The 72089-nt window shown below is 40.6% G+C and overlaps 1 protein-coding gene and 1 long non-coding RNA gene across 2 annotated transcripts; both read right to left on the minus strand.

The window, feature by feature from the left end:
* Positions 1–1991: 1991 nt before the first annotated feature.
* Positions 1992–22240, minus strand: LOC119530952 (olfactory receptor 13G1-like). Its single transcript, XM_037831607.1, has 4 exons — positions 21581–22240; positions 20688–20936; positions 2082–2258; positions 1992–2003 (listed from the first exon to the last, which is right to left on the minus strand). Exons 1-4 carry the CDS (start codon positions 22238–22240, stop codon positions 1992–1994), a joined length of 1098 nt encoding a protein of 365 aa, XP_037687535.1.
* Positions 22241–62283: 40043 nt separating this feature from the next.
* Positions 62284–64100, minus strand: LOC119533107. Its single transcript, XR_005216580.1, has 2 exons — positions 64005–64100; positions 62284–62749 (listed from the first exon to the last, which is right to left on the minus strand). It is a non-coding gene; the product is annotated as an uncharacterized LOC119533107 (long non-coding RNA).
* Between the last annotated feature and the right edge of the window lie 7989 nt (positions 64101–72089).

The raw sequence follows: 72089 nt of genomic DNA on the forward strand, positions 1-72089 counted from the left end.
TCTCATTGTCTGAGTCCTCCCCTCTTTCTTGACTTTTTGGTGGGAAACTTTCTTACACTGGTTTTTCCAATGCTTTTCCATGTCATCTCACAGTCATTTGTAACACTAGAATATCCAGCAGGCTCAGGTCTTCCTAAGACATCATTTGTTAAGGGGTGTGGCTTTCCTGGACTATCTAGGAGCAATGAATACACTGTCACAATGGAGTTCCTTGTTACAGAAACTGAACTGCTCTAACATTAATCAAAAGGCACTTTATTATTGAATAAGGTATGTCCACAAAAGGATCAACAATGATGATTATCCACATGATAAAATGTGAGTTTAAGGAGAGTTTGTGAGTTTGAAAATTGCCCAGATATACTACACACACACACACGCACACACACATACAATTCACAGGATGAAATAGACCTTGATTTACAATTCCTTTTCTGTAAAAAATTGGTAAATGCAAAACAAACAAAACAAAACTTCTTAGCCTTATCTGTCCAATAAATATCTCTTCTCTCCTGCTAGCCCCATATCTCCTAAAATGAAGGTCTATATTTTTCAGTCTTCTCAGAGTGTTTCTTGAAAAATGGAACTGAAATCTCACCTTCCTGATTATTATCCTTATATTTCCCGAGCTGTTTGTCAAGGGGCCACTGCTCTGTGCCTTTCCCAGAGGGTGCTTCAGCCTCTGAAAAGCTATGTCCTCCACATCTGCGCTGCCCTGTGGATAAAAGAGAGGGTACACACTGCAATGTGATGACACAAAGAAATTCTGGAGAAAGGCACACAGAGAAGGGCTTCTGTGTTCTACAGAAGTTGTTAAATTCTATAATGGGTCTTTGTGCCCTCACTGATATCCCAACAGGAGCCATCAAGACGTTCCCTGTCCAAACACTGCCAGGTCCACATGACGGAGGACACAGCACCATGGCCATAGCCTCTCTGGGTCACTAGTTCCCTCCTTTCCCTGCAGCTCTCAAATGTGTTTGAGCCCTACTTCCCTTAAGATCCCCAGCCCTTTCTGGCTCTCTCTGCCGGATCACCAAACCCCCTTTCCTCAGTGGTTCTGTTCAACTAATCCTGAATCCACTGAGCCCCTGTCTTGAACTTGACCCTCACATGGTTGCAGAAGGACCTGGCTGTCTCTTGAGAAGCTCATAAACTGTTTGGTGCACAAAAAATGTAACCAAATGCCAGTGTGAGGATATGTTTGACATTGCGCCGTGAACCTCAGAGCTGTTACCTAGCAATTCAGCCTGGTACTGATGCCCACAGTTGGGTTTGAATATGTCTCATTCTCATTTTTCACTTTGTATTATCACTAATTCCATGTCTTATTGCCAGGAATTTAGGCATGTATCTATGTATTTAAGCTTCCTCCTTTGTTAAATGTGAGATAGTTTATAGGTCCCCTATTGATACTAGTCTATCAGGAATTTCTTCCTGATCGCATGTATTTAATCAGGAGACACCATGTCAATTGATTTAGTTTTTGCTTTCCAATGTAAAATGACACCCAATCAATACATTTAAGATCATGATAACTTGAAATTTCACCTTCCTGTAGTCAGCTTTTTCTTAAGCAATGTAACTACAGTTTCTCTGCTAACAATGTCAAGACTTTGTTGAGATCTGTGTGGAGATGAGCGAGTTCAACTTTGTCTCACATAGAATAAAGTACCACCATGACCTTTCTCATCTGTGGGGAGTAGCTGGAGCCCAGGGTCAGATAAGTGTGGATGTCTGTAATGTAGCACCTGGTGGGCACATCAACGTGGGAGGAGCAGGGGGAGAAGGCTCGCTGCCCCTCTCAGCCATATGAATCTTCAGGGTGGTGGAGATGATGAAGCCATAGGACACCATGGTGAGCAGGATATTCAATACAGCATAGAGGATGTCAGCCATTATTGTCACAATATCATTAAAATATGCAGAGGATCCAGAGAGCAGCAACACAGGGGGATTGTCACAACACAGTGATCTATCTCTTTGGGCCCTCAGAAGGTCACCTATAACACCAGAGTGGTTTTGAGTCCTGCACCCAGTATGCTGATGCCCCACAGAGCTCCAGCCAGAGCTGCACACACCTGGGGGCCCATCATGGAGCCATAATGCAGGGGCTGGCAGATGGCCACGTAGTGATCACAGGCAATGGCAATGAAGAGAAGCACCTCCGCTGCAACAGACCACGTCAGGAAGTACATATGGATAATGCAGCCCCCATAGGAGATGGTTCTTTTCTCTGCCACCAGAATCTCAAACATCTTAGGCAAAACAGTGCATGCACAGAAAACATCAAAAATAGCCAAGCTGACCAGGAAAAAGAACACGGGGGTGTGGAACCCAGGGCTGAAGCTGATGGCCACCACGATGAGGGAGTTGCCACAAAGGGCCGTGGTGTGAAGGCGAGGAAGAGGATGAAGAAGAGAACCTGGGGCTGTGGTGTTTCTGAGAAACCCTGCAGGATGAATTCTGTCACCAGTGTTTGGTTACTCATGGCCTTTGACTAGTCTGGTCAGACTTTATTGATCTATGGTCAAGCTACAAAAAAAATGTTTTAAGTAGTGGTCAATATAGGCAGGTCGTGATACATTCATGTGACTGGTTCTCCCCAAATTTAAACCCATTGCATGTAACAATCACCCACTAACAATGGCTTCCAGGAAAATGTACTGTGGGGTAAGAGTGGGCAGAAGCATTTAGCCCTCTCTCAATGCCTCTGCCTTCCTTTTAGGCTTCTCCCATTCTATCCATTCTCATTTCAGTTTTCCATTATCCTTCCCATCCATTCTTCCTCTCTCCTGTCTTATATTCTTCTCTCACTCTCTCGTCTTCCATTTTTCCTTCATCTTATCCTTCCTTCCAGGAAAAACCTCATCATTCAATGACCACATTCTGATGTACACTTGTGTCCCATCCACCTCTCTCCATACTGCAACATTGATCTTCCCAAAGTGCCAACCTCAGTGAGTAGTGTTCCCGCTCAGACCAGCCATGTCATGCCCTGCTTGGGGATGGAAGTTCATAAGCTCCAGTGAAGCTCTACAGTGTGGTCTTGCTTGCCTGCCAGTGTCCAGTCTGCCCTGTCCTCTCCCCAAGGTACCCTCCTGTTCCCTCTGCCTGGAGCACAGATTCTTTCCTTTATCCCTCCATATGCCATGATCAGCAGCCCCAGACTTGAGCTTGTTCCTCAGTGAGCAGCAGGATCCCTGAGTCCCACTCAGATGTGGAGCCTGGAGCTTGGGGCTTAGGGAGGGTGATCTACTTAGGGGGAACTGAGTTGATACAACTCAGTATCCTGGGGATGGGAGAGTCCAGTGTGCAGGGTTCAAATGGAGCCTGTGGGCTCAGGCTGAGGGGCCCTTCAGGAATCAGAACCAGGCAGGCACAGTGGTACTCCAGATGCACACCCAAGGTCAGAGACCTCCGATTCCTGGGAGCAGGAGGAGCAAATGCAGGGCCAAGCTGAGGGTCAGGGGCCTCACACGGGAAGGCAGCAGGGTTTCCTAGAGCTTGACTTTCTGCTCCACTCCCTATACCAAAGTCCTGAGAAGGACATATCCTACCCAGGCAGGTCATACACCAGGAGCCTGATGGAGTCACCAGCCACCAAGCCAGATGTGTTAGAACAACTCTCTCCCATCATGCCCCTTTGCCATGGTTCCCTGTGGCCATCAGAATGAACATGCAACTCCTTGACCCCTATATATGGTTCTGTGCTCCCCTTTCCATATCCTCTCCTTCCTGTTCATGAATAGAGATGATCTTTCCTCACTCCTCATCCCAGCTGACTCCGTGCCAGCATTTCAGAATTGAGCACCAATGCCAATGCATTTCAGCATCATATCAGCACATTTGTTATGCAGGAACATAATCAGAGAAAATGAGGACTGAGCACCAAACTGGCTTGGCGCAAACCTCAGCCTCTTGCAAAAGGGTTTTCAGAAATATGCATGAGTACACAGCAGACAGATGGAGGTCCATGGAGTCTTTCCAAGGTGGTCCAGCATTGGACTTACACCAACCATGGGCACGTTGGACCTTCTAGACAACCACTTTGCCATTTTCCATGGAGGAGTCATTGTGTATGGACTTGTCAATAAAGCCTACAGAAAGGCATCTTTTTAAGGGTTTCCTACCTAGGGTGCAAGTCTCATGAGTCATATTGTCAACACTGCTTTAATTATTTTTCCTTTGCAATTTTATTGAGATAAAGTCACATACAATTCAGTCATCCAAAGGGTACTATCTGCTTTTCACAGTACCATCATATAGTTGTGCATTCATCATCACAATTTTTGAAAATGTTCATTCCTCCAAAAAAAGTAAAAAAGAAATAAAAATAAGAATAAAAATAAAAGTAAAAAAAACACCCGAAACAACCCATCATACCATCCCCCCCCATTATTCATTTACTTTTTTTGTCCCCATTTTTCTACTCATCTGTCCATACACTGGATAAAGAGAGTTGTGAGCCACAAGGTTTTCACAATCGCATGGTCACACAATATAAGCTATGCAGTTATACAGTTGTCTTCAAGAATCAAGGCTACTGAGTTGCAGTTGAACAGTTTCAAGTATTTCCTTCTAGCTATTCTAATACACTAAAATCTAAAAGAATAACCTCCAGAATGACTTTTTGACTCCATTTCAATTCTCAGCCTGTGAAACTTCCCTTTATTCCATTTCTCTTCCACATTTTGGTCAAGAAATCTTTACCAATCCCATGATGCTAGGCCCAGACTCATCCCTAGGAGTCATATCCCATGTTGCCAGGGAGATTTACACCCCTGGGAGCCATGTCCCACATGGGGGGGGGTGGAGCATAGCAGTGAGTCCACCTGCCAAGTTGGCTTAGAGAGAGAGGCCACATCTAAGCAGCAAAAAGGGTTCTCTGGGGGTGGCACAATTATAGGTAAGCGTAGCCTCTTAGGCACAATTATAGGTAGGCTTAAGAAATACTATGAAATTTAAAACTCTGGATACAGGGCAGAAACCTGATCTTGGGAGGTCCAGGACAGATGTGGACAGACCAGGTGGCAGTGCTGAGACATCCAGCAGGGGCGCTCTGGCATCTGCGGGTGAGGGTCAGAGAAGGGAGAAGCAGCAGATGTGAGAGGTGCTCAGATTCATTCACTACCCATGAGAATATTTAGATACCGAGGCTCAGAAAGAGTTCAGGAATCCTCAGTGATCGTGACTCTGGCAGAGACGAGTGAGGGGACTGATGAGCATGCATATAGATTGTGGAACAGGATCCCAGGAAAACTGCCGAGTGCTATGATAGTTCCACATTCAGATCAATGAGTCTGGGTTTGTAGGTGACAAACAGTTTCTAGCTATAAATTTAGATATTGCTGGAAAATATGAATGATAAATGCAGATCTGGGCATGAATGCAATCACCAAGAGAAGAAAAGACAGTAAAGGCTAAAGCAGTGAGGAACACAAACATTGAGAGGCTAGAAGCAAAGGACAATTCCAATTAAAAAAAAGGATGAAAGAAGTAGAAGGAGGAGGAAGAAGAGAAGGGGAAGGAGGAGATTGAGAAAGAACTGAACCCATTAAATAATGAAACTTTTCTACAAATAAATAAACAAAACAAATCTTTTCAATGATGTCAAAGCTTCTTGGTTAAAGAGTGATGCTGCCCTTTTCTGAAGGGAAAAAATTGAACTAAAATAAACCTCTTTTCTGCTGGTCACTGAAGTGGAAGGCTCTGACACCATCTCTGATCCCCTTCACAGCACCAAGGCCACGACACTCACAGGAAAAGTGAGGAGCAGTGAATCTTTTCTCCTTCTCATTTGAAGTATAATTTTCTGGACACAGAATTCTAGTCTGCTTGTTTTTTTCTTTCAGTACTTTTAATATTTCACTGTAACCACTTCTTACTTGTTTGGTTTTGGAAGAGAATTGTTATCCTTGTTCTTCTGTAAGGAAGGCGTATTCTTTGTTTTTGTTTTTGTTTTTTGCCTCTGTCTCATTTCAAATTTTTCTTTTTCTTTGATTTTTTGCAGGTTGGATATGATGATCCTCCATGTATATTTTTGGTATTTATCCTACTTGTTGCTGTCTGCATTTCCTGATCTGTGACTTGATAGCTGTCATTAATTTTGGAAAATTCTCAGCAATTATGACTTTATACATTTCCTCATTTCTTTCACTCACTCTCCACCTTCTGGTATTCCCATTTACCATATGGTCTTCCCTTTATAATTGTCCCACAGTTCTTGGGTCTTCTGTTGCAACTGTTTCATTCTTTTTCCTTTTGCAATTAATTCAGTTTTGGGAGTTTCTATTGAGGCATCTTTGAGCTAACCAATTTTTTGCTTGGCTGTGTCCAGTCTACTGATCTGCCCATAAAAGGCATTCTTCAATACTGTTGGGGATTTTTATTTGTAACATTTCATTTTATCATCTTTTTGAGTGTTAATCTCTCTGCTTACATTACCAGTCTGTTCTTGCATGCTATCCACTTTCCCATTTTTCTTAGCATATTAATCATAGTTATTTAAAATTCCCAACCTTATGATTCAGTTATCTCTTCCATATCTGACTCTGATTTTGACAGTTGTTCTGCCTCTTTACTGTATTTTTCATGTAGTATGCTGTATAATTTTTTGTTGAATGCTAGATATGATGTACTAGGTAAAAGGACTGAGGTACATTGACCTTCCATGTTAAGTTTAATATTTCCTTGGCTAGGCATAAGTGGCAAGAGTTAACCACTAAAATGTACCCTTGTGTCTTTATTTCTGCATCCCCTGCTGTCTTCTTGTTCCCTAGAGTCCTCATAAACAAGGTTGAAGACTTTTAGTTCCTTCTGCCATAATGCCTGCACATAGTGGGGGGGAGAGGGGAAGAGTTCTATAACCCTATAGCTTGCTCACAATCTTTACAAGGCCTTTGCCCCTGAGCAAAATATTTACAAATGATTCTCAGCTACCCACCCCCTTGGGTCAGATGGGGTCAAGGGGTGGCTGGAATTGGGTATTCTACATATACCCTATCAAAGGCTGGGGGTGGTGCTGAGGTGAGTGTTTCACCTCCTCCCCAACAGTCAGGGTCTGGTAAATGGGTAACTCTGAGCCACTGCCCTGGTAAGCAGGACCAACCACTCTGGGCAGATTTTGAAGTGGTTCCTTTGACCCTGCCACTACTGGCCCCATGAGGAGAACTTCTTCCCCTCTTCACAGTGAGACCCTGTCAAGCTCTTGGAGGTAAAACTCTGGAACTCATGTGACCTCCCCTTGATCTGATCCCCTAAAATCTTTATCTCAATTTAGTCTAAACAGTGCCCCCCACAGCTCATCAGTTACAGTCAAGCATTCCTACCAGTGCCAACTTCAGCCAAGAGCCAGTCCCTGGCCCTCTCCTCACTTCTCTCATGCTTGTGGGGAGATGGTTTGACCTGTGGCCTCAATTCTCTGATGAATCTAAAAAGATCTGCTGTTTGTCAATGTGTCCAGCTTTTTCCTGGGTTTTAGGATGGGAGTAATGGCTTACAATCTCCACACATGCAGAAGGGATGCTGGAAACTGCAAGATGAACATTAAAGACCACTCATAACACACAAAATAGTTCAGAAAAGCTCCTAAGCAATTCAACTGTGTGATGTCCAATGTGTGTTCACATGCACTCACTGAGGATTTGCCCAGCACAGCAGGGACAGTGTCAGTGTCCTTTACCCAGGAAAAAGGCTTCTCTTAGCCATACCAACACCAGACAGGCTTCTCACTCTCCTGATATGACTCAGAAAACTATGGTTTAAGTAGAGAAGCCTTAGCTGTGTGATGTAACCCGAGAAAGACATGAACACCACTGGGAGATCTGCTCCATGGCCCAGCACTGAGACTGTCAGCACTGTGCTCAGAGAACACCACCATCTCCTTCTGTTCTGTCTCCTCAAGGCATGCTCCTGGCTCCTCTGGTGTTTTCCCTGCCCCAGCCCTGGAATCAATCACTCTTCAAGGAATATCAACTCCTTTCATTTGAGAATTTTCTTTACAAACCTAGATCTGAGTATGGATCTGTCTATTGATATTACCCTGTCCCTGCCTCAAGTCTCTGCAGTGGACCCAGCTGGCAAATGCACGTTTAAAATCCAGACACAAAACTCATCTGTTGTTATTACTACCCATGAATATTTTCTAGAAACAAGAGTCTATATTAATACCTCCATTGCTAATCCAACACAACAGGATTTATTCTGCCTTCCTCCCCCACTAGATCCATTTGTAATTTCTTCCTCCAACATATGAGAGACCCAGCTCTGGTTGCCTACTACAAATTTACAATTTGCTCAATCCTCATCTACAAAAGAAGGAGCTGCTGAAATGCTACACTGTACTCAGTGAGAAACAAATTTACCAACTGGAGTGCAGTGTTTGTTTGCAACTCTGTTTGCTGTTAGCCTTAAGAGCTGAGTCAAAATGTTGTTTTCCAAAAGTCATGTATGTTGGCTTCTTCCTTCCCATATCCTTCAGAGTGGCCATGTGATTTATTTATAATAAACTAGATTTATATGTCATGTTCTGCACTCCCTCTCTGCAACCCCAACAATAACTGTAGAAGATTTGTGACAAGGGCTTGAGAGTTCCTGTATCACCTGAAATCACCCCAGGGATGTGCCCTCACAGCCACTTGTTCACCTTGATCAGGAAGAACCAGAGAAGGTGGCCAGGTCTCAGAGGCAGATCTCATCACTGAGTTGGAACTGATGACATTCTGGGCACCTATAGGTGGTTCTTGGCTGGAATAGGGCTGATGCTTTAGGGGGCCGATGTCCAGGCACTGGCTGTCCTGCAGCATCTAGTACAAGAAGACCTGTGGCCTGACTGGCAGGTCAGACGCTGAGGTTCTCATGCTCTGAGTCAATGAACTAACTGGAGAAATGGGCCCCAAACTCTCCCAGGGCTGACACAGCCCTCATTCTCAGATGAGTGCACACACAGGGCAGCTGGTCAGCTGTCAACCTGCTTCATCAGGTCCAGCTTCAGGGAGCGACTGAAGGCCACATGAGCCTGCTTGCTCACTAGCATGGCCTCAGCATTTTGCTCCATAACTGTTTCCTTCACACAACAAGCTAGTCCAGGTTCCATAAAATCAAGGCAGCAATGCACCTCAGGCTGCTTAGCCAGTTTCAGGAGATGTACAGCCATGGCCAAATCAGCCTGTGCTTGTTTTAGTAGGGTTCACAAGCTAAAAATTTTGTACCTTTTTAAATGCTTGAAAAAATCAAACAATGATATTTCAATGTAGGTGAAAATTATATGTGACATGTTTCCATGTCCATAAAGAAATTGTTATTGGAGCATAGTCTTTCTTATTCTTTTTCATGTTGTCTTCAGCTGCCTCATCACTGTAGCATTGGGGTTGAGCAGTCCAAAGAGAGACTGCATGGCACACAAACCCCAAAATATTCATTCTCTGATCCTTATGGAAAATACATACCAGCTCCTGCTCGATTCCACTGCCCAAAGGAGACCCTGAGTACCACCTATGTGGCCATGCAAGGTCTAGGGTCTCACATTGCATTTCCTGCCTGACCTCCAGGGAGTCAGAAGCCCAATTTGCAGGGTCTATGATTATATGAGACCTGCCTGAGCCATCCCATCTCCTAGAAAGGGTTCATCTTCCAGCTGGTGGATCGTCAGGATTCCAGGTCAGTTGGTGCATGAAGCAGTGTCTGGTGGAGCAGGTGACCTCAGACCCACGAAACTGCTGACCTCTGGTGGACAACCTCAGCTCCTGGACACTGCCTGGTTGGGTCTTATCTTGACATCCCACTGCCTAGGTAAAGGGGTGTCATGACTTAATCATTTGCTGCCTTTTTTTACATTTTTTATTGTGAAATATAACAAATATACAGGAAGGTTATAACTTTCAAGGTAAAATTTAATGAGTAGCTATAGAGCAAATTTAAATGAATGTTATGTGTTACAGTTCCACCAGTTCTGTTATTTCCTTCTAGCAATTCTAATACATGAGCATCTAAAACAACATTTATATAAAGATTCAGTATTAGTAATCTTTTGTTGAATCCTGTCTTCTCTGCTTCTCCTTCCTCTACCTTTAATTACATTCTTGATTTTCAGGAATGTCTAGGTAGTAACCACCCTAACTTATTCATATTGAGAAAGTGTGTTGACATTTAAGGAAGGGGGTGCAACTGGTTGGTGTTCTTCAAGGGGCCATTGTCTCTGGATTTGGGGACTTATCTGGCATAGGAACACTCTGAAAGATTTAAGTTTCTGAAAAGTAAACTTAGCGAGTGAAACTTTCATAGAGTCCCAAAGGGACCTAGGTATTTTGGGACTACTGCTGGTTAGAGTTTGGCATACCATGGCCATTCGTATTATCTAGCTGGAGTTGCATAGAAGTAACCTCCAGGATAGTCTCTCAATTCTATTTGAAATCTCGTAGCCACTACCTTATTTTGTTACCTTTCTTTCCCCCGTTTCAGTCATGGAGGCATTTTCAATCCCTCAATACCCGGGCCTCCCTCATTCCTGGGAGTCTTGTCCTATGTCACCAAGGAGATTAAATGCCCTGGGATTCATGTCCCATGAAGAGGGGATAGGTTAATGAATGTTATTTGCATAGTTGGGCTTAGAGACAGAAAGGCCACATCTGAGCAACAAAAGAGGTTCCCTCGAGGTGCCTCTTAGTCATAATTATAGGTAGGCTTAGCCTCTCTTACACAGCCATAAGTTTCACAGGAGGAAGTCTCAAGATTGAGGGCTTGACTTATTAAATAGGGGTTTTCTAATTTCATATAGCATATATTCTGTCCAAGATAAACACTGTCTCACACTATTTTTACTTAGTTGTACAGTCATCATCACTCTCAATTTTAAACAATTATCATGACAAAAACACCCCAAAGCTTTTATCAGCCCCTAATTATTCATCCCTAGTATTAGTGCAGTACTAGTAAGATATTCCTATTAAATAAAGTGTATAATATGCAAAGGGTAGTTTCTCTCATATACCACCCCGTTGTTAACTCTTTATACCAGTGTCCTGCCTTAGAAGTATATCATGAAAACATTTATATTTGTAGTGCCAATCTGTGAGACACATGCCTTTAAACAACATCTTTTGATCATGTGCACCTTCATTGTGGGACTGATGCTTATTGTTTGGGTTTGCTAACGCTGCCATTATGCAAAATATCAGAAATGTGTTGGCTTTTATATAAGGGGTTTATTTGGTTATGAATTTGCAGTCTGAAGGCCATGAAAATGTCCAAATTAAGGCACCAACAATCGGGTACATTCACTGATGGATGGCTGATGGTGTCCAGAAAACCTCTGTTAGCTGGGAAAGCATGTGGCTGGTGTCTGCTGATCCTGGGTAGTATTTCAGCTCCTCTCTCAGCTCCTGTGCATTCTTGGTTCTTTATGCCAGGTGCCTGGGGTCCTGTCTTAGCATATTCACAGGCAAACTCTGGGCTTCATCCCTCATAGCTTCTCTGGAGCAAACTTTGGGCTAGCAAAAGTCTGCTTTCAGTGTATTTCTCTCAGCTGCTCTCCAAAATGTCACTCTCAGCTGCTCTGAGGTCCTTCCATTTATAAGCTCTTTTATAGGACTCCATTGATTAAATCAAGACCCACCCTGAGTTGGTGGGTCCATATCAACCTGTAAATAATCCAATCAAACTTTTCACTCACAGTTGATTGAGTCGCATCTCCATGGAAACACAAAGGATTCCAACCTAATCAATGATAATATGTCAGCCCCCACAAGATTGCATTAAAGAATATGACATTTTTGGGTCATAATGATACAAACCGGCACATTCCACCTTCAGAAACCCAAAATGACGTGACCTTTCCATATACAAAATACATTCATCCCATCACAATATCACAAAAACTTAAATCAGTTCAGTAACAATAGGGAAGTACAAGATCTAAAAAAAAATAAGTTACAGGTGTGGTCTGTTCTAAGGCAAAATTCCCCTTTAGCCATGGACCTGTGAAACTTAGAACAAGTTATCTGTTTCCAACATACAAAGGAGGGACAGTCATAGGATAAATATTCCTATTGCCAAAGGGAGAAACTGAAAGGAAAACAGGGTTTAAGGCACCAAAACAAGTCCTAAAACCTGCAGGGCAGACGCCATTAGATGTCAAAGTCTGAGAGTAATTGATTGAATGATGTTTCATCCTCAGGGCTTGAGAGAGTGGCAGTCCCACACTTTCCAAAGGCTTATGTAGTAGCCCTTTTCTCTCCAAACACTGGAGCGAATGTTCCAACATATCCACATTTGGGGAGACCACCTTCTTCTCAGCCCTACCCTCCTCAAACATCAGGGTGCCATGCAGACTCTGCCACTCTGGGGCAAAGGCTCTCCCCTCTCTGAACAGCAGGGTGGTGGCCAGGCTGTCCCCAATCTCTGGGGAATGTGCTTCACCCTCTCTGAGGCCTGAGGTGGCAGCACTCTTCCTGAGCAGCAACACAGAAGGCCTGCCCTCTGCCTCCAGGGCAAACTCACCTTTCCATGTGCATGGGTTGCCCTGCTCTGCTTGCCCAAGATTTCTTGTCTCCAGACCTCAACCTCCATGGTTCTGTCTTTGAAGAAGTTTTTCCTTCAATTTCTTCCTTCTCCATCCTCTCCAGTCCAGACCAGCAGTTGTTCTGTATATACATATCTCACAACAAAATTATTGGCTTGGCTTGCAGTTTGCAGAGTTCAAACCCATCAGACAATATGACTTTCCACAAATCCTTTCTGAATAACTCCATCTCCAATCCTGGATTTTACTGAAATAGCTGGCTGGTTGCAGGTTTCATTAAATCCTCACATGAGGCTGTAGCCTCTGGGGTCTCACTTCCTGGAAACCCAGTTTTCCAGACCATCAACTTCTGGTTTTTTGTACCCAAGAGTTTGTTTCTCAGCTTATCTCTATCTTGTTGCATTTTACTTTAAGTTGTAAGGAGAAACCAGGCTGCCTCCTCCACACATACTCTAGAGATCTCCTTAGCTAAGTATCCCAGCTCATCGCTTTCAAATTCTGCCTTCCATCTGACACCAGAACACAGTTTTGCCAAATTCTCTGCCACTTTAAAACTAGGATTGCCTTTGTTCCAGTTTGCAATGATACATTCAACATTTCTGTTCAAGCCCTCATCAGAAGTATCTTTAGAGTCCATATTTCTACCAACAGTCTTCTCAAAGCCATTCAGGCCCTTTCTATCAAGGTCTTCACAATTCTTTCAGAATTTTCCCCTTATCTATTTAAAAAGCAGTTCCAACATGTTTGGTATTTGCAAGCTCAGCAGACCCCACTCCTGGTACCAAAATCTGTTCCAGTTTGCTAATGCTGATATTATGCAAAATAGAAGAAATGAATTGGCTTTTAAACAGGGGATTTATTTGGTTACAAAGTTACAGTCTTAAGGTCATAAAAGTGTCCAAACTAAGGAGTAAACAATAGGACTAGTTCTCCCAGCTCCTCCATTTGTTGAAGAGACTGTCCTGTCCCAGTTCAGTGGACTTGGGGGCCCTATCAAAATTCAGTCAACCAAAAATCTAGGGGGTCTATTTCTGAACTCTTGATTCAAATCCATTTATAAATGTGTCTATCTTTTTGGCAGTACCATGCTGTTTTGACTACTGTGGCTTTATAGTAAGCTTTAAAGTTGGGAAGTGTAAGCCCTCCCACTTTGTTCTTTTTAGGACATTTTTGGCAATTCAAGGCCCCTTTCCCTACCAAATAAATTTGATAACTGGCTGTTCCAAGTCTGCAACATTAGTGTTGGAATTTTGATTGTAATTGTCTTGACTCTGTAGATCAGTTTGGTAGAATTGACATCTTAATGACATTTAGCCTTCCAATCCATGAACATGGAACATCTTTCCACCTATTTAGGTCCTCTTTGATATCTTTTAGTAAAGATTTGTAATTTTCTGTGTAGAGGTATTTTACATCCTTGGTTAAGTTTATTCCCAGGTACTTTATTTATTTATTTATTTATTTATTTATTTATTTATTTATTTATTTTTGCTATTGGTAATGGAATTTTTTTCCTTACTGTCTCTTCAGTGAGATTATTTCTACTGTACAGGAACATTACTGACTTTTGAGCATTAAACTTGATGAATTTGTTTATTACCTCAAGTACCTTTGCTGCCAGTTTCTCAAAATTTTCCAAATATACAATCATATCATAGGCAAAAAAAGACAGTTTTATTCCTTTCTAATTTGGATGCCTATTATTTCTTTCTCTTGCTGTATTGCTCTGGCTAGAACTTCTAGCACCATGTTGAATAATAGTGGTGTCAGTGGGCATCCTTGTTTCAACCCTGATCTTAGGGGGAAGGCTTTCAGTCTCTCACTGTTGGGTACTATGCTGACTATGGTCTTTTCTTATATGACCTTTTTGATATTGAGGAAGTTTCCTTTAATAACTACCTTTTGAAATGATTGTATCAAAAAGGGATGCTGAATTTTCTTGAACACTCTTTTAGCATCTATCAAGATGATCATTTGATTTTTCCCTTTGGATATGTTAAAGTATTGTATTACATTGATTTTCATATGCTGAACCACACTTGCATGCCTGGAATGAACCCCACTTGGTCATAATATATGATTCTTTTAATGTGTCTTTGGATTAGATTTGCAAGTATTTTGTTGAAAATTTTTATCTATATTCATTAGGTATATTGGCCTGTAGTTTTCCTTTCCTGTAGTATCTTTATCTGGTTTGGGTATTAGAGTGGTGTTAGCTTTATAAAATGATCTGTGTGTTCTGTTCCAGTTTGCTAATGCTCCTGTTATGCAAAATACAAGAAACGGTTTGGCTTTTATAAAGGGGGGATACTTTATTAAAAATTTACCTTCCTAAGGACATAAAAGTGTCCAACAAAGGCATCAACAAGAGGGTACCTTCACTGAAGAATGGCTGATGGCATCTAGAACACCTCTGTTAGCTGGGAAGGCATATCACAGATGTCTGCTGGTCCTTTGCTCCCAGGTTGCATTGCTTTAGATTCTGGTTCCAGTGGCTTTCTCTCTAAGCATCTGGGAGCCCTCCCTTAGATTCCCTGGGGCAAACTCAGGGCTTCATCTCTTAGCTTAGCATTTCCAAATGCCCTTCTGTCTGCATCTCCAAGCGTCTCTATGTGTCAGCAAGCATCTGAGTCAGCTGTTAACACTGTTAAACACTCCAGTGAATTAACCATGCCCCAACCTGAATGGGTAAGGTCCACACCTCCATGTAAATAATTCAATCAGAGTCTCCACCCTAACCAACAGACCAATCCGTCTGCCCCCACAAGATTGCATTAAAGAACATGGCTCTTCTGGGGGATATAATAGATTCAAACTAGAGCAGGTAGTGCTCCTTTTTCTTCTATTTTCTAAAAAAGTTTGAGCAGGAATGCTCTCAATTCTTTTTGGAAATTTTGGTCATATTCCCCTGTGAAACCATCTGGCCCTGGACTTTTATTTGTAGGAAGTTTTTTGATGACTGACTAATCTCTTTGTTTGTGATTGGTTTGTTGAGGTCTTCTACTTCTTCTCAGGACAGTCTAGGCTGTTCATGTGTTTCAGGAAATTATCCATTTTCTCTAAATTGTCTAGATTGTTGGTGTACAGTTGTTCACAGTATCCTCTTATGATTTTTAATTTCTTCAGAGTCCAGAGTAGTGTCTCCCCTCTCATTTCTGATTTTGTTCATATGTGTCTTCTCTCTTTTTGACTTTGTCAGTCTAGCTAAGTGTTTGTCAATGTTGATCTTCTCAAAGAATAAATTTTGGGTTCTATTTATACTGTCTATTGGGTTTTTTTTTTTTGTTCTCCATATCATTTATTTCAGCTTTAATCTTCATTATTTTTTCTCTTCCCTTGTATTAGGGTTTGTTTGCTGATCATTCTCTAGCTTCTTCAGTTGTTCAGTTAGGTCTTTCATTTTAGCTCTTTCTTCCTTTTTAATGTATGCATTTAGAACTATAAATTTCCCCCTCAGCACCACCTTTATTCATCCATAGGTTTTGATATATTGTGTTCTCATTTTCATTTCTCTCTAGATATTTACTGATTTCTCTTGCAGTATCTTCTTTGACCCACCAATTGTTTAGCAGTGTACTGTATAACCTCAACATATTTGTATATGTTTTGGTTCTTTGGTTGTTATTGACTTCTAGTTGCATTACATTATGGTCATAAAATGTGCTTTGAATAATTTCAATATTTTTAAATTTATTGAAGCTTGTTTTGTGCCCCAGCATATGATCTAATCTGGAGAACATTTCATGAGCACTATAGAAGAATATATATATCCTGGTAATTTGGGTAACACTATATATATATATGTCTATTAAGTCAAGTTCATTTATCACATTCTTTAGGTTCTCAATTTCTGTATTGTTCCTCTGTCTGGTTGTTCTATCTATAGGAGAGTGGTGTATTGAAGTCTCCCACTATTATTGCAGAAACATCTATTGCTTCCTTCAGCTTTGCCAATGTTTTTCTCATATACTTTGTAGCAGCTTGATTGAGTGTATAAACACTTATGATTTTTATTTGTTCATGGTGAATTGTCCCTTGCATTTGTATATAATGTCCTTCTTTGACGCTCATGACATATTTGCATTTAAAGTTTATTTTGCCTGATGTTAGTATTGCTATGCCTGCCTTCTTTTGACAGCAGCTTGCATGGAATGTTTTTTTCTGTCCTTTCACTTTCATTCTCTTTGTTTGGCTGGGTCTAAGATGAGTCCCTTGATGGCAACATATTGATAGATCATATGTTTTAATATATTCTGCCAGTCTGTAGAGTTTAATAGGGGAGTTTAATCCATTCACATTCAAAGTTATTAATGTGAAGGTAGTTCTTGAACTAACCATCTTACCCTTTAGTTTTATTTGTCAGATTTGTTTTTCAGTATCTCTCTGTCTCTCACTCTCACTCTCTCTCTCTTTCTCTCCCTCTCTTTTAAGTTACCCTTACTAATATTCCTCAGCTCCATGCCCTTCTCCAGAACTCTCTTTCCTTTCTTTGTTTCTCAGCTGGTAGAACTCTAGTTTTATTCATGGAGAAGTTTGCTCTGCATCTCCTAAACTGCCACCTCCCTAGAAGCCCAATCTTCTGCTTCTTGATGTCAGGATGGGGTTGGCCTCTCCCTGCTCTGGACGCAACAGGGGCTTGGCCCATCACTCTGAGCCCCCAGCATCCTCACATGTCCTGCTGATAACTCTCACCTGCACCTACATCCCAGGACTAGTGTTGGCTCCTTCAGCCATGTCACTGAATGCAAGAGAGCAGCGGTGCTGCAGGCTCACATTCCCACCAGGGCCCACAGCAGTGTCTGACTGTGGTAGAAGCATGAATGCCCAGTCCCTTGTCTTGAGGTGGGCAAACTGTGGTCACTTTGTGCCTCAGGGAACCCTGTAGGGTCCGGCTGAGGATGAGACCCAATCTGGAGTAACATTCTTACTTGGCTTCTTCCCTTCCCCCCTTGGCTTTCCTGGCGCATCTCCATAATAAATCACTGACATGGAGCACTCATCTCATGGTCTGCATCTAGGAAACCTCTCTGAGGTCAGCCTGCCACTGGCCATGCTGGCTGCATGAAAAGTGTCTTGGCAGAGAAACCCCTTATGTTTCAGGTGAACGCATGGCCAGTGGGGAGCTCATGTTCCCCAAAATGGGCACTTCTGGAGTGTGGGGGCCTCCTGTGCCACCTTTACTCACTGCACTTTCACATGAGTCCTGTTTGATCTGCACAGTTCACCTCTCTTGGAATTCCCATTAGAGGAAAGAATGTGCTTTTTCATCGCTTCTATCAGAGAAAGGCCCCTGATTTCCCATGCCATCATCTTTTCCTCCTGTCCACTGCAGACTCTTGGGCACAGGTCTCCTTCTGGAGAGCAGTTGGTGGAATGCTTGCTTTGCAGTGCAGGTTTTGGACACCTTTGCTACTTGGCTTATTTGACTTCCTAGTCATCAGTGGAAGCTGGCTTCTGTGGTCATAAAACATAATGCACATGAATGGTCCAATCCTAAGGCTCCTACAAAGGTCACATTTATAGGAGGTAGCCTTACACTTTTCAAAGGGTTCAAATCACACAATCCATGTTCAATGATAATAAATGAATTAAATTAGAAATCAGTAAAATGGAGATGACTGGAAAATACCCAAATATTTGGCAACTAAATAACACACTTCTAAATAGCACATGGTTCAAATAAGAAATCACAAAGGAAATTAGAAAGCATTCTGAACTTAATAAAAATGATAGCACAGAATGTCAGATTTTGCACGATGCCACTAAAGCAGTACTTAAGCCGAAGTTTACAGCAGTACACCTCTAGCCTAGAAAAGAAGAAAGTACAGGACAGATCCTATAGAATTTCCAACTTCACCCATGTGCAATAGGAAGCTACTCAATGACTTTAAGAGGGGAAATAGCATAGATTTCAATTTGTAAAGCACTTCTCTGTATAACACCAATTGTTTGTGACGATGTGGAGAACCAATATTCTCAACCCATTGCTAGCAAGACTGTGAAATGGTACAACCATTTTGGGAAAAACATTGACACTTTTTACAAAATCAAGCAGACACATTCACTAAGACCAGGCAATCGCACTTCTAGTCATTTAAACAAGAAAAACAAAAACAGGTCTGCAGAAAGACATGTACTCAAAAGTGCATGGCATTTTTATTCATAATCTCCAAAACTCAGAAAAAATGTCCATCAACTTGTGAATGCATAAATAAAATGTGGTATGTTCATACAATTTAATACTAATGGAGAAAAAGGAACAAAGTAATGGTACAGGTAACTACATGAATGAATCTCAAAAAAAAAAAATAGTAAGCTAACTGAAAGAGGCCTTGTGCACTCTGTAATTCCATTTATATGACATTCTATGACAAGAAAAACTGAGCCACAGTGGAAAAAAACAAAACAGTGATGACTTCAGCAAGGAGTGGGGTGGGGATCAACTGGACAAGGGCAGAGGGAACCTTCTGGGGTGGGAAAAATATTCTATATCTTTACAGTGGGTTGAGTTATACAACTGTGAGTGTTGTCAAAATTCAGAAAATGTACACACTGGTTTATATATTTCATTGAAAATTTTACATCAAAGGGCAAAGGACCTAAACAAACATTGAATCCAAATCATAATCAAGAAGATATATTTAAGGAAAGGGTACTAATGTTTGAAACTTGCTTTGAAATTCATAAAAAACAAGTTGAATTGATGGACAGATGGATTAGTAACAATACAATGGTGGGAACAACTACTGGTAGAATTTAGACAATGGACAAATATGTCTTCACTGTAAAATTCTTTCAACTTTGCTAAATGCCTGAAACCTTACATCAGGAAATGTTATGAAATTTATACTCTGAATACAGGGCAGAAAACTGATACTGGGAGGTCAGGATAGATGTGGACAGACCAGGTGGCAGTGCTGAGACATCCAGCAGGAATGCTCTGGTATCTGCAGGTGAGTGTCAGAGAAGGGAGAAGCAGCAGACGTGAGAGGTGCTCAGATTCAATCACTACCCGTGAGGAGGCTTTGCAGACAGGGGCTGGGAAAGAGGCTGAGAATCCTTCAGTAATCATGACTCTGACAGTTAGATGGGAATTGGGGACTGAGAAGCATACATGTAGACTGTCGAATAAGATCCCTGGAAAACTGCCAAGTGCTATGTTAGCTCTGTAGTTAGATCAAAGAATCTGAGTTTGTAGGTGAGGAATGGACTGCAGCTATTAATGTGGGTATCTCTGGCAAATATTAAAGATAAATGCAGATGTGGACAAGATGCAATTACCAGAAGAGAGTCTAGGCTGAAGCAATGAAGAATACAAATATTTAAAGGCAAGACAAAGGGCATGAAGCTGATAATAATAATAATTAATATCAATACTAATAAAATGACACTGAAAAGGAACTGAGTCCTTAAAAGAAATGTTGGAGAAGATTTTGCCAAGAAAATCTCTTTCCTGTGATGATGACAAAGCATCTTTGTTAAAGATTCATGGTGCCTGTTTTTTGAAAGCTAAATTATATGAAAATAGATCTCTTTTCTGCAGGTCAGTAAAATGGAAAGCTGCCTAATGCCATCTGCCCTCCTCTCCATGGTGCCACAGATGTGGTGAGGAGCAGGGAATCTTGTGTCTTCCCCAAATTCATGCTAGGAGGAGGTGGGTTGGATAACCAGAGTCCAGGTGAGGTTCTCCAAATCAGGATACTGAGAGATCCCATGGAAAATGCACCACGCAATGAGCCTAAGGACCTCACTCCAGAACCCGAGATCCCACTCTGAAAGAGAGGGTGGCCCATGGTGACCAAATGTGAAGGACACAACCTTGTCCCTGGTGCTCATGAATCGGTGAAAATGTCAGGAGGTCCTGGAGTTAGGACATGGAGGATGTGCCTTCCTGTGTCTCCTGCTGTTCCCCCTGGACACTGGCTCTCCCATGTTTCTCCCTCACATCCTGCTCCCCTGAAGCCTGAGAGTATCCACAGTTAGATCCTTGGAAAGTTTAAAGTTCCCCATAAAGATGTCCAGTTCCCATTGGCAGAGGACATTGCTTATAAATCTATCACGTGAAGTACCTTCCACCATTTAGATACCCAAAGTCAAGTTTTGAAATTATATGAATTTCAAGATTACACTTGGCCATTTCCTTTCATTTACTCAATGTGGGAAGCACCCTCCTGAGGGCCTCTTTTACATCCTTGTTGCGCAGAGTGTAGATGAGTGGGTTCAGGGTGGGGCTGACTGCTGTGTACATTATGGCGACAACTTTGCCATTTTCCATGGAGGACTCAGACCCTGAGAGTAAGTAGGTGTAGATGACAGTGGAGTAGTACAGGCAGACCACCAGGAGATGGGAGGAGCAGGTGGAGAAGGCCCTGCGCTTGCCCTCAGCTGAGCGGATGCGCAGGATGCTGGCGATGATTGCGGTCGCAGTTGACTCGTCTGGGGGGGGGAGGTGGCGGCCGGTTGCCAAATCCTAGGCTCTCAGGATTGCTTGGAGGGTACCGGCGGCGGGGGCTCTTTCCCAGAGGCGAGGGCGAGGCGGGGGACTGGGCCCGGTCCCCGGCGTAGGCATGCAAAGTATGGAGGGCGGCGAGAAAGGAACAGGCGGGACACGGTTCTTTTAGGGTGAAGAAGCCAAGAGAGTTTATTAGGGGAGAGTACAAGCTTATATCGGGCGTTTAGAGGGCGGGGTAGCTGTAGAGGTTAAAGGCTTGGATTGGTTCTGAGAGGGCGCGGAGGTTGATTGAAAAGGGGCGAGAGTTGCTCCGGTAACGGTGTCTGGCAACAATGTATGCGCACTGGTGGTGATGGGAGTTGCACTGGCAACGGGGAGTGTCCGGGCAAGATAAGGGGGTGGGGAAAAGGCGGTTCCCTCTGGCAAGCCTCCCCTAACAGTGGTATTTTGGGTGAGGAAATGGGGCCTGCCTCCGGCCTCACTTTCCCAGGCCCGGGGGGCTGTGGAGGGCGCTGTCACCCGTGCCCACCACCCTCCCCAGGGGCTGATCAGGTCCCCCAGCCCAGGCCCGCCAAGTTGAAGCACGTAATCAGTGTCCCGCAGATGATGAAGGCGTAGGACAGCATGGTGAGCAGGAAGTCGACCACACCAATGTAAACAGATGCAATGGTGATCATAATGTTGTTCAGATTTGTTGGACCACAGGCAAGAGGAAGCAGGGTGGGTATTTCACACAGGAAGTGACGGATATGCTTGTGGCTGCAAAACATTAGCTGTGCCATCAGGCCAGTGTGCACAGAGGAGTCAACCCCGCTGACTGCCCACACGCTGCCTGCCAGCAGGGCACAGAGGGGCCTGCTCATCAGTGTGTGATAGTGCAGGGGCTGACAGATGGCCACGTAGCGGTCATACGCCATGACAGTGAGCAGCAGCAGCTCAGCCCCCAGGATCCATGTCAGGAAGAAAAGCTGGGTCATGCAGCCTCCATAGGAGATGGTGCTGCCCTGATCCATCAGGATCTCCAGCAACTTGGGAAGAATAGTGGATGTGCAGACAATGTCTAAGATGGCCAGGTTGGTGAGAAAGAAGTACATTGGGGTGTGGAGCCCCGCGTTCAGGCAGATGGCCATGAGGATGAGGCCGTTCCCTATAAGAGCAGTCAGGTAAAGGAGGAGGAAGAGAGCACTGAAGACACCCTGCAGCTGGGGGTTATCTGAGAGTCCCTGCAGGACAAACTCCACCACGGCCGTGTGGTTGGTTGCTGCCATTGGGTGTGGAGGTTCTCCAGGGTTCCTGGGAAGCAGCCAACACCTGGCAGAGGGAGACACAAGAACCAGGTGGGTGATGTGTCCTCTCTGCACTCAGGTCCTGCTAAGACTCTCAGGGATGAGTGTGGTGGGGCCTCTGCCCTGGAAGCACTCGACAAAGATGTTAAGATGGGTCCCTGCGCTAAGGGAGATGATCCAGTGGTTTACCCTCCCCTCTGGACCCCACAACCACCAGAACCTTCCAAGCTCTCAGAACCACCCTGCCAGGAGAGCTTCTTCTGGGTGATGGCTGGGGCAGCAGCGCTCAGTAGTTTTCACAGAAACTGCAGCCTGTTTTCACTTTGTGAGCATTTTCTACATTATCCTGATACTTGGAAGAGACTTAGCTATGTTTCATGGAGTGCAGAGAACTGGGCACCCTTTTGAGTGTCATATGGAAGCAAACCTACACAGACAGTGGGCCCATGGGCTCCAGGCCTCTGTGTTTCCCAAGTAAAAACCAGCTCAGCTTGGGGATTGGGTAAGGCTTCAGGGAGATTGCCTCAAAGACAGGATGGAATTCTCACCTGCAAAGGAGGCAAGGTGGGCAGGACTGGTGGGCTCAGTTGAGGACTTTGTGTGCCCTGAAGGATCTTCAACTTGGGGTGTAGCCTGAGAAGTGCCCAAGGCACCAGAACAGACCCAGTCTTGGGGAGCAGCCACCAGGCTTGGAACAGGTTGGGGGGCACTGTCAGAGATCCTGTGCATTACCTACTCTCGGGCTGTCAGTCTAAAGCATGACTGCTGCACACTGCCGCATCCTCTCTGTGCTGCTCCCTAGAGTTGGAGGGAAGTGGGTAGGTGGCTGGATCAGGGGATTCCAGGGCTGCATGTGAACAGGTGGACCAGCCACCAGCAGGAGCCCCACTCCAGGCTCTAACCACCTCCAGGTTCTCCTGGGCTACGTGGGAAGCTTGTCCTTTCAGTGAGGGTCAGGCTGTGCCCGGGGCTGGGGAAGCAGGGAAGAAAGGCACAGACCCAGCCTGAGAGCTGCCCGGGACCTGCTGCCAATGCATCCACCCAGCTGCAATGACAGTGACACCCCCTACTTCACCCACCTCTTCATCATCCCAACCCTGACCCCAGCCCCTCAGGCAGGAGAAGGCAGTGGTCAGATAAAAAGACCATCTTCCTTGAGCTCCAAACCAAAGGCCCAAGGATCTGCCAATCCATCCACCCCATGGTGAACATTTCCCGCCCTCCCCTGATCCCCTGCACCCAGGCCCAGGCACCCAGGGGGGAAGGAAGGTCTGAGCACCTGCTTTGGGAGTTTCCCCTGGGTAAGGACTGCCTGAGAACAAGGAGCTGTCAACATGTGCATCCTAACCAGGGGGCTGGACTCCCCAGTGTCCCAGGAACAGAGATGCTGCAGATTTTCAGAAATATGCACCTGACTGAGAACACACGGAGGGCAGAGCTCAGGGACAGGTGTGCTCAGGGTTCTGAGACAGGGCCCACTGTGACCTATTCACCCCTCTCACCTGTTTGCCCCCCACCCTTATTTGGGCTGAGGACTGCACAGGCTGCTGACTGGAGCCCCAGCTGTGTCCCTACAGAACTGGGGTGCAAAAGATGCAGTAGGATGGAGTGGGGGCTACTCACTCCGGAGACTCACATTTGAGGGTCAACACCAGGACCATGCAGCGATCACGCCACACCCCTTCTCTCCTGTGCATGGGCTACTCCCCTTGCAGACATAAATGACCAAGCCCTCATCTGGCGCCTGCAAACCTCATCCAATGCTAAAGTCCAGGGCGCACTCTGCCTGCATATGCGCACTTCCATGCGGGGTCCTCCCACCCCAGACTCGCAGGGAGCTGAGTCAGCACCTCCAGGTCCTGCAGCCAGAGCAGCTTGTTTTAAAGACCTTGACCTTCCCTAGAGTCTAAAGCACAGACACCATTCTGTCCTCTTACCGATCAGCCACACAAGTGGGGCCCGGGACAGCAGAGCCCAGGAGCTTGGAGAGTCTTGGGGCACCTCTGCATTTCACAGTGAAATAGAGAAAGACAGGAACAAAGCCAAGGGAGGGGCATGTTTTCCACAGTAAAACTGTGAATTCAGAAACACTGAAAAGGAAATTAGGAAAGATAGTTCAAAAGTTAACTAAAGGGGTGGATGCATGGACAGATTAATATATTCCCTGTCCATATGAGGGATGTGCCCCAACAGCTTACTCTCTACACAGAAGAAATTCACATTTTCATGAGAGAGAAACAATGTCCTTACCCAAATTTATGGGGAGATTGAACCCTGTGGTTAAATGCCCTGACCCTTCCTGGTTGGTGCCTCTTTGTTCGCTGCTGTTCTTTAAAGGAGTCCATCTGCTTAGGGTGGATGCCAAGGTCACTGGGGACCCTGGCTGAGGAGGAGGACTGGCCCTCAGGGAGCAATTACCCCAGGCTGCAGGTAAATTGGCTGCAGGTAAACAGGGCCTTGAGGGCACAGTATCAAGGGGGCTGGGTCAGGTCCTGAGGGAGGAGCAGGGCAGACCAGGGCCCTGCGGACATGGGGAGGGTTCCAGGCCTTTCTCCTGGGAAAGCCCCTCACCCTTTGCCTGAGTCTGGTAGGGGAGTTGCTGGGGCCTCTGCACAGATCCCTGAATCATACCTTCTTCCTTTGGTGACCCAAAGGCCTATGCAAAGCTCATCTGGTAGGAAGGAGGGGGCTCTTCCCAATTCCAAACAATTCCCTATGAAGTGGTGGATTTACAGAATTAAGGGAAGGATGTTCCAGAGCACTCAACCCCTCCCCCACACACACCCAGTGCCCTGCAGGTAGCCTGCTGCATCAGGGTGGGACATGTGCCACAGATAAAGAAGCAACATTGATACATTATGGTTGACTGATGTCCTCACTTATTCAGATATCCTCAGTTTTCCCCAAATGCCGCATTTCTCTCTCAACATCTGTCTAGGACACCACATGGAATTTAGTGGTCAAATCTCCTTGGGCTCTGCTTGTTGCTGAAGGTTTCTCAGACTGCCCTTGTTAGATGAACTTGGCCATCTGAGATCTATTGCTCAGGGACTCTGTAGGGGCCCCTCCAGGGGATTTGTCTGACATTCTCCTTGTGAGTAGACTGGCTTACAGGTTTGAGAGGAAGACCCCAGAGGTAAAGTGCCCATCCTTTCACATTCGATCAAGCATGCCTGCTTGCAAACAGACTCTCCAATGAAGATATTGACCTTGATAATATGGGATTCTTTAGTCATTCAGGTTTTAGGGTCAACGACACACTGTGTGTTCATAGACTTGGGAGAGACATGGACCTGTCCTTGGGCACCATGTCAAAGATGGCATGCAGTGTCTGAATTGACTATTTGGAAATTCTGGAGACTAGTAGAACACTGCACAGCATCCAGGATAAACTGGCAGAAGAGGCTGGTAAATTACTGTAAATATATTTGAAGTTCATCTTCTGTGCTGTGACTACCATCCCCAAACCCCTACTACATGGCAGGCAGAAGGGGGGAAAGCAGCTTGGAATCCTGGTGCAGCTTGGGCTTGTGACATGGTGGGCTATGAGCACCTAGTCCTCTAAAATATAGGGGTGTTTGGTGGTTGTGATCTTACACAGATCACTTATTTTTATCAGGTATTTAATATGATTGTGGGGTGGGATCAGCTCTAGGGGCTGCCATTGTAATACTCCCTCAAGCAAAAGCAGCAGAGGAGTCTTAAGAAGCAGTACTAATTTTTTTTCTCTTTTCTCTTTCCATTCCCCATGTAGAAGCAAAAATAATTTCCAAAATCATAAATTGATGGCTTGAGCCTTTAACAACAACAAAATTCTAGCAATCTCAGAGGACTGGGATAACTAGATTTCCAGAGTTATAAAAACATAACATTCAGAATGTGCTGTGCTCATCAAAAAATTACAAAACACACAAAGTATCAAGAAAATATGGACCATACCCCAGATGAAAAAAAATTTCCCAGAAACCTTCCCCAAGGGAGCTTGTAATTTGGAACTATTACTCAAAGAATTTAAATCAGTTGTCTTAAATGTATTCACCGAAGTAAAGAAATCCATATACAGATAATTAAAGGAAATTAAGACAAGATCTTTACAAAATAAAGAGATAGAAATCATAAAAATGAAACAGTGATTTTGGAGCTGGAAAGAATTAATTGAAATAAAAACTTACCAGAGGGAATAAAAAACAGATTTGAACAGATAGAATAAAGGATCAGTGTCCTTCAAGACAGAAGAATTGAAAATATTCAAAGTGAATAGTAGAAAAAGAAAAAATGAATAAAAATGAACAGAATCTGAAGGATCTACAGGTCACCACCAAGTTTCACAACAGATCCAGCATTGGATTTCCAGAAGGACAAGAGAGAAAGAAAGGGACAGAAAAGTATTTGAAGAAATAATGGCCAAAACCTTCCCAAATGTGTTCTGTTTGCTAATGCTGCTGTTAAGCAAAATACCGGAAATAGATTGGCTTTTATAAAGGGGGCTTATTTGGTTACACAGTTACAGTCTTAAGGCCATAAAGTGTCCAAGGTAGGTCATCAACCATCAGGTACCTTCATTGAAGGAAGGCCAAAATTGTCCAGAAATAACTCTCTAAGCCAAGAAGGCACATGGCTGGCATCTGCTGATCTTGGTTGTGTTCTAGCTCCTCTCTCAGTTCCTGTGGGTTCTTCAAAATGTTGCTCATGGGGTGTTTGTCCTCTCTTAGCTTCTCCAGAGCAAGACTCTGCTTTCAACAGCTGTCTTCAAAATGTCTCCCAGTTGATTTCCAAAATGACTCTCAGTGCTGCTCTGAGTCCGTCTGTCTGTGAACTCCTTTATACAACTCCAGCAATCCAATTAACACCCAACCTGAATGGGTGGTGTAACACCTCCATGGAAATTATCCAATCAAATGTTTCACTCACAGTTGATTGAGTCACATCTCCATGGAAACACTCAACCAAAGAATTCCAATCTAATCGACACCAATAATGCCTACCCACACAAGATTACATCAAAGAACATGGTGTTTTGTGGACATACTACCTCCAAACCAGCACACTGATGAAAGACATGAATAGCACATTAACAATGCTCAAGGAGCTCCAAGCAGGACAGGTTCCAAGAATCTACAACAATATGCACTATAGCAAAATTGTCAAAATGCAATGTTAGGATTTTGAAAGAAGCAAGAGCAATGTGACTTGTCACATACAAGGGATCCCCCATAGGATAAACAGTGGATTTCTCATCAGAAACCATGTAGGCCAGTGGGTTGGCATGGTTGAAGTCCATTAAAAATTGTCAATAAGAATTCTATCCCCATAAAATGAAGGAGAGAGTATCTTGATTCACAGATAATAAAATGCTGAAATATTTCACTACCAGAAGATCCAGCCTATAAGAAAGGGAGGCTTTCAAGCTCAAATAAAAAGACACTAGACAGTAACTCAAAACTGTAAGAAGAAAAAGAAGAACATTGGTAAAGTAACTATATGGATAAATATAAAATCCTGTGTTATTGTAATTTTGGATTGTTACTTTCCCACATATGACCTAATAGGCAAATTTGTAAAATAATATTTTAAATTTATGTTAATGGGAAGACAATTTATAAGGACATTATCTGAGAAATTAACAATATAAAAGTGGAGGGATGGAGATATACAAAAGTAGAGTCTGTATGCTACTGAAACTAGGCTGGTACTAGTCAAACTATGTTGTTATAAGCTTAAGATGTTAATTGTAATTATGAAGGAAACCAAGAAGAAAATAACTACAAAATAAAGAAAAGGAAAAAAAAGAAGGGAATCAAAATGATACCCTACAGAAAAGCAACTAAATACAAAAAAGTTATTCATGGACTAATTGAAGAACAAAAGACATGCAAGACACACAGAAAACAGCTAAATGGCAGAAGTAAATCCTTCCTTCTAAGTTATTACCTTAAATGACAATAGGTTAAACTTCCCCATTAACAGTCAGAGATGGGCAGATTGGATGTAAAACCATGATCCTTCTATATGTTGTCTACAAGAAATTCACCAGAGATACAAAGACAAAGAGGTGGGAAAAGCTATTCCTTGCAACTGTAATCAAAAGAGAGCTGGGGTGGTTATATTATTGTCAGACAAAATAGACTTTAAGTCACAACAGATGCCCAAAATACATGAAGAAAAATGGGCAGAATTTATTAAAATAAATAGTTCCACAATAATGGTTAGAGCTATAAATATGTAATTTTCAATAATTGACGGAACATCAGAATAGAAAATCAATAAGGAAATAGAGGACTTGGACAAAATATTAACCAATTAGACCTAACTGGCATATATAGACCACTCCACCCCAAAACAGCAGAATATACCTTCTCCCCATGGAACATTGAACATTTTCTTAGACCACATGTCAAATCTTAATAAATATAAAAATATTGAATTCATATGAATTATTAGCTCAGAACACAATGGAATAAAGCTAGAAATGTATAGAAGAAAGAAAGTTGAAAAATTTCCAAATTTGTGGAAATTAAATGACACTTAAACAATCAATGGGTCAAAGAAAAAAATCACAAGGGAAATTAGGAAATATATTTAGGTGAATGAAAACAAAAACACAACATACAAACACTTTGGGGATGTTAGTGAAGGCAGTTGTATTTGTCAGAGTTGTCTAGGGAAACATAACCAAACAGAGATATCTGTAAATATTATGAGATTTTTATAAGAAATGTAAGTCCAAATTCTATAGGGCAGGTGACATACTGGGAACTCCTAGAAAGGTTTTCAATGAATTCTCCAGGAGAAGCTGGCTGGAATAGAGATGGAAAATCTCTCCTCTGACTGCTGAAATCATTGCTTCTCCTTTTAAAGACTTCAACTGACTGGATGAGTCAACTCTCATTGTAGGCAATTTCCTCAGTTGATTGTAGACATAATCAGCCATAGATGCAATCAGCTTACTGATCATGTAAGTTGACAGAATGTCCTCACACTAACAGGGCGGTCCATACTTAATGAAATAACTGGACACCATAATCTTGCCAAGTTGACATGTGAACCTAAAGATCAGAGCAGTGCTCAGAAGGAAACTTATAGCTCTAAATGCCTACATTATATAAAAAAGGAAGTCCCCAAATCAATTACCCAACTACACAGCTGAAGTCTGGAACAAGAAAAACTAAACCCAAAGTTAGTTGAAAGAAGGAAATATTAAATATTTGATCTAAGAAAAATGTTACAGAGAAGAGAAAAAACAATTTGGAGAAACAGTGAAACAAAAGATCAATAGAATAGACAAAGGTTTAGCCAGACTGCAAAGAAAAAGAGAGGACACCAGTAACTTAAATGAGGAATGAAGGTGGGGACATTGCTATCAATCTTACAGAAATAAAAGGGTTATAAGAGGTTACTATAAACAATTACATAACAACAAATTTGAAAACAGATGAAATGTACAATATCTTAAAACCCCATATACCCCCTAACTTGACCCAGAAAGAAATTGAAGATCTCAGCAGTACAGAGAATGAATCAGTAATCAAACCTCCCAACAAAGAAAAGTCTGAGACTAGATGGTTTCACTACCAAACATTGAAAGAATTAACATCAATCCTTCTCAAACTCTTCCAAAAAATAGTAATGGAGGGATTACTTCCTCATTCTATGAGGGCAGCATTACAGAGATACCAACTGATAAAGACAGAACAAGAAAAGAAAATTACAAACCAGTATTCCTTATGAAGATACATGCAGAAATCCTTAACAAAAAACTGGGAAACTAAATCCAATAATATATTAAAATGATTATACACCCTGACTCTCTGTTTGCTAAAGCATCTGGTATGCATTATACCAGAAATTGGTTGGCTTTTTTAGTGGGGATTTGTTAGGTTACAAATACAAGTTCTAAGGCCATGAAAATGTCCAAATTAAGGCACAAAGGGGACAAAATCTTCTATAAGGAAAGACTGCTGGCATCCAGGGTTCCTCCATCACATGAGAAGTCACATAACACTGTCTGCTGGTGCTTCTCTCCTGGTTCTGGTTTCAATGGCCGACTCCAAATGTCTCTGGTTGTTTCTCCCTATGCTTTCTTGCTTTACCTGCCTTTTATCTTCTCCTAAGGGACTCCAGTGAAGGATTAAGACCCACTTTCAATGGGCTGGGACACATCTCAATTGAAATAGCCTAATCAAAAGTCCCACCCACAATATGCCCCAACAAGAATGAATTAAAAGAACATGGTCTTTCTGGGGAACCTAACATATTCAAACCACCATGGTGACCAAGAGGGCTTTATTGCAGGAATGCAGGATAGTTCAGCATTAGAAAATTGATGTAATACACCACATTAATAGAATGAAGGAAAAAATGTTCGATCATCTCAATTGATGCAGAAAGGCATTTGACAAATCCCATCATCCTTTCAAGGTAAAAAAAAAAACTCTAAGAAAACTAGGAATATAAGGGAGCATTCTCAAGATGATAAATGTCATTTATGAAAAAGCCACAGCAAATGTACTCAATGGTGAAAAACTAAATGCTTTCCCCCCAAGATCAGGAATAAGATAAAGATGCCTGCTCTCACCATTGTTCTGGAAGTTCTAGTCAGAGCAATCAGGCAAGAGAAAGAAATAAAAGGAATCCAAATTGGAAAGGAAGAAGTCTAATTACCTATATTTGCAGATGATATGATCCCATATACAGAACCTCTCAAGAATCCACAGAAAAGCCAATAGAAATAATAAACAAATTCAGAAAAGTGGCAAGATAGAAGATAAACATGCAGAGGTCTGTTGGGTTTCTATATATCAGTAATGAACAAAATGAAAAAGAATCAAGCAAATAATCCCACTTACAATAGCATCTAAAAGAATAAAATACTTAAGTATAACTTGTACAATGAAAACTATAAAACATAAATGGTTTCAGATTGCTAATGCTGCCATTATGCAAAATACCAGAAATAGAATGGCTTTTATAAAGGGATTTATTCAGGTACAAATTTAAAGTTCTAAGGCCATAAAAGTGTCCCAATTAAGTCATTGTGCTGGTTTGGATGTATTATGTCCCCCAAAATGCAATGTTTTTTAAAGCAATCTTGCGGGAACAGACATATTAGTGTTGATTGAGTTGGAACCTATTGATTGTCTCCATGGAGATGTGACCCACCCAACTGTGGATAACAACTTTGATTACATTATTACCATGGAGGTGCAGCCCCACCCATTCAGAGTGGGTCTTGATTGATTTACTGGAGTACTTTAAAAAGAGACACACAGGCCCAGATTGGGCTGCAGCTTAGAGATATATTTTGAAGATGGCCATTGAAGGCTGATGCTGACATTTTGAAGAATGCCTTTTTTTTAATATTCATTTTATTGAGATATTCACATACCATCGCAGTCATAAAAAACAATTCATACATTTAATTGTTCACAGTAGCATTACATAGTTGTACATTCATCACCAAAATCAGTCCCTGACACCTTCATTACCACACACACAAAAATAACGAGAATAATAATTAAAGTGAAAAAGAGCAATTAAAGCAAAAAAGAACACTGGTGCCTTTGTTTGTTTGTTTGTTTCCTTCCCCCATTTTTTTACTCATCTATCCATAAACTAGACAAAGGGGAGTGTGGTCCTTATGGCTTTCCCAATCCCATTGTCACTCCTCATAAGCTACATTTTTATACAATCATCTTCAAGATCCGTGGGTTCTGGGTTGTAGTTTGATAGTTTCAGGTATCTCCTGCCAGCTACCCCAATTCATTAGAACCTAAAAAGGGTTGTCTATATTGTGTGTAAGAGTGCCCACCAGAGTGACCTCTCAGCTCCTTTTGGAATCTCTCTGCCACTGAAGCTTATTTCATTTCCTTTCATCTCCCCCTTTTGGTCAAGAAGATGTTCTCCATCCCACAATGCTGGGTCTACATTCCTTCTGGGAGTCATATTCCACATTGCCAGGGAGATTCACTCCCCTGGGTGTCTGATCCCACATAGGGGGGAGGGCAGTGAGAAGAATGCCATTTTGATACACAACCTGGGAGCAAGCCAACACCAGCCATATGCCTTCCCAGCTAACAATCTGATAAATTAATTTGAATTAACAGACATATATAGAACATTACATCCCAAATCACCAGGATACACATTCTTCTCTAGTGCTCACAGAACTTTCTCCAGAATAGATCATATGCTGAGACATAAAATGAGCCTCAATAAATTTTAAAATATTGAAATTATTCAAAGAACATTCTCTGACTACAATGGAATACAATTAGAAGACAATAACCATCAGAGATTTAGAAAATTCACAAATACCTGGAGGTCAAACAATGCATTCCTAAACAATCGTGGGTTAAAGAAGAAATAGCAAGAGAAATTGCTAAATATATACAGATGAACGAAAATAAGAACACATGTCAAAACCTATGGGATGCAACAAAAGTGGTACTGAGGGGGGAATTAATAGCACTAAATGCATACATCAAAAAGGAAGAAAGAACTAAAGTCAAGAAACTAATGGAGCAACTGAAGAAGTTAAAAAATGAGGAGCAAACTAATCCTAAACTAAGTAAAAGAAAAGAAATAACAAGTATTAAAGCAGAAATAAATGACATAGAGAACAAAAAAAAAAAAATAGAGGGAATAAATAACACCAAAAGTTGGTTCTTTGTGAAGACTGACAAGAGTGACAAGCCCCTAGCTAGACTGACAAAATCAAAAGAGGGAAGACCCAAATAAAGAAAATGAATGAGAAAGGTGACATTACTGTGGATCCTGAAGAAATTTAAAAAAATTATGAGGATACTATGAACTGTGTGCCAACAAACTGGATAATGTAGAGGAAATGGACAATTTTCTGGAAATATATGAGCAACCTAGATTGACCAGAGAAGACATAGATGACCTCAACCAACCAATCACAAGCAAAGAGATCCAATCAGTCATCAAAAAGCTTCCCACAAATAAATGCACAGGGCCAGATGGCTTCACAGGGGTATTCTACCAAAGTTTCCAAAAAGAACTGATACCAATATTACTTAAACTCTTTCAGAACATAGAAGAAAATGGAATACTACTTAACACATTTTATGAAGCTAACACCAATCTAATACCAAAACCAGGCAAAGATGCTACAAAAAAAAGAAAACTACAGGCCAATCTCCCTAAAGAATATAGATGCAAAAATTCTCAACAAAATACTTACAAATCGAATCCAAAGACACATCAAAAAAATCATACACCATGACCAAGTGGGGTTCATTCCAGGTGGACAAGGGTGGTTCAACATAAGAAAATCAATGTATTATAACACATTAACAAATCAAAAGAGAAAAATCAAATGATTATCTCAATAGATGCTGAAAAAGCATTTGACAAAATCCAACATCCCTTTTTGATAAAAACACTTCAAAAGGTGCAAATTGAAGGAAACTTCCTCAATATGATAAAGAACATATAAGAAAAACCCACAGCCAGCCTAGTACCCAATGACAAGAGACCAAAAGCCTTCCCTCTAAGATCAGGAATGAGACAAGGATGCCCACTGCCACCAATGTTATTCAACATTTTGCTAAAAGTGCTAGCCAGGGCAATCCAGCAAGACAAAGAAATAAAAGGCATCCAAATGGGCAATTTCTGGTTTCCTTGTACCCAAGAGTTCAGATTTCAGCTTATGTCTTCCCTCTCACATTTTCTTATAAGCTACAAGGAGAAGCCAGGCTGCATCTTCCACAGGTAGCTTGGATATCTCTTCAGCTAAGTATGCCAAGTTGTCACTTTCAAATTATGCCTTCTGTCAAATTCCAGGACTCAATTTTGCCAAATTCTCTGCCACTTTAAAACAAAGATCTGCTTTCTTCCCATTGGTAATGACACATTAATCACTTCTATTTAAGGCCCCCTCAGAAGTATCTTTAGAGTCCATATTTCTACCAACAGTTTCTTCAAAGCAGTCTAGGCCTTTTCCATCAAGTTCCTCACAATTCTTCCAGAAACATACCCTTCTCCATTTAAAAACCCATTCCAATAGTAGAACTTATGCGAATGAAAGGGACAATAGAAGAGATGAAAAACACAGTGGAGACATACAGCAGCAGACTTTTGAAAGGCAGAAGAAAGGATTAGTGAACTAGAAATCCTACACACAAAAGAATGGATAGGGCAATGAATTGACAAATATGAGCAGGGACACAGGGAACTGAATGACAACAAGAAGCATACAAATATACATGATATAGGTATCCCAGAAGGAGAAGAGAATGGAAAGAGGGCAAAGAGAATAATAGAGGAAATAATCAATGAAATTTCCCAACTCTTATGAAAGACATAAAGTTAAAGGTCCAAGAAGCAGAGCATACCCCAAACAGAACTAATCCAAATAGACCTACTCCATGCCCCTTACTAAGCATATTTTCTAATGTCAATGAAAAAACAAGAATTCTGAAAGCAGCAATAGAAAAGCAATCCATCACATACAAAGGAAGCTCAATAAGACTATGTGCAAATCTCTCAGCAGAAACAATGGAAGCAAGAAGGCAGAGGTATATATTTAAGACACTGAAAGAGAAAAACTGCCAACCAAGAATCCTATATCTGAAAAAACTGTCCTTCAAAACTTAGAGAGAGTTTAAAATATTTACAGATAAACAGACACTTGGAGAGTTTGTTAACAGAAGAACTCCACAAAAATTACTAAAGGTAGTGCTACAGACACATAGGAAAAGACAGGAGAAAGAGCTTTGGAGAAGAGTGTAGAAATGCAGATACCAGGAAATAGAAAGAGGGTAGAGATCAGGCATGTGATTTTGAAGTAGTATAGAATATTCAACAAGATTGATTGTACAGACCCAGAAATGGATAGTACAATATTGTGTGATGGTAGCACAATATTTTAAGTCCATTGAACAAAGATGACTGTGAGTACATTGGAAAGAGGAAGGCTAGGGATACTTATGACACCAGAAGGAAAGATAGAAGATAAAGACTGGGACTATATAATTTAGTGAAACCTAGAGTGGTCAATGATTGTGATTGAATGTACAAATATAAGAATGTTTTTACATCAGGGACAAAAATGAATGTGAACTTTGCAAGGTGTTGAAAATGCAATGGTATTGGAAAAAAATGTAGTCAATGCAAACTAGCGTCTATAGTTACAGTAACATTGTAATATGCTTCCATTAATTGTAGTAAAGGCAACATACTAAATGTAAATGTCTATAAGAGGGGAACATAAGGGGGGATAAGGGATTATTAGTATTATTGTTGTTTTCTGAACTTTTTATTATATTTTCTTTTATCTTTATTTGATTTTTTCTTTTTTTAATCATTGTTTTCTTTCTCTCTTTTTTTCTTTTCTCTTTTTTCTCCTTTTCCTCTTTATTTGTGGAAGAAACGGAAATGTCTGCACATTGTGGTTGAGATGACAGTAGTGCCAAAACAAATCTATAAATTAAATTCAATCTCTATGAAAATTCCAGCAGCCTTTCTGGTAGAGATGGAAAAGCTCATCCACAAATTCATATGGAATTTCAAGGGGTCCCAAATGGCCACAACAATCTTGAAACAGAACAAAGATTGAGGATTACACTTCCTGGCTTCAAAACTTACAACAATGCTACACTAATTAAAATGGTGTTAAAGGCAAAAGGATAGACTTATAGACCAATAGAACAAAATTGGGAGTCCACAGATAATGCCACATATCTACGGTAAGTTGATTTTCAACAAGTGATCCAACTCCATTCAATGGAAAAATAAGTCTCTTCAACAAATAGTGCTGAGACAATAGGAAATCCATGTGCAAAAGATGAATCCCAATACACACAAAAATTTACTCAAAATGGAACATCCTAAATATAATAAACACTAGCATATGATGTTCTCACAAACACTGAGGACTGGTGGTTTGATGTTCCAAGCCCTCTATCATTGGACTTGCCCTTTTGAAGCCCGTTACTGCAAAGGAGAGGCTAAACCTGCATATAATTGTGCCTGAGTACCTCTTTGTTTCTCAGATATGGCCCTCCCCCTCTAGCTAAGCCACCTTGGCAGGTGAACTGATTGCCCACCCCCTACATGGGACCTGACTCCCATGGGTGTAAATCTCCCTGGCAATGCAGGATTTGATCTCCAGGGATTAATCTGGACCTGGCATCATGAGATTGAGAACATCTTCTTGACCAAAAGGGAGATATGAAATGAAATGAAATAAAGTTTCAGTGGCTGAGAGATTTCAAGTGGAGTTGAGAAGTCACTCTGGCAGACATTCTTGTGCACTATATAGATAACACTTTTTTAGGTTTTAATGTATTGGAATAGCTAGAAGTAAATATCTGAAACTACCAAACTCCAACCCAGCAGTCTGGACTCCTGAAGCTTGGAAGGGGTGACAGTGTGATTGTGAAAACCTTGTGGATCGCACTCCCTTTATCCAGTGCATGGATTGATGAGTAGAAAAATTGGGACAAAAACTAAAAGAAACAAAAGGTGGGATGGGGTATGATTTGGGTGTTCTTCTTTTACATTTAATTTTTATTCTGATTCTGATTCTTTCTGATGTAAGGAAAGTGTTCAATAATAATTGGGGTTATGAATGCACAGCTGTATGATGGTGCTGTGAACAGTTGATTGTGCACTATGGATGAATGTAAGGAATGTGAATATATTTCAATAAAACTGAATTTAATTTGAAAAAAGAGATAATAGCATAGAATTCTTACAAGAAAACATAGGGAAATATCCCCAAGGCTTTGTAGAGAGGCAATGGGATGTTTTACAAGAAAAGCACAAGCAAGAAAACAAAAAATAGATAAAATGGATTTCATCAAAATTTAAAACTTTTGTGCGTCAAAGGATATTATTAAGAAAGTAAAAAGACAACATACAGAACAGGAGAAAATATTTTGAAATCATATTTCTGATAAGGCATTAAGATCCAGATATGTGAAGAACTCCTACAATGCAAAAAAAAAAAAGACAAAAACCCCAACTTAAAAATAAGTTAAGGATTTGAATATACATTTCCCCAAAGAAGATATTCAAATGGCCAATTATTTACTGATTGTTCCTGTCTATATTTAACCATTTAAAATATATTTAACCATTAAAAAATAAAATCCAAAGTGCCATAAGATACCACCTTACACCTACTAGGATTTCTATTATTCATCAAAAACAAAATAATAAGCTTTAGCAAGGATGCAGAGAAATGGAAACCCTTGTATATTGTGGGTGAGAATGTAAAATGGGGCAGCTGCTGTGGAAAACAGTTGGCAGATCCTCAGAAAGTGAAACATACAATTACCATATGACCCACAAATTCCTCAACTAGGAATATACACCCCAAAAGATTGAAAGCATGTACTCAGACAGATATTTGTACAATGGTGTTCATTGCTGCAATCCAAGTGTACATCCAACAGATGGATGGATAAATAAGATATTCATACATTAGAATAGCATCCAGCCAGAAAAAGAAATGAAGTACTGGCACATGCAGCATGGATGTACTTTGAAGACATCATGTTAAGAAACATAAGCCAGAAACAAAATGACAAATACTGTAACATTTCTCTTATGTGAAATCTTAGAATCAGCAAGCACATACATATAGAAAGCAGAATAGTGGTAGCCAGGTGTGGGAGAAGGGGGATTGGGAAGTTATTACTAAATGAGTATGATATCTGGTTTGAGATATTGAAAATAGTTTGGAAATACTGGTGAGGTTTGCACAATAATGTCAATATTCTTCATCTCAGAGAATTGTCCACTTAAAATTGCTAAACTGATTTTTACATTATATATATTTTACCATTATTATGAATAAATTTAGAGTTGAAAGGAGAGGCAGGGCAAAATAGCAGCATAGGGAAGTGTGGAATTTAGTTAGTCACCTAAACTACTAGCAAATAGACAGGAACAATCAGTAAATAATATGAAACAATGTTAGGGGTCTACTGACAACATTGTACACCAGTCTGAATGGGTGGAATGGATGAGATCACAGCATAGAACCATAAGAAAAACTCCCCACACTGCAGACCTGGTTACCCTCTACCACTGGCACCACAGGCTGAGTTGGCACACTTCACTGTGGGAAAAAGAAGCAGTCACCTCTCTGAGCAAGGGGGTGTAGCCAAACCAAGCTTCAATTGTGGTTTTAATGACCAAATTTGGACTATTGAATACAAACTATGAGCACAGATAAACCCAGAGCAATCAGAAAAGGAATCCAGAGTTTTTTCCCACCAAGAGGAGGCAGGGCTGACAGAAAAATAAATAAATAAAAACAGAGGCATTTAGAATCAGCTGAGCTCAGCATACTGGAAAAGGGCAGTGCCCAAGAAAAGAAGCACATATAACGGGGTTCCAACTCTGGCTCTTGCCTGGTGAACTTGAGGGCTGGGGACTGGCTCTGAAAAGGGAACTTCTTTATTTTTACCACTTTCTGTCATTCTAACTAGCTAATTAGAGAAAGCCTTGGGAATTCTCAATTGTAGGCATTGACACTGGCAAGTGTGGAGTTAAGATAGAGTCAAAGGAGGAGCTAAGATGGCAGAAGAGAGAGGAGTGGAAGACTGTTAGTCCCCACCAGAACAATTCATAAATGACCAAAAAACTAGTAAATAACCTGGAATAACTGTGGGGAGACAAACGTGACTGTCCACACATCATCCACTAATCTGAACTGAGTGGAATGCCCAAGATTGCAGCATAAAATCTGTAAGTAAAACTGTGGACCCATGATGAGAGCCAAGAGCTGAGAGCCCCTCCCTCATGGAAGCCTCATGGTGCTAGAGAGCAGCACTCTCTCAGCCCAACTCCAGCTGGGCTTTTAATGTTAACTGCTCAATACAGACAGTGAATCCTCAACAAGCAGACAGAGGCTTTTGGTGACAACTGACCTTGGGAGAGTTGGGGGACATATCTGTCTCAGGACAGGGAGCCCAGAGGATCAGGTGCTATCTCTGGCTGGCAGGTGAACCTGGGAGCTTTTCTGTCCCTTTCTCTCTCTGTGGAGAAAACCTCAGCTGTTTTCAACCTGAAGTGCTTTGCAGTAAAGACAGCCTCAGCCATTTTAGAATCAAAACACTTTGATCAGCAGAGTCAGAGAAAGAACTTATTGATATGTAGATGACCCCTCTGGAGGGGGCATAGCTTCCCAAGAGGAAAGGGAGGGGCCCAGCTCTACTGCCTGCCTTTCCAGAACCAGACCCCAAAGACTGGGGGAGGAGAGCCACAGGCCACACCCTCTTACACAGGCAGTGACAGGCTGGCAGGTGCATCTGCCAGGCAGAAAAGCACAGGTGTATCAATCCTCTAAGAAAAACCATCAGGGAAACCAGATACTGAATATTTCCTCCTTCTGTGACCTGAGCCTGTTCTCATCTGGGAAAACCTGATTGGGGTGGCTTAGGAGGTCAGATGCCTAGACAACAGAAAACTACAACCTACACTAAGAAAAACAAAGCTATGGTCCAGTCAAAGGAACAAATGTACACTTCAACTGAGATACAGGAATTTAAACAACTAATGCTAAATCAATTCAAAAAGTTTAGAGAATATTTCACAAAAGAGATAGGGGCTGTAAAGAAAACATCGGGCATACATAAGGCAGAAATTGAAAGTTCAAAAAAACAACTAGGAGAATCTATGGAAATGAAAGGCACAACACAAGAGACAAAAGACACAATGGAAACATACAACAGCAGATCTCAAGAGGCAGAAGAAAACACTCAAGAACTGGAGAACAAAACACCTGAAAGCCTACACACAAAGGAGCAGTTGGAGAAAAGAATGAAAAAATACGAGCAATGTCTCTGGGAACTTAAAGATGCAACAAAGTACAAGAATGTATGTATCATTTGTGTCCCAGAAGGAGAAGAGAAGAGAAAAGGGGCAGAGGCAATAATAGAGAAAAGAATCAGGGAAATTTCCCATCTATTATGAAAGACATAAAATTACAGATCCAAGAAGTGAAGCATACTCAAACAGAATAGATCTGAATAGGCCTACTCCAAGACACTTAATAATCAGATTATCAAATGTCAAAGACAAAGAGAAAATCCTGAAAGCAGCAAGAGAAAAGCAATCCATCACATACAAAGGAGGCTTAATAAGACTATGTGTGGATCTCTCAGCAGAAACCATGGAGGAAAGAAGGAAGTGGTGTGATATATTTAAGACACTGAAAGAGAAAAACCACCAACCAAGAATCCTATATCCAGCAATGCTGTCCTTCAAATATGAGGGAGAGCTCAAAATAATTTCTGACAAACAGACAATGGGAGACTTTGTGAACAAGACACCCACCCTACAGGAAATACTAAAGGGAGCACTACAGAGTGATATGAGAAGACAGGAGTGCATGGTTTGGAACACAATTTTGGGAGATGGTAGCACAGCAAAGTAAGTACACTGAACAAAGATAACTATGAATATGGTAGAGAGAGGAAGGTTGGGAGCATGTGAGACACCAGAAGAAAGGAGGAAAGATAAAGACTGGGACTGTGTAACTTGGTGAAATCTAGAGTGTTCAACAATTGTGATAAAATGTACAAATATGTTCTTTTACGAGGGAGAACAAGCAAACATCAACCTTGCAAGGTGTTAAAAATGGGGTGGCATTGGGGGAGGGATGCAATCAATGTAAACTAGAGACTGTAACTAAAAGAATCATTGTATTATGCTTCCTTTAATGTAACAAAGGTGATGTATCAAGGTGAATGCAGATAAGAGGGGGGGATAGAGGAGGCATGTTAGACACTTGACATTGGTGGTGTTGTCTGACTCTTTACTTTGATTTAAGGTTACTTTTCCTTTTGCTACTTCCTAGCAGTCATTTTTTTCCTCTTTCTTTTCCCTCTCTACCTTCTTTGACTCTCCCTCCTGCTTAGTGGAAGAAATGTAGATGCCCTTATATAGGTAGTGGTGAAGGTGGTGAACACATAAATATGTGACCATACAGAGAATCATCAATTGTTTACTTAGGATGGAATGTATACTGTGTGAACAAAACCATCTTAAAAAAAAAATGGGTTGATGACAAAACCTCAAGGGCAATATACTGAGTGAAATAAGCCAGACACATAAGGACAAATATTGCAGGGTCTCACTGATAAGAGCTAATTATAATATGTAAACTCATAGACATGAAATATAAGGTACTAAGATATAGGATGAGGCTTAAGAATGGGGAGTGGTTGCTTAGTATGAGCAAAATGTTCAACTAGGATGAACTTAAATGTTTGGAAATGAACAGAGGTGTCAGTAGCAAGATGTGAGAATAACTAACAGTGCTGAAATGGACATGAATGAGGTGGAAAGGGGAAGCTCAGAGTCATATATGTCACCAGAAGGAAAGTTGGAGGTCAAAAGATGGGAATGTATAAAACTGAATCCTATGATGGGCAATGTCCATGATTAACTGTACAAATATTAGAAAACTCTTCCATAAACCAGAACAAATGTATGACAATACAACTAGAAGTTAATAATAGAGGGGCATATAGGGAAGAAATATATACCTATTGCAAACTATATACTATAGTTTGTAGTATTTCAACATTCTTTCATAAACAGTAACAAGTGTACTATACCAACACTACAAGTCAACAATTGAGAGGGGTTGGTTAGGGATATGGGAGGATTTGAGTTTCCTGTTCTTTTTTTTTTTTTTTTCCTTTTTGCATCTTTCACTTTATTTCTTGTCCGGAGTAATGAAAATGTTCTAAAAAATTGAACAAAAATTAAGTGTGGTGTTGGATGCACAGCTGTATGAGGGTACCAGGGGCAACTGATTGTACACTTTGGATCTTTGGATAATTGTATGGTATCTGAACAATCCCAATAAAAATTCAAAAAAAAAAAAGATGGAGTCAAAGGAAAATAACAACTGTAGGAGATAATTACCTAAAGGGCTTATCTACCTAAAGAAAAGGGGGATCAGGGCCCAGCTCAAGTGGCAGCCATCCCTCAGAGAATTCAGACCCCTGGCCCTGGGGAAAAGCAGAAGCAGCTTAAGCTTAAGTTCTGACACCCTCAGCCCCTGTCCAGGACAATGTCCACTGAGAATTAAAGGCACTGCTCCTCTTTACACTGGTAGGATGCTGCAGGCTGACAAGTGGTACCTGCTGGGAAGGATAGAAAACATAGAGTCTAGAGGCCTCACAGAAAATTCTGACAATATTCTGGGTCTTACCCTTAGGGAAACCTGATAATGAATACCACATCCTCCTGAGACCTGGGCCAGTCTGGCCTGGGAAAATCTGATTTGAGTAATCGAGAAAACTAGATGCCAAGACAACATAAATTACAAATCACGCTAGGAAATATGAAAATATGGCCCAGTCAAAAGAACAAACTTACACTTCAAATAAGATACAGGAGTTGAAAAATTATTCAAGTTCTTCAAACAAATATGCTTAAATCAATCAAAAAAACAAATCAACAATTTGATTGAAGATATGGCAAAAGAGATGAAGGATACAAAGAGGACATTTTGTGAACATAAGTAAGAACTTGAAAGTTTGAAAAAAAACAATTGGCAGAACTTATGGAAACGAAAGGCACAGTAGAAGAGATGAAAAACACAATGGAGACACACAGCAGCAGATTTTAAGAGGTGGAAAAACAGATTCAGGAACTAGAGGACAGGACATCTGAAACCCTACATACAAAAGAATAGATAGTGAAAAGAATGGACAAATATGAGCAGAGTCTCAGAGAATTGAATGACAACACGAGGAACATGAATACATGTGTCATGGGTGTCCCAGAAGGGGAAGAAAAGGGAAAGAGGGCAGAAAGAATAATGGAGGAAATAATCACTGAAAATTTCCCATCTCTTATAAAAGACATAAAATTACAGATCAAAGAAGTGAAGCTTACCCCAAACAAAATAGACCTGAGTAGGCAACTCCAAGACACTTAATAATCAGGTTATCAACTGCCAAAGACAAAAAATAATTCTGAAAGCAGCAAGAGAAAAGTGATACATCTCAAACAAAGAAAGCTCGCTACAGCTATATGTGGATTTCTCAGCAGAAACCATGGAGGGAGAAGGCAGTGGTAGATACTGAAAGAAAAAAACTGCCAACCAAGAATATATATCTGGCAAAACTGTTCTTCAAAAATGAAGGAGATTAAAAAGGAAAAAAGGGTAAAAAAAAAAAAAAGGAAAAATGAAGGAGAGTTTCAAATACTGTCAGGCAAACAGACACTGAGAGTTTGTGAACAAGATAACTTCTCTACAAGAAATACTAAAGGAGGCACTACAGGTGGATAGGAAAAGAGAGGAGAGGGAGGTCTGGACAAGAGTGTAGAAATGAAGACTATCAGTAAGGGTTAAAAGAGAGGGGGAAAATAAAAATAAATTAAGATATGACATGAAATCCAAAGACTAAAGGATAGAAAGTAGACATTACATTGCGTGAAACTAGCCAGAAACAAAAGGACATATACTGTATTATCTCACTAATATGAACCAAGATTGATGAGTGGAAATTGAGAGGTGAGAACACAAGTTATCAGGAGATATGAAGAGGTTAAAGATCAGGCATTTGATGCTGAAGTGGTACAGAAAGTTCAACAGGATTGATTGTATAGATCCAGAAATGGAATGGATAGCATAACAGTGTGTGATGGTAGCAAAATACTGTAAATACTCTGAAACAAAGATGAGTGTGAGTACAGTTGAAAAAGGAAGGTGTAAAGACTTGGATTGTATAACAGCAAAACCTAGAGTGGTCAATTATTGTGATTAAAAGTACAAATATAAGAATGTTTTAAAAATGAGGTAGAACAAACGAATGTCAATATTGCAAGGTGTTGAAAATTGGATAGTATTGAGGAAAAAATGCAATCTATGCAAATTAGAGACTATAAATAAGGGAAACATTGTAAGATGCTTCCATTAATTGTAACAAAGGCAATGTACCAAAGCTAAATGTCTACAAGTGGGGCTATGAGGGAGTGATGTGGGATTCTTGGTGGTGGTGATGTTGTCTGGACTTTTCATTGTATTTTATTTTACTTTTATTTTTATTTTGTCTTTGATTTTTTTATTCTTCATTTTCTTCTCCTATGTTTCTTTGTGGAAGAAATGGAAACATCCTCATATAGATTGTGGTGGTGAATGCATAATTATGTGATTATACCAGGAATCATTAATTGTTTACTTAGAGTGGATTGTTTGGTGTGTAAATAAAACTGTTTAAAAATAAACAGAGAGGGAATGGTGAGGCATGAGTTTTAGTTACTCTTCTGGAGCAGCTGATAGATAGCCAGGAACTGTGGAACAGACACATCCAGGAAATCTGTGATCAGTTACACAACATGCAACAGTGAAATATATGGAGTAGATGAGATGAATGAAACCTTTAAGTTCCTGCAGCCCAGGTGTCCATGCCCCTCCCTGCCAAGCATAGTGGAGTGTTTTGTGACTGGTTTCCTGAGAGAGGAGAGGGCCAACAGTGCTGGGAACCAGGAGAGAGACTCGATAAGGCCCCAGTTGCAGAAATGTTTAACAAACTCAGAATGATGAACAAAAACACCAAACATAGATAAACTGAGACCAGACACCAGAGAATCTAGGAGTAGTCAGCCCAGTGGAGAGGAGACAAAGCTGGCAAAAACAGCAAAAGTAAAACAAAAACAGACAATGTTGGGGTTGGGGGTGAACATAATATGGAGAAAGGCTGGGATCCAAAAGAATCAGGTGCATATGCAAACCCAGGAAGACAGGGCCCTTCTCTGAAAGCTGGCTTTTCTGGTTTCTTGTTTCCTCTTCAATTGCTCTCCATCTTGTTATCTTTTTCCATTTCAATAGCCCACCAGAATTCCTGTGGCAAACTGGCACCTCTGCAAGGGTGGAATTAAAGTTGTCTCAGAGTAACTATCCAGTAGGAAGAGATAAAAAGACTAAAGGGCTTTTCTTTAAATAGTCTATACTGGGCCTTACTTTTCTTTTTTTTTTTATCTTTTTCTCTTTTTTAAAAAAAAAATAACTATTCTAAGTAGACTATTACAGAAAGTCTCAAAGACTTGCAATTTGCCACTGGACCCAGGCAACAGCGGAGCTAAGATAGTTCTGAGAGAAAAAGCAATGAGTCTAGTGGGGAAGACAATTCACTAAAGGGCATAACTCCCCAAAGAAAAGGTGGCATGGTCTAGCTCAATTGGCAGCCCTCTATTAGGGAACTCAGACCCAAGAGCTGGAATTTAGAAACCAATTTCAGTCACCCACACCCCTGATATGGTCGGGGTCACCAGAAGAACTAAAGCCTCCACACCTACTTACACTGTTGGGGGTGCTACAGACTGGCACATGCCACCTGCTGGACAGGATAAAAAAAACCACGGAGTCTAAAGGCTTCATGGGATGGTCTCATTCTCAGGGAAAATCCATATCCTCCTCCTGAGACATGGGCCTCTCTGGACTGGGAAAACCTTACTGGGTTTGACCTTATATTAGGAGACCATCTCACAAAAAGGCTACATGGAGGCAGGGCAAGAAACAGAAAAACAAGAGGAGAAAAAGTCCGATCAAGTAAATAGAACTTAAGTTAGAGGTCTAAAATAACTTGAACTGAACACCAGTGGTTAGTGAACAAAGCCAATCAATAAGAAAACCATAGGGAAAAGAGTTAAATTGAGCTACAGAATAAACTAATCAAGACAGCTTAAGATAATGAGCCATACTAGGAAACATGAAAATATGGACCAGCCAAAGGAATAAACTAATAGTTCAACTGAGATACAGGAGTTGAGACAATTAATGATAAAGCAATTCAATGAAATGAAGGAAGAACTAATTAAAGATGTTCAAACAAATCTCCTAAATCAATTTAAAAAATCAATTCAATGAACTGAGGTAATATATGGAAAAAGAGATGAAGGATACAAGGAAGACATTCAATGACCATAAAGAAATTCATAAACTTGAAAAAACAAAAGTCAGAACTTATGGGAATGAAGGGTGTAATGGAGGAGATGAAAAACACAATGGAGGGATACAACAGATTTGAGCAGGCAGAAGAAAGGATCAGTGAAACAGAAGGCAAGACATTTGAATTCATATACACAAAAGAACAGATGGTGAAAAGAATGGAAAAACATGAGAAGGGACTTAGGGAAATGAATGACAACATAAAGCACATGAATATATGTGTTATAGGTGTCCCAGAAGAAGAAGAGAACAGAAAGGGGGCAGAAAGAATAATGGAAGAAATATTCACTGAAAATTTCCCAACTCTTTTGAAACACAGAAAATTACAGATTCAACAAGTACAGAGTACCCCAAAGAGAATAGATTCCAATAGACTACCCCAAGACACTTACTGATCAGATTTTCCAATGTCAAAGACAAAAGAGAGAACTCTGAAAGCAGCAAGAGAGAAGCAATCCATCACATACAAGGGAAGCTCAATAAGAATATGTTCAGATTTCACCACAGAAACCATGGAGGTGAGAAGACAGTGATATGATATATTTAAGATACTGAAAGAGAAGAACTGCCAACCAAGAATTCTGTATCTGGCAAACCTGTCCTTCAAAAATGAGGGAGAGATTAAAATATTTTCAGAAAAAAACAGACACTGAGAGAGTTTGTGAATAAGAGACCAGTGCTTCAAGAAATACCAAAGGAAGACCTTTACAGTAATAATGCTAAATGTTAATAGATTAAACTCCCCAATAAAAGACAGACTGGCAGAATTGATTAAAAATCATGACCCATCTATATGCTGTCTACAAGAAACTCATTTTAGACACAAGGACAATAGTAAGTTGAAAGTGAAAGGTGGGAAAGTGATATTTCATGTGAACAGTAACAAGAAAAAAGCAGGATTAGCTATATTAATATCAGACTAATTAGATTTCAAAAGTAAAGCAATTAAAAGAGACAAAGAAGAACACTTTATATTAATGAAAGGGTCCATTCATCAAGGGCACATAACAATCATAAATATTTATGCACCAAACAAGAATGACCCAAAATTAATGTGGCAAACACTGAGAACCCTGAAAGAAGAAGTAAATACTTCTACAATAATAGTTGGAGACTTCAGTGCACTGCTGTCCTCAATGGATAGAACATCTAGACAGAGGATCAATAAGGAAATGGAGATGTTGAACTGTACAATAAACGAACAAGACTTGACAGACACTTATAGAAAACTACACCCCACAACAGCAGGTTACACATTATTCTCAAGTGCTCATGGAACATTCCCTAGGATAGACCACATGTTGGGTCACAAAGCAAGTCTCAGCAAATTTTTAGATATTATACAAAATACTTTCTCAGATCATAGTGGAATGAAGTTGGAAATAAATACAAGGAAGGAGATTGTAAAATTCACAAATATATGGAGGCTAAACAACACACTCTTAGAAAACCAGTGGGTAAAGGAAGAAAATCCAAGAGAATTACTAAATACATTGAGGCAAATGACAATGAAAACACACCATATCAAAACTTATGGAATGAAACAAAGGCAGTGCTGAGACGGAAATTTATTGCCTTAGATGCCTATATTAAAAGGGAAGAGAGCAAAAATTGAAGAACTTACTGTTCACCTGGAGTAAATAGAGAAAGAACAGGAAACTAATGGAAGGAAAGAAGTAACAAAGATTAGAGTAGAACTAAATGAAATTGAGAATCAGAAAACAACAGAATCAACAAAACCAGAAGTTGGTTCTTTGGGAAAATCAATGAAATTGAAGGACACTTAGCTAGGCTAACAAAAAAAAAGAAAAAGAAAGGGAGCAATCAGAAATGGGAAAATAGACATAACTACTGACCCTGCAGAAATAAAGAAGACAATGAGAAGATACTATGAGCAACAATATGCTAACAAACTAGACAACTTAGACAAAATCGACAACTTCCTATAAAAGCATAAACAACCAACATTGAGTCAAAAAGAAATACATGACTTCAACAACCCAATCACAAGCAAAGAGATTGAATCAGTCAACAAACACCTCCCAAAAAGTAAAGCCCAGGCTCAAATGGCTTCACATGTGAATTCTACCAAGCATTCAAGAAAGAATTAGTACCAATCCTGCTCAAACTCTTCAAACATATTGAAGAGGAGGGAAAGCTACCCAACTCATTCTATGAAGCCAAAATCACCCTAATACCAAAATCAGACAAAGCTACTACAAAAAAGAAAATTATAGACCACTTTCTTTAAAGAATATAGTTGCAAAAATCTTCAACAAAATACTCACAAATTAATTCCAGCAGCACATTAAAAGAAATATACACCAGAAACAGTTGGGGATTTTTCCAGATATGCAAGTCTGATTCAACACAAGAAAATCAATTAATGTAATACACCACATCAATAAATCAAAGAAGAAGAACCACATAATCATCTTGTTCAATGCAGGAAAAGCATTTGACAAAATTCAACACCTTTTCTTGATGAAAACACTTCAAAGGATAGGAATAGAAGGAAAATTTATCAATATGATAAAGGTAATGTATGAAAACCCACATCTAACATCACACTCAATGGAGAAAAACTGAAAGCTTTATCTCTAAGACCAGGAATAAGACAGGGATGCCCACTGTCATCATTGTCATTCAACATTGTGCTGGAAGTTCTAGGTAGATTAGGCAAGAAAAAGAAATAAAAGGCATCCAAATTGGAGAGGAAGAAGTAAAACTTTCACTGTTTGCAGATGACATGATTCTATACATAGAAAAATCTAAAGCAACTAATCAATGAATACAGCAAAGTGGCAGGTTACAAGATAAACATGCAAAAATCTGTAGTGTCCTTCTACAATTACATGGAACTTTGAATAGGAAGTGAGCAATGGTAGGTCTGTATAGATTAGAATGAAATAGCAACACATCCTAAAGTAATTTGGGTGGAGAATAAAAATATATATTCAGGGTCCCATTTAAAAGCTGGAGGAGAATGCAGAGGTGTTGGACTTCCTCATCTGGAATGTTGCTGATGTTCTCACAAACATTGGGGACTGATGGCTTGATGTCCTGAGCCCTCTGTCTTGGGGCTGGCCCCTATGAAGCTTGTTGCTGCAAGGAGAGGCTAAACCTACTTATAATTATGCCTGAGTCTCCCCCTGAGTGCCTCTTTGTTGCTCAGATGTGGCTCTCTCTCTCTAACTAAGCCATCTTAGCAGGTGATCTTGCTGCACTCCCCCTTAGGTGGAACCTGACTCCCAGGGGTGTAAATCTCCCTGGCAATGCAGGATATGACTCCCAGGGATGAATCTGGACCTGGCATCATGGGATTGAGTACATCTTCTTGACCAAAAGGGGGATGTGAAATGAAATGAAATAAAGCTTCAGTGGCTGAGAGATTTCAAATAGAGTCAAGAGGTCACTCTGGTGGACATTCTTATGCACTATATAGAAAACACTTTTTAGGTCTTCATATATTGGAGTAGCTAGAATTAAATACCTGAATCTACCAAACTCCAACCCAGTAGCCTTGACTCTTGAAGACAATTGTATAACAATGTAGCTTACAAGGGGTGACTGTGTGACTGTGAAAACCCTGTGGATCATACTCCCTTTATCCAGCATATGGATGGATGAGTAGAAAAATGGGGACAAAACCCAAATGAAAAATAGGGTGGGATGGGGGTTGATTTGGGTGTTCATTTTTTTGTTTTTATTTTTTTTTTCTGATTCTGATACTTTCTGTTGTATGGAAAATGTTCAAAAATAGATTGGGGTGATGAATGCACAACTATAAGATGGTACTGTGAACAGTTGATTGTACACCATGGATAATTCTATGGTATGTGAATATATATCAATGAAAATGAATTTTAAAAAAATCTGTAGTGTTCTTATACACAAGAAATGTGCAACAAGAGGAAGAAGTCAAGAAAAAAAATCCCATTACAATAGTAATCAAAATAATCAAGTATTTAGGGATAAATTTAATGAAGGCCACAAAATACCTACATAGAGAAAACTATAAGAAACTGCTAGAAGAAATTGAACAGGACCTAAAAATATGGAAAAACATACCATATACATGGATGGAAGACTAAATATAATTAAGATGTCAATTCTACCTAAACTGATTCATAGATTCAATGCAATACCCAACAACTTACTTTGCAGAAATAGGAAAACTAATAACCAAATTTATTTGGAAGGGCAATAATCAAATTTATAGCCAAAATATCTAGAGAAAGAGGAACAAAGTTGGAGGTCTCATACTACCTGAAAAAGCCACAGTGCTCAAAACAGCATGGTACTGGCATAAGGATAGATATACTGACCAATGGAATTGAATTGAGTATTCAGAAATGGACCCTCGCATCTATAGACAATTGATCTTTAATAAGGCAGTCAAGCCAAAGCAACTGGCATAGATCAGCCTCTTCAAAAATAGGTGTTTGGAGAACTGGATATCCATTTCCAAAAGAATGAAAGAGGATTCCTGTTTCACACCTCACACAAAAAAATAATTTGAAATGGATTAAGGACCTAAACATTAGTGCTAAGATCAAAAGACTCTTAGAAGAAAATGTAGGGCAATATCTTAAGAATCTTGTGATAGGAGGTGTTTTCCTAGACCTTACACCCAAAGAACAAATGGACAAATGGGATCTCCTCAACACTAGACACTTTTGTACATCAAGGGACTTTGTCAGAAAGGTAAAAAGGCAGCCTGTGCAATGGGAGACAATATTTGGAAACCACATACCAGATAAGGGTTTAATATCCTGAATATAAAAAGGGATCCTACCCTACAACTCAACAACAGAAAGACAAACAACCCAATTTAAAAATGGGCAAAAGACATGGACAGGCACATTTCTGAAGAGGAAACACAAATGGCTAAAAAACATGAAAAAATGCTCAACTTCACTGACTATTAAGGAAATGCAAATCAAAACCACAATGAGATATCATCTCACATCTACCAGAATGGCCATTACCCAAAAAAAAGAAAAAAGAAATCTACAAAGGCTGGAGATGATATGGAGAAAACGGTACACTTATTCACTGTTGGTGGAAATGTAGAATGGTGTAAACACTCCAGAAGACAGGGTGGCAGTTCCTCCAGAAGTGAAGTATAGATTTGCCATATGACCCAGCTATTCCATTACTAGGTATATACTCAGAGGAACTGAATGTTAAGACATGAACAGACATTTGTAAACTGATATTTATTGCAGCATTATTCATGATAGCCAAGAAATGGAAACAGCCAAATGTCCATCAACAGACAAGAGGATAAACAATCTCCGGTATATACACATGAGGAAATATTGTGCAGCTGTAAGACAGAACAAAGACATGGAACATATAATGTGTATGGACCTTGAGGACATTATGTTGAGTGAAGTTAGCCAGAAACAAAATGACAAATACTGTATGGTCTCACTAATATGAACTAACATTAATGAGCAAATTTTGAGAGTTTGAAGCTAATAACACAGGCTATCAGGAGATAGAAAGAAGGTAGAGAATGGGCATTTGATGCTGAAGGACTACAGAATGTTCAGCAGGATTGACTGCATAGATCCAGAAATAGATAGCATAACACTGTGTGATGGTAGCGCAATATTATAAGTATACTGAACAAGGATTCCCATGGGTAAAGCTCAAAGAGGTGGGCTAGTGGCATATTGACACCTGAGGTAAAGATAAAAGGTAAAGACTGAGACTGTTTAACTTAGCAAAAACTGATGTGGTCAATGATTGTGACTAAATGTGCAAATATAAAAATGTTCTTGCATGTGGGTGAAAAAATGAATGTCAACCATGTAGAGTGTTGAAAAGGGGATAGTATTGGGGAAAAATGTAATCAAATAAACTGGAATCTATGGTCAACAGTAACTCTGTAATATGCTTCCATTAAATATAACAAAGGCAATATACCAAAGTTAAATGTGTATGAGAGGGAGATAAAAGGGAGGGATATGGGATTCTTTGTAATGGTATTGTTTTCTGACCCTACTAATATATTGTATTGTGTGTTACTTTATTTTTATTTTTATTATATTTTTTACTATTCATTAAAAAACTTTTTTTCATAGTAATCTATATGTTCAAGTGCTGATTCTGGTGATAAAGGCACAACTATATGATGATACCACGAACAACTGATTGTATACTGTTGATAATTGTATGGTATGTAAATATAGCTCTATAAAATTGTAGGAAAAAACATAAATGGAGATGAAAGTGCTGGTGACAACATGGAGAGAGGGATGTATGTATTTGCAGTTGGTTAGAATGCAGAATGGTGTAGCCTTTCTGGAGGACAATGCAGTGGTTCCCCAAGAAGCTAAGTATGTGGGTGTCATAAGGTCCTGCAATCTTATTAGGGGGCATATACTTGGAGGATCTGAGAGCAGGGACATGAATGAATATTTGCACACTGGTGTTTATGGAGGCAGTATGCATTATTTGCTATGGGTGTAGGTGGCCTAAGGGTACATCAACTGAGAACAGAATGGTGTACCGTGGTGTGTGCATACAATGGAATATTGAGCAACTGTGAGGAATGAAGCTGTGAGACATGTAATGAAGTGATGGATTCTGTGGACAGCATTTTGAGTGAAGTATGCCAGCAACAAAGGCAAACACTACAATGACTCACCAATATGGACTAACTACAATGTGTAAACTCAGAATTGAATCTTAGAGCCAAGCTTATCAGGGGAATGCTTATTGTAATGGTCCCTGGATTGTAAGCTCTTACAGCAGACGTATCTATTCCTGAATTGTAGTGATAATCTCCAGATCCTGGGATGCTTATCCCTTTGTGTATAACCTGATTGATCCCTGGAATTTTAGGTATCTGTGTGACACCTGAAACTCAGAGCTAGATCTTGGCAGATATGAATGTCAGTATTAGTGCATTCAACAAATGTTAAAAATGCTGGAAAAGAGACCAGACTTCAATTAGAGATATGAATGAAGCAGATCTGGTTAAGACTAGAGCAAATTGGGCCAAAGGGTAAAGGATGATACTGACTGTATTTTAAAACTTTAACTTCCATGTGTGACAAAGGGAAGAGATGTTTATTTGGTGCAGGGTCTATATTTCCTAAACAATTTAATTCATACATTTTGTTCAAATACCATAATTACATGGAACCTTGAATAGAAAGTGAGACCTGGTAGGCTTTTGTACAGGTTAGTGTGAAATAGCAACACATCCCAAAGTAATTTGGACAGAGAATAAAAATGTATATGCAGGGCCCACCTGAGGAGCTGGAGGAAAATGCAGAAGTGTTGGGCTTACTCCCCTGGATTCCTGCTGATGTTCTCACAAACATTGAGGACTGGTGGTTTGGTATGCCAAACCCTCTATCTTGGGGCTTGCCCTCATGAAGCTTATTACTGCAAAGGAGAGGCTAAACATGTTTATAATTGTGCCTAAGTGTCTCTCCATGAATACGTCTTTGTTGCTCAGACATGACCCTCTCTCTCTAGCTAACCCAACTCAGCAGGTGAATTCACGGCCCTCCCCCCAAGTGGGATCTGACTCCCAGGGCTGTAAATCTCCCTGGAAATGCAGGATATGACTCCCAAGGATGAATCTGGACCTGACATTGTGGAATTGAGAATCTCTTCTTGACCAAAAGGGGGATGCAAAATGAACCAAAGTAAAGTTCCAATGGCTGAGAGATTCCACTGAGAGAGGTCACTCTGGTGGGCCCTCTTACATGCTGTATACATAACCCCTTTAGGTTTTGATGTATTGGAATAGCTAGAAGTAAATACCTGAAACTATCAAACTGCAACCCAGTAGACTTGACTCAAAGATGATTGTATACAATGTAGATTACAAGGGGTGGCAGTGTGATTGTGAAAGCCTTGTGGATCACACTCCCTTTATCCAGTGTATGGATCGATGAGTAGAAAAATGGGGACAAGCACAAAATGAAAAGTAGAGTGGGGGGATGATTTGGGTGTTCTTTTTTTTATTTTTTGTTCTTATTTTTACTTTTTCTGAGATAAGGAAAATGTTCAAAAAATAGATTGGGATGATTACACAGCTATATGATGGTGCTGTGAACACTTGATTGTACACCATGGATGATCGTATGATGTGTGACTATATCTCAATACAACTGAATTTGATAAAAAGTGTTCCCTAGAAAGTTTCAACAGCAGATAGGAGCTGACAGAAGAAAGAATCAGAGAACTTAAAGAAAAGATATTTGAAATCATTCAATTGGAGGAGAAGGAAGAAAGAAGAAGGAAAGGGAAGACAGCCTGAGGAGCATGTGGGACACCACAAAGCATATCAATAAACACATTGTGAGATTCCCAGAAGGAGAAGAAAGAGAAAGGAGCAGAGAGAATTTTCAAAGAAATCATGATTGAAAACTTCCAAAGCTTAATGAAAGACAAGATGCTTAACATATTTTATAATGAATATAATACATAACACATGACAAACAGGATATTCAAACAGGATAAACACAAACAGACCCATACTAAGCTACATTACAATCGAACTGTCAAATGCTAGAGATAAAAAGAAAATCCTGAATGCCGCAGAGACAAGTGATGTATCATGTACATGGGAGACTCAATAAGATTGAGTTCCTGCAACCCAGTAGGTTGATTTTTGAAGATGATTGTATAGCTATGTAAACTACATGGTGTTACTGTGTGATTGTGAAAATCTTGTGGCTCACACTCCCTTTATCCAGTGTATGGATAGATGAGTAAAAAAATGGGGAATGGAGACAAAAATTAAATGAATAATAGGGGGTAAGAGGGGATAGGATGCTTTGGATGTTCCTCTTTACTTGTAATTTTATTCTTATTTTTGTTTTTTTTGGAGTAATGAAAATGTGCAAAAATTAACTTTGGTGATGAGTGCACGACTATATGGTGGTGCTGTGAACAACTGATTGAACACTGTGGATGATTGTAGGGAGTATGAATATATATTAATACAACTGAATTTTAAAAAATAAACAGAGATACAAGTGCTGGAGGGAATGTGGAGAATGGGGTGTGCCGATTCCCTGTTAGTAGAGAAGTAGAAGGTCACAGCCCAGTTGCAGGGAAATGGGGTGATTCCAGAGGAAGCTAACAATGGGGTTGTCATATGGTCCTGAAACCCTGTTATTTGGCATATACTTGAAAGAATGAGAGCATGGACACAAGTGGATATTTGCACGCTGGTGTTTTGGGGAGTATTCATGATTCGCAATGGATGGAGGTGGCCTAGGAGTATATCAACTAATAAACAGAATGGTGGACTGTGGTGTATACATACAATGGAATCCTGAGCAGTGGCAAGAAGAAATGAAGTTGTGAGGCATGCAACCAGATGATTGGACCTTGAGGACAGTATGTTGAGTGAAATAAGCCAGAATTGAAAAGACAAGCATTATAATATGTTCCAGTTTGCTAATGCTATTGTTATGCAAAATACCAGAAATGGATTGGCTGTTATAAAGGGGATTTATTTGGTTACAAATTTACAGTCTGACAGCCATGAAGATGTCCCAGTTAAGGCACCAACAATAGGGCACCTTCACTGAAGACTGGCCAATGGCATCTGGAACACCTCTGTTGTCTGGGAAGGCACATGGCTGGCATCTTCTTCCTTTGCTCCCAGGTTGTGTTCAAAATGGCTTTCTCCCAGGATGTCTGTCTCTAGGCATCTGGGGGTATTATGTTTCTCCCAGGCAAACTCTGGAGTAGCAAAAGCCTACTTCTTGTGGCCATCTTCAAAATGTCTCTCTTGGTTGCAGCAGTGAGCTCCTTCTGTCTGAGCCCTTCTATAGGACTCAAATGATTAAATCAAGACCCATGCTGAATGAGTGGGACCACACCTCCATGGAAATAATCTAACCAAAGGTATTACCCACAGTTGGGTGGGTCACATCTCCATGGAAACAACCTAATCCAAAGATTCCAACCTAATCAACACTAATAAGTCTGCCCCCAACAAGATTGCATCAAAGAACATGGCATTTTGGGGGACATAATAAATCCAAACTGGTACATAATGCCTCACTGATATGAACTAACTATAGTGTGAAAACTCTGAGAATTGAATCTGAGACCACAGGTTAACAGGGGAAGGCTTACGGTAAATGTTCCTAGATTGTACGCTCTTACACCAGTCACATGTATTCATGAGTTATAATGGTTATCTCTAAATTATGAGACTCTGAACTGCTATATAACCTGATTGGTCTCTGTAACTCCAGGTATCTTTTGACACCTGAGACTCAGAGCTAGAGTTCAGCAGCTATGAAAGTCTGCATTACTCCATACAACTGATAAAAAAGCTGAAAAAGAGATCAGACTTCAATTAGAGCTATAAACAAAATGGACTTGATCAGAACTAAGGTAAACCAGACTAAAGTGAAAAGAATGGTATTGACTGTGGTTTAAAACCTCAACTTCTTTGGGAGACCAAAGGGAGAGATGTTTATTTGGTATAAAATCTTATTTTCTTTAGCATGCTATATAATTTAACCTGTACGGTCAGTTTATTCAAACACCATAAATACATGGAACCTTGAATAGGGGGTGAGATCTGGTTGGTTTGTAAATGTCAGCATGAAACCCCAATACATCCCAGAGTTATTTGGGCTAAGAATAAAAAGTATTTGCAAAGTCCCCTTGAAAGCCCAGGGAAAACAAGTGGAAATATTAAATCTCCCAACCTGGGGAATTCCTGATATTTTCACAAGTATTGGGGAATACCTTTGTAGTAGGTCAAGGCCTCAATCTTGGGTCTTGCCCTTATAAAGCCTGGTACTGCAAAGGAGAGTTTAAGCCCACTTATAATGGTGCCTAAGAGTCTCCCCCAGAGAATCTCTTTTGTTGCTCAGATGTGGCCTTTCTCTCTAAGCCCACTCAGCAGGTAAACCCACTGCCCTCCACCTTTGTGGGACATGATTCCCAGGGGTGTAACTCTCCCTGGCAACATGGGATATGATTCCCAGAGATGAGCTTGGACCCAGCATTGTGGGATTGAGAAAGACTTCCTGACCAAAAGAAGGAAGAGAAATGAAACAAAATACTGTTTCAGTGGCTGAAAAATTTCAAATGGAGTTGAGAGGTCATTCTGGAAGTTATTCTTAAGCATTATACGGATATCCCTTTGTAGTTTTTAGTGTATGAGAAAAGCTAGAAGGATATATGTGAAACTACTGAACTGCAATTCAGTATCCTAGATTCTTGAAGATGATCATATAACTATATAGCTTATACTGTTAGACTATGTGATTGTGAAAACCTTGTGGTTCACACTCCCTTTATTCAGTGTATGGACAGATAAGTAGAAAAAGAAGGGGACAAAAAGTAAATGAATACCAGTGGGGAGGAGGGGTGTGAGAAGTTTTGGGTGGTCCATTTTACTTTTAATGTTGGAGTAATGAAAATGTTCAAAAACTTGATTGTGGTAATGAATGCACAACTATATGATGATACTGTGAACAACTGATTGTACACTTTGTATGATTGTATGGTATCTGAATGTTTCTCAATAAAAATTTTATTAAAATAAATTAAATTATTGAGAGAAAAGTTTTTAAAATTAAACTGTGAGTGACCATTGAGGATAATGTATGAAACATTCACAGTACTCTATGTAGTGTTTTTGCAACTCCTTCTGAGTCTATAACTATCTCAAAATAAAATTTAAAATATATCAATAGGACAAGTAGTAGAAGATCAACAAGGAACAGAGGACCTTAACAAACATTACAAACCTACTAGACATAACAGACATATATTGCACACCCCACCCAACAACAGAAGAATACACATTTCCTCAGGAAAATACTATCAATCCAAAAAGGGATTATACACCATGACAAGTGGGATTTATTCCAGGAGTGCATGTTTGGTTTAACAATCAGAATTCAATTAATGTAACAAACCATATCAATAGAATAGAAAACAAAAGCTTCACGGTTATCTCAATAGAGACAGAAAAGGCATCTGGCAAAATCCAGCACTTTCTTGTGCTAAAAACATTCAAGGAAATAGAAATAGAAGGGAAAATAGAAATAGAAATAGAAGGGAACTTCCTCAAGCTGATAAAGGGCATCTATAAAAACTCCACGGTTAACATCATATTTAGTGATGAAAAACTGAAAACTCTCCCCCTAAGACCAGCAACAATGTGCTTCTAATCAGCATTGTACTAGTGGTTCTAGCCAGGGTAATTATGCAAGAAAATTAAAAAAAAAAAAAAAAAAAAAAAGACATCCAGAATGGAAAGGAAAATGTAAAGCTACCTTAATTCACTAATGACATCAACTTGTATATAGAAAATCCTAAGAAATCAACTAAAAACAATAATAAAATTAATAAGCATGTTCAGCAAGATTGCAGGTTGCAAGATTAGTATGCAAAAATCAGTTCTATTTCTATAATCTTGAAATGAACAATACAAAAATGAAATTAAGAAAACAAATCCGCTTATGATAGCATCAAAAATAATAAAATATGAATAAATTTAACAAACTAAGTGTAATTTTGAAAACAACAAAATGCTGTTGAAAGAAATTAAGCACCTAAATAAAGGAAAAGATACCCCATGTTCATGGATTTGAACTTAATGTTGTTAAGACGGCCATACTCCCTGATTTGACCCCATGATCCTTCATTTCAGGTCACCATTATTGTAAATGACACATGTGCTTGGTTATTGCAGAAAAAAATGGTATTTATGACCCATGTCCTTGAAGACATGGACCCCACATCCATCCAGACCCTCAGTGTGGTGCTGGGTGGAGCTTCCCAGGCCTCCAATATATGAATAATGGTAATTACAGTATTAATAATGAGATGATAATTCCATTCATATGTTGCTTACAATATGTCAGACATTATTCTAAGCACTTTAACCCATCAACTCAATTCAAATAACAACCCTTTCATGTTGGTCCTATTACTAAACCATTTTACAGACATGCAAATCGAGGCACAGGTTGTCAAGAGATGTTCCTAAGGACACACCCCAAGGAGGCATAAGGGAAGATATCAGACACCAGAGAGTGGGCTAACAGGGACTGAGCCCACAGACAACAGTGGTGTCTGCTCCTGCTTCTCCTTCCTCTGGGGTTGGGGGAGGCTGAATGGCCCCTGGGCCACACTCCCAGCTGGGTGTCCCTCTGAGACACCCTCCATCATGGGCTGATTGCTGCTCTTCTCTGTCCAGGACAACTGAGAAGGAGAAGTGAGAGTTCTCTGAGTGATCTAGAAACTGCCTTCTACCTCCTGGAGCATCCATGAAAGAACCAGGCTGGGAATGTTGGGGGATTCTCCCCCTACCAAGTTCAACCCCAAGAGCCAGACTCTTGCTCCGCAGACACTTCCCTTTGCTGGGGAGTATTAAGTGTCATCTGAGGATGCCTCCACGGGAGTCTGCCCCCGTGTGACAGCTGGTGGAGCTGGCCTGCTGGGTGTTCTGTGAAGCTGACTGTGGCTCAAGGACAAAGCAAATTTTTGGTCCACTGGGACCAATTTGGATTTATTCCACTCATACTTAAGTCTCTCCACATGTAACACTTTAGACATTAAATTCCCACTGGGATTCCATTTAGTTATACTCTAAAGAAAAACAGAATTAGAGAATGAGAGGAGATAAATGAAGAATCAGGCTAATTCTATTCCTTATGTTAGTCAAAATGCAGTAATGATTTCAAAAAATTCTACACCATAATAAATCCAGATTCTCCAATGAGGCTCACTCCTTAAGCCCAGGGAGATGGAGGCATCAAGTGAGAATCCAAGTCATGGATCATTCATGGAAGTGAAGGTCTTCGTGCAACCCCTCCCTCATCACGGCCCTGCCCACAGCTCTGTGCCAGGGGATGACCACCTGGGCTGTGTCCATGGGCTCCTGCCCTCAGCTTCCAGCTCCTCCCGGGGCAGCTCCTCCGGCTCGCCCCTGCTGCAATGACACCCACTGTTGCCAGCCCCAGGCCCCTCCCGGTGGGCTCCATCTGCCCCTGCCTCAGAAACAGCCCCTTTGTCCAAGTCCCCTCAACCACCCTCTGGGTCTGCCACCTGCACCCACTGAGACCCAGACACCCACCAACGCTCCATCACCAGGCACTTTCAGATGTTAAATTTTGTTTTACTTTATCTTTTGAACCTGGGAAAACATTAGCAGGAAATTGCTATAGTAAATGGGCACAATATGAAAGTTCTGTCTCGAGCACATGTCCCTCCAGCCCACCATGGTCAGCCACTCCTGAGTTTCAACAGTGACTCTAATTTCTCACTTATGTGTTTTGTCATAAGATTTAAGAAAAAATCTTAAATGGACGATGTATGGACGATGTATGGATGCTAATTGTGTGTCTTTGCGGTGTATCTGTGCCTGTGTTTACCTCGTGGGTGTGTGACAGAGGGAGAAACTTGCCCCACTGAGCGCCCTCTGGTCTGTTTTCCAAAAGTTCCCCAGATGAATGTCCCTGTATTGCCAAGGCTGAGAACTACTCAAAAATCCTCTCATTTCTAACAACTTAAAACGGCACATATCAAGTGGCCAACATTTCACAAGAAGTGGAACCATCCCTTCACCTTTGGAAAAAGTTGACAATGTCTTATGTTGCTTTCTAGTTTCTTTATTTTAATCAATCTAAGGCGTTTAGACAAGCAAACGTCAAGTCCATAATCAGAAAATGAGTGCGCTCAGAGAGGAATTCCAGAGAGAACCGCCTTCCGACAAGGGGAGCGGAGAGCCCAGCCCCTGGGTCTGAAGCCTGCGAAGGAGCAGGGACCAGAAGGGGAGGCCCTGCCCGGGCCCAGTGCTTGGATTCAGACCCACCCTCAGGCCAGCGAGAGGCGTCGGACAGTGAACCACACACCGCGCACACCGAGGGACGGTGACCCGGTTCTCCTAAATTCCAGCGTGGTCAGTAATCCTGGTGTTGACTTCCTCTTAAACCCAAATCATTTTAATCAATTTTTAAAAATTCTCTGAGTGCTTAATTATAAAAGTTATTGCTCTGTTATCAGTCCTAACTATATTCACTCGTGGTCAAAGGACACGACTAGAAAGGGTTTACTTTTCAAAACTTACTGACCTTTTCCTTGTGCTCTGTGCAACCTTGTGATGCTGATGCAAGACAAAGTTGATGTTCAAGAGTTACAGAGACTGTACCACAAGCCATCCAATGCTCTGAACATTTTACAAGTGTCATCTCACCTAATCCTTCTCAGATAAACATGATCAGGTTTTGCAAGTGTTCACTGGACATTGGAAAAGAGCATTAACCCTTGGAGTCATAGGAATAATATATTACATGTGGTTTAGGAGAGTCCTACGTGTCACCATTTCCTTACCTGGAAACTGGAGGTAATTGGAGACACTTTACCAAGTTTGGGGGAAAATGACATTTTATATTAATATACATATGGTTCTTAGATCAGTTCTTGGTACGTTGTAACACTTAAACTTTATATTTTCTGTTTCTCATTAATACTTGAATTCCAAGAAGGGTGTGGCAAAATCTCCAGTTCTGTGGATAATTCTTAAATTTTTACTGTTTTTGATTTATATTACTTAATACTGTGGAGAAAGGCCAAAAACCAATGTTGGAGGAAATTCTACAGCTTTAACTGCTTTTATTTTTGAAATAGATACACATATGTAAATGAACTAAATATTTAACTCAGAGAACAGGAAAAATAACAAAAGAGCAAACCAAAAGAAAACAGGAGAGAGGCTGGAAAGAGATAAAGCCCACAGCAGCAGCCGTGGCGGCTCTGAGGTCTGCCCCCTCCTTGTGCTCTCTCGGCAGCTCTGCTGCGGCTCGGTCAGCACTGGGGAAAGTGAGTTAAAACCCCAGTGATGGACGCCACCCACCCGTTAGAGTGGTTAGTGCTGGAGGACCACGATTGTTGGTGGGTGTGGGGTGCAACTGGGGCCCTTTCATGGTTGATGGAGATGACACTGGTGGAGCCACATTGGGAAAAGGCCTGGCAGTTTCTTATAAAATCAAACATATGCCTACCCCATGACCCAGCACTCCCACTCCACACCCGACAGAAATTAAAATATATGCCCAAAGACAGAGCTGTACAAGAATGCTTGGAGCAGATGTATTTGTAATAACCAAAAAAGCAGAAATAGCCCAAGTGTCCATCGGTAGGAAAATGGATAAACAAACTGTGGTATTGTCATACAATGTGTCTTAGTTTGCCAGGGCTGCTGTGAAAAACACAAGACACTGGTTGGCTTAAGCAATGGAATTAATCGTTTCCCAGTAGGGAGGATAGAAGGAGCTTAGTGTCCTGGCTCCTTGGGCTCCCTGGCTTGCGTCTCAGCCTCCGCCGCACGGTGCTCTGCCTTATTCTCCAGCTTCCACTGACTTCTGGCTTCTCTTTCCGTGTCCAACTTCCTTGGTGTATGAGGACTTCAGCCATGGATTAAGGCCCGCTCCCACGCGGCGTGGCCACACCTTAACCACTGACAGCATCCAAATAGTATTTGCAGTATTCACTCCAAATTCTTTCAACTCTGCTGTATTTTGAAACTTTCCAAAATGAAATATTGGGGAAAGCATAAACAAAAGTCCTGATATATTTGGATATTGTAAAAGATATATCTAAATAACTCATACATCAAGGAAGAAATCCTAATGGAACTTTAAAAATATTTAGAGATAAATGATAATGAAAGTGCTACACATCAAAACCTGTGGGATTTCATGAACATGTACTTAAAGTGAAATATATCACTTAAATGCCAATAATAGCAAATTAGAAAAGCTAAAAGGAACCAGAAGGAAACCAAGAAAAATAAAAGTATTGAGAGATAAGACAAAAATGTAATAAAATTAATAAAATAGAAAATATGGTTTTTCAAAAGACTCACAAAATAAATCTCTAGCAAGATTGATAAAGAGAAAAAAGAGGGCACATATAAATTATGTTAAGAATGAAAAGGGGACATAAATGAGGAGAGAATACTACAAACAACTTTAAGCCAATACATTTGAAAACAGTGCACAAATGAGTACATTTCTAAATAAATGTAACTTACAAACTGACTCAAGAAGAAATAGTAAAACTGAGTGGTCCTAAAACCATTAAAGAAATGAAATAAGTTGTGTACATTTTTTCCTTCAACATAATCAACAGCCCCAGATGGTTTTCCCAGTAAAATCATTTAAATCTCATAAAAACTCTTTGATAGAATAAAAAGAGGCAAAATCTTCCCTAGTTCATTCTATGAGGACATCATTACCTTTATACCAAAGTAAGACAATGACAGAGGGAAAAAGAAAATGACAGAACATCACACATGACCATAGATGCAAACGTCCTTTGAAAATAATAGGATGACAAATCAAGTGATGTATTAAAAGGGGAATATCAGAAATGAGTTTTGATTATTCCAGAAATGCACTAGAAAATTGATGTGGTTAGCCAAAATAACAGATAAAGGAGAAAAAAAATTATGATCTTCTCCATAAATGCTGAAAAAGCATCTGGTAGAGTTTAACACTTGTTCATGATAAAGAAGATTTATCAAAATAGGATTAGCAGAGAACCTTCTTAATTTGATAAACCAAGACAAAAGTTTGGGCCGTTCAGTAAATGTAGGAGACAGTTGTTGAAAGAACAGAAATTAACTCACATCACTGAACAAAATTAAATTCTCAGTAGGTTAAAACTCAAATATGAAAGACAAAATAAGTATAAAAAGTATTTTGAAACCCTTTTTAGATTTCTAATAAAAGAAGAGGGTATCCTTGCAATTACAACATAGGTAAGGATTTCACACACCTGACTTAGAAAGTGAGCTTTTGGAATGTCACTAAGTTGTCAGGTGCAGGTGGCTGTGCTGTCCCCCCCTCCTGGGTTTCCCTGATGATGCTGGTGCTGCCCCCGCCCTGCCCTCCTCACTGTGGCCCTCCGACCACCTCAAAGACGTCTCCTCGGTGGAGAACTCACCACCGCCAGCACTTCAGTCCTTACCACGCTCACTAGCAACACTGTAACAATTTCATGTCACTCGTGTTTCCTCCTCCCAGCTCTGCCTCCTCCCAGAGTCGGGGAGACCCAGCAAGCCCCGGTCTCCACAGTCTCGCTGGTGCTTCCTGTTTGCCCCACTGTTCCTAGTTGTGTCTGTTTCGGTCTTGCTGAAACCTTTCTGGCAATTTGTAAATAAATATAACCACATCCTTTTTTTACTAGGTGCGCAGTTGTCGGTAGCATGAGTCCACGGGGGCTCAGCCTGATGGAATTTCCCACTTTTCATTCATTCTTTCTGCTTCTCTCAAATTTGACATCTGCTTTCTTCAAGCCTGTCACAGACATACAGAGCCTAGACTACTTTGTTTTTCCCCAAACCTGTGTTACCATGTGGAAGGAGTTTGTCACACGGTGACTGATGTGTTTGCACAACCCTGTTTCCACGGTGTGAAAGCCAGAGCCACACACAGTGAGACCGCAAGGCCCAGAAAAGGGCAGAAGGGTGTGTCAAAAAGGAAACAGCCAGAGTCTGTAGGACGTAATTGAAGTTTGTTTCTACTTTGTTTTCCAAACTGAGTGAGCACATTGCTTTTACCATAAAACCAAAACCTTAGAGTGTCACAGAAATCCAGTTGAATCTCCTCGTGGTGGTGTCATGCCCCGGGGCAGGGCTCTGTCCACTCACCTGCAAATGTGGGCTCTGTGGGAGCCGGTGTCTGAGGGCCACTGGGCCGCTGGCGAGGAGGGGTTGGAAAACCAGCCCTGCCGCTTGTGCTCCCGGGCCCCAGTCCACTGATGTCCCTCTTCCCTGGTTTCTCTACCTGTAAACTGGGGAAGCCAAGGGTCCCTGCATCCTGGTATTAGATGAGCTTTTATTTGCCTTGCCAACAGCACAGCTTTGAATCCCTGACATAAAGTGTCCATCTTGTAACTCTGACAATGCCTGGTTTTTAGACTCAAACAGGAAAGGTGGGGAAGGGAGGGAACAACCCTGTAGCATGAAGTCAGGGAAAGGAAGGGGGCAGTGATGGGCTCGAACAAAGGCAGTGAGGCAGTGGCATGAAATGGGGGAAGGGAGGGGTCCACGTGAGGCATGGTCTGATCTGCAGCCTGGTTTTGCAAAACAGGTAGATGGGGGAGGGTCCCAGGGCCCAGAGCTAACAGTTACTAGGACACATAAACTCTCTCCCTGACTCCTGGTCTCTAATGGCCTCAGGTCTCACTCAGGGTGACTGTGGGAAATGAGGCTGTGAGGCTGAAGTGCTCAGCCACATGTCCAGTGTGGTGTGGACACCCAGGGCATGCTTCCTTCTCCCCACTGAACCACCTGCTGGGTTTGAGTGAAAAACACATGGATGCGGGGAGGAAAGAGCCAGTGTTGCTGGCTGAAGGGAACCTGCTGTCGCCTCCCCCAGTCAGTCTGGGAGCCAAGAAAAGCCTTATCTCCTCTGGGCAGTGGGGTCTCCCCTGGGGTGCAGAATCTCCCCTGGACCTCAGGGTCCTCCCTGGGGCTCCTCCCTGAGGCCCCTCCAGCACGCACAGAGCCAAGGGTCAATGAGCATCTGTAGAATGACGTCATTAACAGAATGAAATGGCTGTGGATGGTCACTCGGCCTGTGAAGTCAGCCACGATTTAGCCCATGCCACAGGAAAGCACCCGTGCTTTATTCAAAATCTGACTTGTTCACAAAACTGAGTCATGGCTGTCTCAGGAGATTGGCCCAAAAGCTTCCCTAAGGAATAGGCTGACCCCTCGGCAGCAACCTCCCCAGCAGCCTGGGGAAGTGAGAAGAAGCACTGTCGGGAACCGGACAGGACAGCAATGCCCAGCCCTGCTGGGGGACCAGGATGGGTTCCCCTAACCCAGCTAACCCCTCTCAGCCCCCAGCTGTGCCCTCTCAGCCCCTCCAGCCAGACCCTGTCAGCCCCCTACCCAGCTGCCCCTCTTGGCCCCACAGCCAACCCTCTCAGGTCCCTGACCACCTCACTCAGACCCTCAGCCACCCATCTCAGCCCCTGAGCTGGTCCCCTAAACACCTGCAGCAGCTAAACAAGTCCTTAGAGCTGGCTCTGCCAAATGCCCAGACCCCTGTTCCTACCCCCATCTTCTTGCTGCTCAGGGCATCTGTCTGGCCAGTCCACCTGATGATGAAGTCTGGTGTAAAAGTCACCAACAGGACCGAGGTGCCATCCTTAACCCCTGGGTCCCTCTCACCTCTCTCTACTCCGTCTCTCTGCCTGACACCTGTCATCATGGGCTCTTTCCTTATTTGCTTGCCCCCTGTCTCTCTGGGAGACACCCCCACAGCCTCCTCTCCACTGCATCCCTACCTGCTGTAGGTTCTTTAGGTATGAAGTTAGGGTATTGATTTTCCAGCTTTCTTTCTTTTAATGTAGACATTTATATCTCTAAACATCCCTGTTAGCACCACCTTAACTGCATCTTACAAGTTTTGGTGCTTTCTAAAAATATAAGACATTTCCGGGAGATGGGCTATGGGAACATGACGGAGTAGGGAGCTCAGGTATCAGACCCTCCACAGAAACAATAATTGAACTGGTAGGAATCTGAGAATCAATTATTTTGAAACTCCAGGGTCTAGCAGAACACTGTGCAGACTCTAAGGAATATCTGGATGAAGAGGCTGGAAAATCATGGGGAAAACCAGTGGATTTCCTCCTCCCTGAACTGGCCAGCACCCCCAACCCCCAGCCTCGTGGCACACAGTAGTGGAGAGAATGTTGACAAGAGACCTCCCTGTGAGAAATACTAAAGGGAGCTCTACTGGCTGAGAAAGGAAGAAAGGAGAGAGGGGTCTGGAGAAGGGCACAGAAGTGAAGAGTTTTAGTAAGGGTACCATAAAGGAAATAAACAGAGAGGGGAAAAAATTCATCTGGCAAATAAAAACCAAAAGATAAGAAGGCTGACTCAGGAACTGCCTTCACAGTTATAACATAGAATGTGAATGGATTAAAATCCCCAATTATAAGATCCAGATTGGCAAAATGGATTAAAAAATATAAGCCATCAATACATTGTTTACAGGAGACTCATCTTAGACACAGTGACACAAAGAAATTGAAAGTGAAATGATGGAAAAAATATTCCATGCAAGCTGCAGCCAGAAGAAAGTAGGGGTAGCAATACTAATTTCAGATAAGATAGACTTTAAAAGCAATGATGTCATAAGAGACAAAGAGGGACACTGCATACTAATAAAAGGGACAATTCACCAAGAAGAAATAACAATCATAAATGTTTGTGGTGCTCCAAAGTACATGAAACAGATATTGGCAAAACTGAAGGAAGTGATAGATGTTTCCACAATGATTGTGGGAGACTATAATACACCACTACCTTCTATATACAGATCAACCAGACAGAGGACCAATAAGGAAATTGAGATCCTGAGCAATGTAATAAATGAATTAGACTGAATAGATATATATAGAGCATTATATCCCAAATTATCAGGATACACATTCTTCTCTAGTGAACATGGAACTTTCTTCAAGATGGATCATATGCTTGGGCATAAAACAAGCCTCAAAAAATTTTAAAAGATTGAAATTATTCAAAGCACATTCTCTGGCCACTATGCAATGCAACTAGAAATCAATAACCATCAAAGATCTAAAACATTCACAAATATCTGAGGATTAAACAGCACACTCCTAAACAACCAGTGGGTCAAAGAAGAAATTGCAAGAGAAATCGCTATACATTTAGAGATGAATGAAAATGAGAACACAACATATCAAAACTTATGGGATGCAGTGAAGGCAGCACTGAGGGGGAAATTTATCACTCTAAATGCATACATTAGAAAGGAAGAAAGAGCTAAAATCAAAGAACTAGAACAACTGAAGAAGCTAGAAAATGAACAGCAAACTAATCCTAAACCAAGTAGAAGAAAAGAAATAACAAGGATTAAAGCAGAAATAAAAGATAAGGAGAACAAAATAATTAGAGAGAATAAATAAAACCAAAAGCTTGTTCTTTGAGAAGATCAACAGGATTGACCAACCCTTTGGTAGACTGACAAAGTAAAAAAGAGAGAAGACCCAAATAATCAAAATAATAAATAAATTACTGCAGTCCCCAAAGAAATTTTAAAAATCATCAGAGTATACTATGAACAACTGTAAATCAATAAACTATGGAATTTAGAGGAAATGGACAATTTCCTGGAAGCACATGAACAGCCTAGACTGACAAGAGAAGAAATAGAAGACCTCAACAAACCAAGCACAAGCAAAGAGATCCAATCAGTCATCAAAAAGCTTCCTACAAATAAAAATCCATGGCCAGATGGCCTCATGGTGGAATTCTACCAAACTTTCCAAAAAGAACTGACACCATTCCCACTTAAACTCTTTCAAAAAATTGAGGAAAATGGAACACTACCTAACTCATTTCATGAAGCCAACATCACTCTAATACCAAAACCAGTTAAAGATACTACAAGAAAGGAAAACTACAGCCCATCTCCCTAATGAATACAGATGCAAAAATCCTCAACAAAATTCTTGTAAACTGAATCCAAAGGCACATTAAAAACATCATACACCATGACCAAGTGGGATTCATCCCAGGTATGCAAGGGTGGTTCAATATAAGAAAATCAATCACTGTAATAAAACACATTAACAAATCAAAAGGGAAAAATCAAATGATCATCTCAATAGATGCTGAAAAAGCATTCAACAAAATTCAGCATCTTTTTTTGATAAAAACATTTCAAAAGGTAGGAATTGAAGGAAACTCCCTCAAAATGATAAAGAGCATATATGAAAAACCCATGGCCAGCATAGTACTCAATTGTGAGAGACTGAAAGTCTTCCCTCTAAAATCAGGATAGAGACAAGGATACCTGCTCTCACAACCATTATTCAACATTGTGTTAGGAATTCTAGCCAGAGCAATCTGGCAAGACAAAGAAACAAAAGACATCCAAATTGGAAAGGGAGAAGTAAAACTGTCATTATTTGCAGCTGATATGATCTTATATTTGAAAAACCCTGAGAAATCGATGATACAGCTACTTGAGCTAATAAACAAATTCAGCAAAGAGTGGGATACAAGATTAATCCACACACACCAGTAACATTCCTATACACTAGAAATGACCTAACTGTAGAGACACACAAGAACTAGGTTCCATGCTCAATAACAACTAAAAATATCGAGCACCTAGGAATAAACTTAACCAAGGATGTAAAAGATCTCCACACATCTAAGAAAATTAGATAACTTTACTAAAAGAAATAGAAGGGGACCTAAAGAGATGGAAAGATATTCCACATTCATGGATAGGAAGACTAAACATTAACATTAGCAATCCTACCCAAACTGACCTACAGATTCAATGCAATTCCAATCAAAATTCCAACAATCTATTTTGGAAAAGCTAGTTATCAAATTTATTTGGAAGGGAAAGATGCCTCAAATTGCTAAAAACATTCTAAAAAAGAAGAACAAAGTGGGAGAATTACACTTCCTGACTTTGAAGCTTACAACAGAGGCTCAGTAGTCAAAACAGCATTGTGTTGGCACAAAGATAGACATATTGATCAATGGAATGGAATTCAGAATTCAGAAATAGAACAACAGATCTGCAATTGACTGATTTTTGAAAAGGCCCCCAAATCCACTGAACTGGGACGTAACAGTCTTTTCAACAAATGGGGCTGGGAGAAATGGATATCCATATTCAAAAGAATTAAACAGGACCCCTACTTTGCACCCTATGCAAAAATGAACTCAAAGTGGATCAGGGATCTCAATATAAGAGACAGTACCATAAAACTTCTAGAAGGCAATGTAGGGAAACATCTTCAAGACCTTGTATTAGGAAGTTTTTTCTTAGAGCTTACAATGAAATGAAAAGATGAAAGAAAAAAATAGATAAATGGGAACTCCTCAAAACTAAAAGCTTCTGTACCTCAAAGGAATTTGTCAAAATGGTAAAAAGGCAGCCAATTCAATGGGAGAAAATATTTGGAAACCATGAATCTCATAAGAGACTGATATCTTGCATATATGAAGAAATTATACAACTCAATGACAATCGTAAAAACAGCCCAAATATATGAATATAAGATATAAATATAAGATATGAAAAGACATTTCTCTGAAGAGGAAATATAAATGGCTAAAAAACACATGAAAAAATGTTCATCTTCATTAGCTATTCAGGAGATGCATATCAAGAGCGCAATGAGATATCATTTCACACTAATAAGAATGGCTGCCATTAAACAAACAGGAAACTACAAATGCTGGAAAGGATATGGAGAAATTGGAACATATTCATTGCTGGTGGGACTGTATAATGGTACAGCCACTCTGGAAGACAGTTTGGCAGTTCCTCAGAAAACTAGATTTCAAGTTACCTGCATTCCAGCAATTGCACTTCTTGGTATATACCCAGAAGATCCAAAAACACTGGCACAGATTTTTGCACACCAATGTTCATATCAACATTCTTCACAATTGCCATGAGATGGAAACAATCCAAAAGTCCTTCAACAGATGAGAGGGTAAACAAATTGTATATACACACAATGCAATACTACACAGCAATAAGGAGCAAGGTCATGAAACATATGACAACATGGATGAACTTTGAAGTCATAATGCTGAGTGAAATAAGCCAGACACAAAAGGAGAGATACTGTATATTAGCACTAATGTGAACTCTATGAAAAGTGTAAAATAAGTGTCTTATAAGGTAGAATATAGGGAACTTTGAGATAGACAGAAGTTATTGAAGGGGGAATGAAAATCTAATATGTACAGATATGATGATGAGGGTGATCTTAATGGTATGGGAATGGTCAGGTATAGCTAAGGTTCATTAATGGGATTATAAGTATCAGTGATGCATTAAAGGTGAATATGTTTGTAAATGGTTGTTTAAAGGCACGTAACCCACAGAGTAGCACCACAAACCTAAATAAGTGTTGGCATGACATACTTATATGACACCGGTGCAGTGGGTTAACAATAGAGTGGTATGGAAAAACTACCCCTTATGTATTAAAGATTAAATTTAATAGGAATATCTTTCCAAGTCTACACTAATACTAAAGGTGAATAATTAGCAGCTGATAAGAGCTCTGGAATGTTATGATAATTGTTTAAAGTTGAGAGTGATGATGATTGTACAAAAAAGAGAAGATAATGTAAGAAACTGGCCATTTATCTTGAGATAGAATATAGATTAAGTGAAGTTAGGAACCCACTACTTAATAAATCAAGCCCTCAACTTGTGAAATTTAGAGATGAAAAAAAGAGGCTGAGCCCTCCTGTAATTATGCCCAAGAGGCACATCCATGTAACCTCTTTTGTGGCTCAGATGTGACCTGCTCTAGTTTGCTACTGCTGCTGGAATGCAAAACACCCGAAATGGATTGGCTTTTATAAAAGGGGGTTTACTTTGTTACACAGTTACAGTCTTAAGGTGATAAAGTGTCCAGGGTAATGCATCAACTATCAGGTACCCTCACTGGAGGATGGCTAATGGCATCTGGAGAACCTCTGTTAGCTGGGAAGGCACATGGCTGGCATCTGCTCCATAGTTCTGGTTTCAAAATGGCTTTCTCCCAGGACATTCCTCTCTAGGCTGTAGTTCCTCAAAAATATCACTCTTAGTTGATCTTGGGGAATTTGTCCTCCCTTAGCTTCTCCAGATCAAAAGTCTGCTTTCAAAGTCCATCTCCAAAATGCTTCTGTAAGCTGCAGCTTCTCTCTTAGCTCCTGTGTGTTCTTCAAAGTGTCACTCTTGTCTGTAGCAAGCTCGCTCCTTCTTTCTGTGCTTACATAATGCTCCCGTAAACTAATCAATGCCCACGCTGAATGGGCAGGGCCACAAATCCATGGAAATTTTCCAG

This window comes from Choloepus didactylus, chromosome 4 (assembly GCF_015220235.1).
Source record: "Choloepus didactylus isolate mChoDid1 chromosome 4, mChoDid1.pri, whole genome shotgun sequence".
Lineage (NCBI taxonomy): Eukaryota > Metazoa > Chordata > Mammalia > Pilosa > Megalonychidae > Choloepus > Choloepus didactylus.

Coding starts and splice junctions, on each gene's coding strand:
- LOC119530952 (XM_037831607.1), bottom strand. CDS start 22,240: ATGGCAGCAACCAACCACACGGCCGTGGTGGAGTTTGTCCTGCAGGGA. Junction 20,937..21,580: donor CCATGCTGTCCTACGCCTTC/ATCATCTGCGGG, acceptor ACTGCGACCGCA/ATCATCGCCAGCATCCTGCG. Junction 2,259..20,687: donor TAAAAGAGGCCCTCAGGAGG/GTGCTTCCCACA, acceptor GTTTTGCCTAAG/ATGTTTGAGATTCTGGTGGC.